The following is a 72,089-nucleotide window of genomic DNA, read 5'->3' as shown; positions in this document are numbered from 1 at the left end:
GGAGCAATAGAGGAAGATGGCCTGGTCTGATGGATCACAATACATCATGTGGACAGCTGGGGGGGGTGTCACTTACCTGGGGAAGAGATGGCACCAGGTATACCATGGGAAGAAGATGGCCTAGTCTGATGGATCACGTTACATCATGTGGAGGGTCGGGTGTGTGCGTCACTTACCTGGGGAAGAGATGGCACCAGGTGTACCATGGGAGGAAGATGGCCTGGTCTGATGGATCACATTACATAATGTGGACAGCTGGGTGTGTGCGTCACTTACCTGGGGAAGAGATGGCACCAGGTGCATTGTGAGAAGGTGGCCTGCTCTGATGGATCACATTACATTATGTGCACAGCCAGGTGTGTGCGTCACTTACCTGGGCAAGAGATGGCACCAGGTGTACCATGGGAAGAAGATGGCCTGGTCTGATGGATCACATTACATTATGTGCATAGCCAGGTGTGTGCGTCACTTACCTGGGCAAGAGATGGCACCAGGTGTACCATGGGAAGAAGATGGCCTGGTCTGATGGATCACGTTACATAATGTGGACAGCCGGGTGTGTGCGTCACTTACCTGGGGAAGAGATGGCACCAGGTGTACCATGGGAAGAAGATGGCCTGGTCTGATGAATCACGTTACTGTCACGGATGATGTTGCAGATAGCTAGAACTTATGAATAAACGTCCGACTGGCTTGATCCCAAACTAAGGAGCATATAGGTGAGCCCTATAAAACCCTAAGAGCTCTCCCTGACTGCTATGCCCATGCAAGGGTCTCAATGGTAGACGATTGCATGCCCATGTAGCTAAGACTGTGTGACACCTTAAAACCCTATAATAATGAGGGGATACGACCACCGGCTCCCTGCACTTAATATGGGCGGAGTCAGGGTCACCTAGAATCAAGCCAGCAAGGAAACACAATACATGAAAAGACTTATCTGAACAAACAGCAGCAGCAGCCTTCAGCAGTGAACACTTCATACAGGAAGTAGTATAAACCGCAAAGTGAGGCAGTATGGGAGGGAATATAAAGGGAGACGATTAGTCTAAATAAGTGACACCTGGGAGAAGGAAAGGAGATGACAAAGTGAAACCAAAACAAAGAACGTCATGCAAGAGGTAGAAAAGGACGTCTGCCAGACCTTCTCACAGAACTGGCGGTGACAGTTACATAATGTGGACGGCCGGGTGTGTGCGTCACTTACCTGGGGAAGAGATGGCACCAGGTGTACCATGGGAAGAAGATGGCCTGGTCTGATGAATCACGTTACATCATGTGGAGGGTCGGGTGTGTGCGTCACTTACCTGGGGAAGAGATGGCACCAGGTGCATCATGGGATGAAGATGGCCTGGTCTAATAGATCACGTTACATAATGTGGACAGCCAGGTGTGTGTGCGTCACTTACCTGTGGAAGAGATGGCACCAGGTGAACCATGGGAAGAAGGCAGCCTGGTCTGATGGATCACATTACATCATGTGGACAGCCAGGTGTGTGTGCGTCACTTACCTGGGGAAGAGATGGCATCAGGTGCATCATAGGAAGATAGCCAGGTCTAAAGGATCACGTTACATCATGTGGAGTGTTGGGTGTGTGCATCACTTACCTGTGGAAGAGATGGCACCAGGTGAACCATGGGAAGAAGGCAGCCTGGTCTGATGGATCACATTACATCATGTGGATGGCTGGGTGTGCGTGTCACTTACCTGGAGAAGACATGGCACTAGGTGCACTATGGGAAGAAGACGGCCTGGTCTGATGGATCATGGTTACATCATGTGTGTGTGTCACTTACCTGGAGAAGAGATGGCACCAGGTGCACTATGGGAAGAAGACGGCCTGGTCTGATGGATCATGGTTACATCATGTGTGTGTCACTTACCTAGAGAAGACATGGCACAAGGTGCACTATGGGAAGAAGACGGCCTGGTCTGATGGATCATGGTTACATCGTGTGTGTGTGTCACTTACCTAGAGAAGAGATGGCACTAGGTGCACTATGGGAAGAAGACGGCCTGGTCTGATGGATCATGGTTACATCATGTGTGTGTGTCACTTACCTGGAGAAGAGATGGCACCAGGTGCACTATGGGAAGAAAACGCACAAACAAAGGATAAACTCAGACTAAACGGGTTTAGTAGCAAAATGTAAATATACTTTATTCAATAATTCTCATTAAAAAAAAAAATATATGATGTAATACATCAGATAAAAAGGTGGACTGCACGTGAGGGGACGTGACACAATAACCAGTAGGCAGAGGGCAATAAGGCGCCACAATTGGCTGGAATATACACTAAATACACTGATATATGGAAATATCACAAATATCCAGATCATATCAAAGTGAAGTGCACATCTCTATAAGTACACAGGGAAGGACTATCCATACCCTAAGAATGGAGCCGTGTATATATGTATACAGATCGGTCACTTAGATGGCCGCGCCCGCTGTCCGTGAACACAAAATCTATAAGGAGGAGCGATCTCAACAAGTAAATACAAAGATCGATCTTCCTACAACATATAGCAAAACGCCAAGTGTACCAAAAGTAACATAGACGGACACCAACCACCTCACACCAAAAGTAACATTGCCATAAAGCAGTAATGTCCACCTCAGGAGAGCCACCTACCCCGACGCACGTTTCGGCTAGAATGTTATTTTTTTTTATTCATTAATTATAATTGCGTTCATTTATGAATTATACATTTGTCACTTTTTTTATCCATTCATGAGTTGTATTATTTTTTTATGTACATATGATATATTTATTGTATTCACCTATATTATGTATATTTTTGCACTTTATTCATTTATGAACTGTATATTTATATGTACACTTTATATCATATTTATTTATGTATTATAATTGGGTTTATTTATGAATTATGTATTTTTCACTCTTTAATGTATTTATGAGTTTTTTATGCACGTATGAGATATATCTTATTATATTTTATAAATGATGTGCACTTATTCACATATGAATTATATATCTCTATGTATTATTATGTAGAATGGCATTAGGCTGTGCCGTTACGTAATCTGCGACATCGAGTCTATTATATTATTGTACTCTAGATATTTCCTTTCTGTCATCATCCATCTCTGAGAAATCTTAGTTCATGGTTTGAGGACCTTCCTGGAGTGTGACTGGCCATCACTTGACCGTCGCGTCATGAGGTGGATCTATGTGCGCTGTCGCCTGACTGGCCATCACGTGACCGTCGCGTCATGAGGTGGATCTATGTGCGCTGTCGCCTGACAATCACGTGACCGCCGCGTCATGAGGTGGATCTATGTGCGCTGTCGCCTGACTGGCCATCACGTGACCGCCACGTCATGAGGTGGATCTATGTGCGCTGTCGCCTGACTGGCCATCACGTGACCGCCACGTCATGAGGTGGATCTATGTGCGCTGTCGCCTGACTGGCCATCACGTGACCGCCGCGTCATGAGGTGGATCTATGTGCGCTGTCGCCTGACTGGCCATCACGTGACCGTCGCGTCATGAGGTGGATCTATGTGCGCTGTCGCCTGACTGGCAATCACGTGACCGCCACGTCATGAGGTGGATCTATGTGCGCTGTCGCCTGACTGGCCATCACGTGACCGTCGCGTCATGAGGTGGATCTATGTGCGCTGTCGCCTGACTGGCAATCACGTGACCGCCGCGTCATGAGGTGGATCTATGTGCGCTGTCGCCTGACTGGCCATCACGTGACCGCCACGTCATGAGGTGGATCTATGTGCGCTGTCGCCTGACTGGCAATCACGTGACCGTCGCGTCATGAGGTGGATCTATGTGCGCTGTCGCCTGACTGGCAATCACGTGACCGCCGCATCATGAGGTGGATCTATGTGCGCTGTCGCCTGACTGGCCATCACGTGACCGCCACGTCATGAGGTGGATCTATGTGCGCTGTCGCCTGACTGGCAATCACGTGACCGCCACGTCATGAGGTGGATCTATGTGCGCTGTCGCCTGACTGGCCATCACGTGACCGCTGCGTCATGAGGTGGATCTATGTGCGCTGTCACCTCACTGGCCATCATGTGAGCACCACGTCATGAGGTGGATGTATGTGCGCTGTCACCTCACTGGCCATCATGTGACCACCACGTCATGAGGTGGATGTATGTGCGCTGTCACCTCACTGGCCATCATGTGACCACCACGTCATGAGGTGGATCTATATGCACTGTTGCCTGACTGGCCATCATAGGACTGCCACGTCATGAGGTGGATCTATGTGCGCTGTCGCCTGACTGGCCATCATAGGACCGCTGCGTCATGAGGTGGATCTATGTGCGCTGTTGCCTGACTGGCCATCACGTGACCGCCGCGTCATGAGGTGGATCTATGTGCGCTGTCGCCTGACTGGCCATCACGTGACCGCCACGTCATGAGGTGGATCTATGTGCGCTGTCGCCTGACTGGCCATCGGGCGGCTTGGCACATCCCACCTACTCCCCAGGGACGCCTTCTTCGGCAGACACATGGAGTGCCTGCTGATTTAATAATACACAGGTGAGCACATCTACAGGGTACGCCACATCCCATAGAGGAAGGCATTCATGCCGAAACGAGCGTCAGGGTAGGTGGCTCTCCTGAGGTGGACATTACTGCTTTATGGCAATGTTACTTTATGGTGTGAGGTGGTTGGTGCCCGTCTGTTACTTTTGGTACACTTGGCGTTTTGCTATATGTTGTAGGAAGATCGATCTTTGTATTTACTTGTGGAGATCGCTCCTCCTTATAGATTTTGTGTTCACGGACAGCGGGCGCGGCCATCTAAGTGACCGATCTGTATACCTCTATTTACGGCTCCATTCTTAGGGTATGGATAGTCCTTCCCTGTGCACTTCACTTTGATATGATCTGGATATTTGTGATATTTCTATATATCAGTGTATTTAGTGTATATTCCAGCCAATTGTGGCGCCTTATTGCCCTCTGCCTACTGGTTTATTGTGTCATGTCCCCTCACGGGCAGTCCACCTTTTTATCTGATGTATTACATCATCTACCGTATTTTTCACCCCATAAGACACACTCCCCCACCCCCCCACTAAAAGTGGGGAGAAAATGCCCCTGCGTCTTATGGGGCGAATGCTGCCATTTTATATCGCAGACTGCGATGTATCAACTGGAGGGGGGCGGGGCCGGTGTCATGCAAATGCGGCGGGCCGGTTCGGTGACTGTACTCCGGCCCCGCCGCTCACTCACTGCTTTATTGCTTAAACATTTTATAATAATAGCTTTAATTGACATTCCGATCCCCAGCCCCATCTGTACCACCGTACTTACTAAATGTCCTGTAGCTGGCAGAGCAGGGCGGGCGGCTGTAACTCACTGACGTCACGTGCCTGCGCCGCCTATTTCATTCATAAAGTGACGTCAGTGAGTAACGGCCGCCCGCTCTGCTCTGCCTGCTACAGGACATTTAGTAAGTAGTACAGATGGGGCTGGGGATCGGAACTTCAATGAAAGCTATTATTATAAACGGTTTAGGCAATAAGGAAGTGAGTGAGCGGCGGGGCCGGAGTACAGTGACCGCACCGGCCCGCCGCATTTGCATGACACCGACAGGTTTACCGTAGGTCCGGTATATTAGGGCATCTGTGGATGCCACTATTAGGGGGTGGGGGATATGTAAATGGCACTGTTATGGGGGATCTGTGGGTGACACATATAAAACAGTGCCATCCACAGATCCCCCTCCATAACAGTGCCATCCACAGATCCCCCTCCATAACAGTGCCACCCACAGATCCCCCCCGTAACAGTGCCACCCACAGATCCCCCTCCATAACAGTGCCACCCACAGATCCCCCTCCATAACAGTGCCACCCACAGATCCCTCCCATAACAGTGCCACCCACAGATCCCTCCCATAACAGTGCCACCCACAGATCCCCCTCCATAACAGTGCCACCCACAGATCCCCCTCCATAACAGTGCCACCCACAGATCCCCCTCCAGAACAGTGCCACCCACAGATCCCCCCATAACAGTGCCAACCACAGATCCCCCCCATAACAGTGCCAACCACAGATTCCCCCCATAACAGTGCCATCCACAGATCACCCCCCATAACAGTGCCATCCACAGATCCCCCATAACATTGTCATCCACAGATCCCCCATAGTAGTGTCATCCACAGATCCCCCATAGTAGTGTCATCCACAGATCCCCCATAGTAGTGTCATCCACAGATCCCCCATAGTAGTGTCATCCACAGATCCCCCATAGTAGTGTCATCCACAGATCCCCCATAGTAGTGTCATCCACAGATCCCCCATAGTAGTGTCATGCACAGACCACCATTAGTTCAAAACCCACCAAAAGCACACCTTTTGGTTCAAAATATGTATTTTCTTATTTTCTTCCTCAAAAACCTAGGTGCGTCTTATGGGCGAAATATACGGTATATATTTTTTATGAGAATTATTGAATAAAGTATATTTACATTTTGCTACTAAACCTGTTTAGTCTCAGTTTATCCTTTGTTTGCGTATGTTTATGTCCACTGAGTGGGTACGTTACTGTAGGGTCACTATATGTGAACGTTGTGACTGATATTGTTTAATCAATATGGGAAGAAGACGGCGGCCTGGTCTGAGGGATCACGTTACATCATGTGGACGGCCGGGTGTGTGGGTCACTTACCTGGAGAAGAGCTGGCACCAGGTGCCCTATGGGAAGACCGCGGCCTGGTCTGAGGGATCACATTACATCATGTGGAGGGCCAGGTGTGTGTGTCACTTACCTGGAGAAGAGATGGCACCAGGTGCACTATGGGAAGAAGACAGCCTGGTCTGAGGGATCACATTACATCATGTGGACGGACGGGTGTGTGTGTGTCACTTACCTGGAGAAGAGATGGCAACAGGTGCACTATAGGAAGAAGCCGGCTTGGTCTGAGGGATCACGTTACATCATGTGGACGGCTGGGTGTGTGCGTCACTTACCTGGAGAAGAGATGGCACCAGGTGCACTATGGGAAGACCGCGGCCTGGTCTGAGGGATCACGTTACATCATATGGAAGGCTGGGTGTGTGCGTCACTTACCTGGAGAAGAGATGGCACCAGGTGCACTATGGGAAGACCGCGGCCTGGTCTGAGGGATCACGTTACATCATATGGAAGGCTGGGTGTGTGCGTCACTTACCTGGAGAAGAGATGGCACCAGGTGCACTATGGGAAGACCGCGGCCTGGTCTGAGGGATCACATTACATCATATGGACGGCTGGGTGTGTGTGCGTCACTTACCTGGAGAAGAGATGGCACCAGGTGCACTATGGGAAGAAGACAGCCTGGTCTGAGGGATCACGTTACTTCATGTGGACGGCCGGGTGTCAGTGTCACTTACCTAGGTAAGAGATGGCACCAGGCACAATGACTCAATACACAAGTAAATCAACTAAAGAACGGTGAAAAAAAAGATTTCAGTTCTGAGCTGGCAAAGTGATAGCCCTGACTCCCTGTCCAGTTGTCTACATAGACACGTAGCTGTGCTGCACCTGATTAAAACAGTTTTTCTTTTTTTTGTTGCCCCGAGGCTCCGTTTCCTAGTTATGATACTTTTTTTTAAATATTCTTTTAATATTTGAATACTTTTTAATATGAAAATTAGGCCTTCTGTGCAGTGAGGGCGTCACCATTGCCCCTGTTGCTCTCCTTTCTGTGACCAGCTCCTCCCTTTGATTGACAGGGCCGAACAGAGGCAAAGCAGCGAGGGAGGGTCTGGCCACAGAAAGGGGTGGAGCTTGGGTCTATGGTGACGCCCTTATTGCACCAAAGGCCTAACTTGCACATTAAGAAAAAGTATTATGACTCGGAAACAGAGCTTCAGATCAACAAACGTAAATCATCATCTTAAATCAGGTGAAACACATCTACGTGTCTATGCTGGACAGGGGGGTCACTGGTGACTGATCCCTTTAACCCTATGGAGATGTGATATGGTCTGAGGAGTCCTGACCCTAACCCAACGTAGAAGAGCTGAAGAGTCCTCACCTTAACCCAATGGAGATACTGAGACATGGCCTGAAGAGTCCTCACCTTAACCCAATGGAGATACTGAGACATGGCCTGAAGAGTCCTAACCTTAACCCAATGGAGATACTGAGACATGGCCTGAAGAGTCCTCACCTTAACCCAATGGAGATACTGAGACATGGCCTGAAGAGTCCTCACCTTAACCCAATGGAGATACTGAGACATGGCCTGAAGAGTCCTCACCTTAACCCAATGGAGATACTGAGACATGGCCTGAAGAGTCCTCACCTTAACCCAATGGAGATACTGAGACATGGTCTGAAGAGTCCTCACCTTAACCCAATGGAGATACTGAGACATGGCCTGAAGAGTCCTCACCTTAACCCAATGGAGTTACTGAGACATGGCCTGGAATCCTCACCTTAACCCAATGGAGATACTGAGACATGGCCTGAAGAGTCCTCACCTTAACCCAATGGAGTTACTGAGACAAGGCCTGGAATCCTCACCTTAAAGGGGTTATCCAAAGTGTAAAACATGCCCCCCCCAATGCCTGGGCCCCTCATAAAGATTATACTTATCCGACTCCCCGGCACCCGTGTCACTCCAGATCCCCACACAGCAGCCGCTGCGACGGGGGAGCAGCCAACAGCAGGGTGACGCTATGGAGGCTCGTCCCTGCCGCTGCTTGCTATTGGCGGCTCCCCCCTGTGTGGGGATCTGGAGTGAAAATGAGAATACGTGATCTGCATTCCAATGCTGTGGTCTGGGGGCTCGTGAGAGAAGACTCATCTGAGAGTAGGAAAATCCACAGCACTCCAGTGAAAGCATATACAATTCTTTTTAACCCTTAGGATACCAGCGCCGTACATGTATGGTGCAGAAATGCGGGACAGAAATCCCAGCGCAGTACAGGTACGGCGCACTGATCTGGCGTGTGCAGGAGCTGCTGTGCCCGATCAGCGGCAGGGGTCCGGCAGTCATTGATAGCCGGACCCCTACTGTATGCTGCGGCATCGGTGAAAACACAGATGCCGGCACATTAACCCTTGCACGGCAGCGGTCAGCGCTGACCACAACATGTGCGGTATCCTCACGGGTGCCGTGTCTATGGGGTCCCCGAGCTGCTGTGACGGGGACCCCATGGCAGGGAAGGCAGCCCGATCCTTGCTGCCTTCCGGAAAGAAATATTGTAATGCATTGTATAGGGGATCAGACACCTAAAAGTTGAAGTTTTAGAGTGGGACAAAAAATAGTAAAAAAAAATAAAGTAAAAAAAAAATAAAAGTAAAAAGTTTCAAGTAAAAAAAAAAGCGTCCTTTTCCCAAAATAAAGTAAAAAAAAAAGTTAAAAATAGGGAAAAAAAAGAAAAGTTGACATATTAAGTATCGCCGCATCGATATCGACCGGCTCTATAAAGATATCACATGACCTAACCCCTCAGGTGAACACAGTCAAAAAAATAAAATTAAAACTTAGCTAAAAAAACACTAAAAGTGCAACACCAAGCGATCACAAAGGCGTATGCCCCCCAAAATAGTACAAATCTAACCGTCTCCTCATCCCTTAGCCCCTACCTAAGACAATCGCCCAAGAAATAAAAAAACTATGGCTCTCAGACTATGGAGACACTAAAACATGATTTTTTTGTTTCAAAAATGCTTTTATTGTGTTAAATGTAAAAATAAAATAAAAAAAGTTGACATATTAGGTATTGACGCAACCGTAACAACCTGCTCTATAAAATTACCACATGACCTAACCCCTCGGATGAACATCGTGAAAAAAATCTAATAAAAACAGTGTCAAAAAAGCAATTTTTTTGTCACCTTACATCACAAAAAGTTTAATAGTAAGCAATCAAAAAGTCATATGCACCCCAAAATAGTGCAAATCAAACAGTCATCTCATACCGCAAAAATTATATCCATCCTAAGACAATCGCCCAAAAAATCTAACCATCACCTCATCCTTTAGCCCCTACCTAAGACAATCGCCCAAGAAATAAAAAAACTATGGCTCTTAGACTATGGAGACACTAAAACATATTTTTTTTTTTTGTTTCAAAAATATCATTGTGTAAAACTTACATATTTTTGTCACCTTACATCACAAAAAGTGCAATAGCAAGCAATCAAAATAGTACCAATCAAACCGTCTCATCCCGAAAAAAAAATTAGCCCCTAATTTTTTTTTTTTAAACTAGGGCTTTCAGAATATGGAGACACAAAAAAATCTTTTTTTTCAAAAATGCTTTATTATGTAAAACTGAAACAGACAACAAAGTAGTTATATTTGGTATTGTCGCATCCGTAACAACCTGCTCTATAAAAATCCCACATGATCTAACTTGTCAGATGAACATTGTAAATAACAAAAAATAAAAACGGTGCCAAAACAGCTATTTCTTGTTACCTTGTCTCACAAAAAGTGTAATATAGAGCAACCAAAAATCATATGTACCCTAATATAGTACCAACAAAACTGCCACCTTATCCCATTGTTTCCAAAATGGGGTCTTTTTTTGGAGTTTCTACTGTAGGGGTGCATCAGGGGTCTTCAAATCTGACACGGCAGCTTAAAATTATTCCAGTGAAATCTGCCCTCCAAACAGCTCCTTTCCTTCTGCGCCCTGCCGTGTGCCCGTACAGCAGTTTGCGACCACATATGGGGTGTTTCTGTAAACTACAGAATCAGGGCCATAAATAATGAGTTTTGTTTGGCTGTTAACCCTTGCTTTGTTAGTGGAAAATAATTCATTAAAATTGAAAATCTGCCAAAAAAGTGAAATTCTGAAATTTCATCTCCATTTTCCATTCATTCTTGAGGAACACCTAAAGGGTTAACAAAGTTTGTAAAATCATTTTTGAATACCTTGAGGGGTGTAGTTTCTAAAATGGGGTCATTTTTGGGTGGTTTCTATTATGTAAGCCTCACAAAGTGACTTCAGACCTGAACTGGTCCTTAAAAAGTGGGTTTTGGAAATTTTCTGAAATATGTTAAGATTTGCTTCCAAACTTCTAACCTCCCCAAAAAATAAAATGGCATTCACAAAATGATCAAAACTTGAAGTAGACATATGGAGAATGTAAAGTAGTAACTATTTTTGGAGTTATTACTATCTATTAGGGCACCTTCACACTTGCGTTTTTCTTTTCCGGCACTGAGTTCAGTCACAGGGCTATATACCGGAAAAGAACTGATCAGGCATATCACTGTGCATTCTGAATGGAGGGCGATCCGCTCAGGAGGCATCAGGATGTCTTCAGTTCAGTCTTTTTGCTTTTCAGGACGGAGATAATACCGCAGCATGCTACGGTTTTATCTCCGGCCCAAAAAAACGTAACACTTGCCTGAATGCCGGCATTTTTTTCTATAGGAATGTATTAGTGCCGCATTGACGGATCCGGTATTCCGCTCTGCGCATGAACAGACCTTTAAAAATGTGAAAAAAATAAATACCGGTTCCGTTTTGCCGGATGACACCTGAAAAACGGATGCGGTATTGCAATGCATTTTTCTGACTGATCAGGATCCTGATAAGTGAAAAATGCCTGATCAGTCAGAAAAAGCATGAACAATACTGTATAGAAATATAATGTCAACTTTTCTTTGATCATTACAAAGAATTGCATATACTTAAACTGGAGTGCCGTGGATATTCCTACTCTCTGGGGATCTGGAGTGACACGGGTGCCGGGATGTCGGGTAAGTATAATCTATATGAGGGGCCCGGGAATTGGGGGGGGATGGGCAGGTTTTACACTTTGGATAACCCCTTTAACCCAACGGAGATACTGAGACATGACCTGAAGAGTCCTCACCTTAACCCAACGGAGATACTGAGACATGACCTGAAGAGTCCTCACCTTAACCCAACGGAGATACTGAGACACGACCTGAAGAGTCCTCACCTTAACCCAACGGAGATACTGAGACACAACCTGAAGAGTCCTCACCTTAACCCAACGGAGATACTGAGACATGATCTGAAGAGTCCTCACATTACCCGGCCGTCACCCCCATAGAACTGCAAATGCGGACAAGAATAGGACATGTTCTATTTTTTTCCGGAACCGCGGACCGGAAGATCGAGGGCGCGCTCCGGAAATGTGTGCTGTCCGCATTCATTCCTGCCCCATAGAGAATGAATGGATCCGCACCCGTTCCGCAATTTGCGGAATGGATGCAGACCCATTCTGCGGACGTGTGAATAGACCCTAACCCAACGGAAATACTGAGACATGACCTTAAGAGTCTTAACCTTTATCCAATGGAGATACTGAGACATGACCTGAAGAGTCCTCACTTTAAACCAACGGAGATACTAAGATACGACCTGAAGAGTCCTCACCTGAACCCAACGGAGATACTGAGATATGACCTGAAGGGTCCTCACCTTAATCCAATGGAAATACTGAGATACGACCTGAAGAGTCCTCACCTTAACCCAACGGAGAAACTGAGACACAACCTGAAGAGTCCTCACCTTAACCCAATGGAAATACTGAGACATGACCTGAAGAGTTCTAACTTTAGGGGTTATTCAATACTAAATCAGACCTCCAGATGTAGCTGACCAGTTACTCACTTGGTCCACACCCCTGGATTCAGTCTTTGTGGATCCTGGACTGGCCCTTCTGTGCCGATATTAACATCTGTTGATGGGGGACATGTGACCGCTGCAGCCAATCACAGGTTACAATGGTGACCTCCTCCCCATGCATCACATGTGATGGCCAGTGTGCCGGCATACATACATAATTCCTCTGGGTAGCCATCTTATATGCTTCTGGCCTATGTAAAAAACTGTGAACTCTCATCTTCATGAAGCCTGGGTCGCCTATAATATAGACGGACACTTTTATTACCACTACTCTTTGAGGCCAGCAATAAAAGGTCATAAAAGCTACACCAGGCCCAGCTCATCCTATAAGATAAGATCAGCTCGCTGTCAAGCCTGGCTGGAGCGTGACGTCATTAATTTCCAGGTCTGGTTTGAGGAGAGCTAATAGCCCTTAATTAGCTCTGGGCATAAAACCAGTCCACTTTCATATTTCATTTATGAATCAACTTATGCCCTTTCTGACACCAGATCCAGGCTCTACAGAGTATTGTGGTTAATTGGGTATCAAACATGACTAGAGGATGTGATTCCTTAGCTGACCTATGGGTGGTAGAAGAACTACAGGTCCCAGCATTACCGTGTGTGGTCTCATTCTGTAGGTAAATGAATAAGGATCGCAAATATGTATTCTGTATAACAATATGCCGATGTATCAAGGAGATACGGGCTTAAGTATAATCCTCATTGTAGGAACTGAACTTTGATGGGGTCATAAAACACTTGGAGGCCAATCCCTAGGATTGACAGTCACTCTGCTGCCATTGGCTGACAGGAGTAAGTCTCCTGCCCATGGCAGAGTTCATAAAAATCCATGCACAAGGACAGAGGAGAGAGACCCATGGAACATCACCAGACACTTAATTGGACATTGACGGCATATCCCTGTATCAGAAGAACTTTGAGGGTCTCCCCTGATACATACTGAAAAGGGGTTTGCAAGGATTCAAAAAGGACATATGAACGACCATCTGAAACCCTCCAGAGAAACTAAGTATTCTTTCATCTTTTTCCCTTTCATTTGAACTGTCGTGATTATTTATATTGTTATTATTATTCTGTAGATTTATAGTCATTTTCATTAGACTTGTCTGCACTGCTTTTTACCGCTTATTAAAGATTATAAAATCTAAGTAGCCAAGTCTTCCATATTCTAAGCTGCTGAACAACGTACCTTGCCTTTGAAGAGACGTTACCAGGTAGTTAGTTAAATTGCATTTAGGAATTGTAGCTGGGGGTGATTGACTGCGGTTGGTCAGTAAGTGATATCCGGTTCATCCACTGATCTGTGTGATAGTGAATGACCCGGATAGTCGGCTCGTGGACCGGGAACCCACGTGGTGGCAGTTACCGAAGTGTAGTGGGGGGGTGTTAGCCGAGTGGTAATACCCCGGTCACGTGAGGTCTCTGTGTGTGCGCAGACTCCGTCACAGACCACTACGTCAGAGCTGTGGGATCCGGAGCGGTCGGATCCATAGTTCGTGACATTTTTCTGGTGGCAGCGGTGGGATTCTGTATGCTTAGAATATTAGTGCATGAAGTTATGTCCATAACTCTGTACTAAAGGATTGAAAAATTCTGGAAGACGAAGCACAGTGCATTAGTTTTGATAGAATAATAATTCACGACAGTACCCTCCCCTCTCTCTTGTTTTCTGTCCTATCTTTTATTTGGCAATAATGTCTGAATCCGTGAATTATGACGTCCTGAGCGTGGCTGATATCACAGCTCTGTGTGAGCACAAAGGCATCCAAGTATATGGGAAAAATAAGACTGTCCTGATCCAGGAGTTATGTGCACGGAGGAGTCAAGAGTCATCCCTGCAGGATTCAGAGAATGGAGGAGACTCTGGGGCCCCTGAGCCAGGTGACCCCTTCCAGAATGAGGATGATGAACTGGGAGGACAGCCTGCTGGGGCTTGCAGTCCTCTAGCTGGACATAACTCTGTCTCTATGCCATCCCAAAATGGGCTGGACCAACTAATGCTCAGTAACCCGGACTTATATTTTCGGCTGCTGGATGCACGTCGGGCAGAGCGCAAGGCTGAGCTCGAGGCTGCAGAGCGCAAGGCTGAGCGCGAGGCTGCAGAACGGGAAGCTGTCCGCAGGCATGAACTGGACATGGCCCGAGTACAGCTTCAGGGGTCAGACCGGCATGCCACATCCACAGGCCCATCCCTGATGGTCAAGCCAAAACTGCCTGTGATGGAGTCCGAGAACTGTGACATTGATCTTTTCCTGCATGCTTTTGAAACCTCATGCCAGCAGTACCAGGTACCAGAGCCACAGTGGGCGGGACATTTAATGTCCGCACTGAAGGGCAAAGCTATGGAGGCCCTGGTCGGACTACCATTAGCGGAGCGTACCAGTTACGCGGTCATCAAAAAGGCTATTCTGGTCAAGTACCAGCTGACTCCAGAGACTTACCGTTTACGGTTCCGGTCCCTGCGGAGAGGGCCCGGAGATACTTTTATGGACCATCTGGGCAAGTTGCAAACCACCTTCCAACAGTGGTCTGATCCCCTCACAGAGGACTCCAAGCAGTCCCTGGCGGATCTGATGGTCCGAGAACAGTTTGTCTCCAATTGCCCCACAGATGTGCAAAAATATGTATGTGAGCACAAGCCGAAGAGTGCGCGAGAGGCGGCCGAGCTAGCCGATGAATATGTCGCCATGCCCAGCACTCGGGCATTCAAAGACACTCTGTCCCGTCTGGGAGGAACCTCTTCATCTGCTTCTTCCTCACGGCCAGCTTTGTCGGTTCCTGTCCAGCGACCCTTTCACAGGCCTGCACAAAGACCTGAAGGAGTCAAGCCAGCACCGACAGACGTGCGCAAGTGCTATGCGTGCGGCAAGCCAGGACACCTCAGCCACTCGTGCCCGGAGAAGAAGACAGCACCCCCCGGCAAGCTTGCCCGCAACCCATCATCTGTGCTGTTAGTGAATGGAGCTGCAAGACACACCGCAGACAACCTACAGTCGGTTACTGTGGGCAACCGATGCACCACAGGCTTCCGCGATACAGGAGCCGAAGTCACGCTAGTTCGGCCTGAACTAGTGGATGACGCAGACCTTATTCCCGGCAAAAGCCTCACCATCACGGGAGTTGGGGGGGTGAGCCCTAATGTTCCCCTAGCTCGTGTTTTCCTTGATTGGGGGGCTGGGAGTGGAGTAAGGGATGTGGGAGTCTCTGCGGAGATCCCCACAAATGTTTTATTAGGCACGGACCTAGGACGATTGGTCTCGTGCTACGTGCCCCCTGGAAGCACACAGGACTCACCCGTCCCTATGGAGGTCCCTGGACATACCGAGGTACTGTGCAAGGATGTTCGCGTAACATCAGATAACCTCGGGGATGGACCTCGGGAGGTGGGAGGTGGGGTGTGTGGGAGCAGTTCTCCTATGACAGGAGATGTAGAGGGGATGGCGGGTGTATGTACGCAGGTAGCAAACATGTGTTTAACTGATTCAAGTTGTGCAAATGTTAAATGTGATGACATTATTGTGCCTGTGTTGCCCGTCACTCGCAGGGCTGCAAAAGCCGCAGCGGAACGCTCCATTGGGGAAGAGCAAGTGGAAGTGTCCCCTTCCACCGGTTCGGACCCCGTGGACTTAACCGCGTCAGAGCCTCAGCCACTGTCCCTGTTCGCCACAGGACAGCTGGCTGGGACTTGTAGTGCCGCCTTTGAGCAGGCCCTGCGAGATGACCCTACCTTGGAGCAGCTAAGAGGGTTAGCTGCCAGCCCTCCCACTGAGGGAGACAAATACCGAGTGTGTTGGGACAATGGGAAACTGTATAAGGAGGACATCTCCCACAGTGACAGTAGGGTGGGGCCACTCAAGAGGCAGCTCATTGTACCTGTGCAGTTCAGGGAACAATTACTGCAAGTGGCTCATGAGATCCCCTTAGCTGGTCACCTGGGAATAACCAAAACAAAGTCCCGGGTGATGCAGAACTTTTTCTGGCCTGGCCTCGGGGCAGATGTCGCCAAGTACTGCAGGTCCTGCGACACCTGTCAGCGAGTTGGCAAAGCAGGAGACCGTCAACGAGCTCCATTGAATCCCTTACCAATAATTGATGAACCCTTCAGGAGGGTGGCCGTGGACATCATTGGTCCCCTGGCCATCCCCAGCAGTTCGGGTAAACGGTTCATATTAACCCTGGTGGATTATGCGACGCGCTACCCGGAAGCAGTGGCGTTATCCTCCATTAGGGCGGACAAGGTTGCAGACGCCCTGCTGGGGATCTTCACGAGAGTGGGGTTCCCAGCTGAGCTTCTCAGCGACCAAGGACCTCAGTTCATGTCTGAACTAATGCAGGGGCTCTGTAGGAAAATACAGGTGAACCATATCGTAGCCAGCCCTTACCACCCACAAACAAACGGCCTCTGTGAGCGCTTCAACGGGACGTTGAAGCAGATGCTGAAGACGTTTGTGGAGGCGCAAGGGAAGGACTGGGAACGATATCTACCTCACCTGCTATTTGCCTACAGAGAGGTTCCCCAGGAGTCAACCGGGTTTTCGCCCTTCGAACTCCTGTATGGTCGACGAGTAAGAGGTCCCCTAGACCTAATCAGAGAGTCTTGGGAAGGCAGGGTTGCCGGAACTGAAGTCTCAGTAGTAGACTATGTCCTCAGGTTCCGAGACAAAATGGAGTCGCTGGTAGGTCTGGTACAGGAGAATATGGTGCAGGCCCAAAGCAAACAGAAGCAGTGGTATAACCGCACTGCCCGAGAGAGAATCTACCAGGAGGGGCAGAAGGTCTATGTCCTGCTGCCAATGCGGCAAAACAAACTGCAAGCTGCATGGGAAGGGCCGTACCCCATTGTCAAATGTTTGAGTAAGGTAAATTATGTGGTGGGCCTTGGAGAGGGAGGTAGGAGACAGAAGACGTTTCACGTCAACATGCTCAAGGAGCATCACGAGAGAACGCCACATGTTATGCCGGTTTGCAGCCTGCCCGAAAGGGAGGAGGCCGACCCCCTACTAGATCTGCTAGCTGACACTCGAGAGTTGGAGGTGGACTTAACCCTCAACCCGCAACTCTCGTCCCAGCAGAGATCTCAGCTCTTAGAAGTGTTGACGGCTCACCGTGACACTTTTACAGGGAAACCCGGGAGAACACACCTTGCAGTCCATCATGTGGACACAGGTACACATGCTCCCACAAAGCAGTCCGCCTACCGTGTCTCACTGGAGGTCCAGGCAGACCTCAGGAGAGAGATCGAGGAGATGAAGCAGCTCGGGGTCATTCAGAAATCCCACAGCGCTTGGGCCTCACCGGTGGTTCTGGTCCCGAAGAAAGATCAGACAACCAGGTTCTGTGTGGATTATCGGAAACTGAATGCCATCACAACCTCGGATGCTTACCCCATGCCCAGGATTGATGAACTGTTAGATAAGTTGGCAGGAGCCAGCTACCTGACAATCATGGACCTGAGCAGGGGGTATTGGCAGATTCCCCTGACCTCGGAGGCTCAGGAGAAGTCGGCCTTCATCACCCCTTTCGGCTTATACGAATTTACTGTAATGCCGTTTGGGATGAAGAATGCGCCAGCCACCTTTCAAAGGCTTGTGAATGACTTGCTGGAAGGACTAGAAGAATGTGCTGTCGCCTATTTAGACGACATTGCCGTGTATAGCCCCACGTGGAAGGAGCATCTGGTGCACCTGTCGCAAGTACTGGACAAACTTGCTGCGGCTGGACTAACTGTTAAGCCTAGCAAGTGCCAGCTGGGCATGAATGAGGTCACTTACTTAGGCCACAGAGTAGGAGGAGGCACACTGAGGCCTGAAATAGAGAAGGTGAAAGCCATTACGAGATGGCCAACACCTCTCACCAAGAAGCAGGTCATGTCTTTCTTGGGAACGGCCGGGTACTATAGGAAGTTCATACCGAACTATAGCGCCCTGGCCAAGCCTCTGACAGACTTGACCAAGAAGAAGCTGCCCAGGACGGTGTCATGGACGCCGGAATGCGAGCAAGGCTTCCAGGCCCTGAAGGATGCACTAGCCAGTGCTCCTGTGCTTCAGGCCCCAGATTTCACTCGGAAGTTTGTGGTCCACACGGATGCTTCCGCCTTTGGTCTGGGTGCAGTCCTGAGTCAGGTGAACCAGGCCGGGGAGGAGCACCCTGTACTATACCTGAGCCGTAAGTTACTGGCCAGGGAGACCAGCTACTCCACAATAGAGAAGGAGTGTTTAGCTATTGTGTGGTCCCTGCAAAAGCTACAACACTACCTGTATGGACGCAGTTTCACAGTGATCACTGATCACAATCCCCTCAGCTGGTTGGCACGTCTCGCAGGAGACAATGCGAAACTGCTGAGATGGAGCCTGATTTTGCAGCAGTACAACTTCACCGTGCAGCACAGAAAAGGTAGTTTACATGGAAATGCCGACGGGTTGTCGCGGCAGGGAGAATCGGCCGGAGACGGCTGGGTTGCTGTGGAATAGGCTTGTGGCCATTTCCCCAGGCAACCTTTTAAAAGAGGGAGGTGTGCCGGCATACATACATAATTCCTCTGGGTAGCCATCTTATATGCTTCTGGCCTATGTAAAAAACTGTGAACTCTCATCTTCATGAAGCCTGGGTCGCCTATAATATAGACGGACACTTTTATTACCACTACTCTTTGAGGCCAGCAATAAAAGGTCATAAAAGCTACACCAGGCCCAGCTCATCCTATAAGATAAGATCAGCTCGCTGTCAAGCCTGGCTGGAGCGTGACGTCATTAATTTCCAGGTCTGGTTTGAGGAGAGCTAATAGCCCTTAATTAGCTCTGGGCATAAAACCAGTCCACTTTCATATTTCATTTATGAATCAACTTATGCCCTTTCTGACACCAGATCCAGGCTCTACAGAGTATTGTGGTTAATTGGGTATCAAACATGACTAGAGGATGTGATTCCTTAGCTGACCTATGGGTGGTAGAAGAACTACAGGTCCCAGCATTACCGTGTGTGGTCTCATTCTGTAGGTAAATGAATAAGGATCGCAAATATGTATTCTGTATAACAATATGCCGATGTATCAAGGAGATACGGGCTTAAGTATAATCCTCATTGTAGGAACTGAACTTTGATGGGGTCATAAAACACTTGGAGGCCAATCCCTAGGATTGACAGTCACTCTGCTGCCATTGGCTGACAGGAGTAAGTCTCCTGCCCATGGCAGAGTTCATAAAAATCCATGCACAAGGACAGAGGAGAGAGACCCATGGAACATCACCAGACACTTAATTGGACATTGACGGCATATCCCTGTATCAGAAGAACTTTGAGGGTCTCCCCTGATACATACTGAAAAGGGGTTTGCAAGGATTCAAAAAGGACATATGAACGACCATCTGAAACCCTCCAGAGAAACTAAGTATTCTTTCATCTTTTTCCCTTTCATTTGAACTGTCGTGATTATTTATATTGTTATTATTATTCTGTAGATTTATAGTCATTTTCATTAGACTTGTCTGCACTGCTTTTTACCGCTTATTAAAGATTATAAAATCTAAGTAGCCAAGTCTTCCATATTCTAAGCTGCTGAACAACGTACCTTGCCTTTGAAGAGACGTCAGTAAGTGATATCTGGTTCATCCACTGATCTGTGTGATAGTGAATGACCCGGATAGTCGGCTCGTGGACCGGGAACCCACGTGGTGGCAGTTACCGAAGTGTAGTGGGGGGGTGTTAGCCGAGTGGTAATACCCCGGTCACGTGAGGTCTCTGTGTGTGCGCAGACTCCGTCACAGACCACTACGTCAGAGCTGTGGGATCCGGAGCGGTCGGATCCATAGTTCGTGACAGCCAGCAACGGGGACCAGGAAAGCATCATCGCCATCTTGGATCGGCCAGTCTGGAGGTCTGATTTAGTCTCAGATAACCCCTGCGACCTGATAAGTCCTAAACCTAACCCTATGGAGATGCTGCCATCTGAAGAGTCCTGACCCTAACCCTACGGAGATACTGTGACCTGAAGAGTCCAGATCATAGCATCTCCATAGGGTTAGCATCAGGACTCTTCAGGTCACAGTATCTCCATAGGCTTAGGGTCAGGACTCTTCAGATCATAGCATCTCCATAGGGTTAGCATCAGAAGAGTCCTGACCCTAAGCCTATGGAGATGCTGTGATGTGAAGAGTCCTGAACCTAACCCTATGGAGATGCTGCTATCTGAAGAGTCCTGACCCAAACTTATGGAGATACTGCAATCTGGAGTCCTGACCCTAACCCTATGGAGATGCTGTGACCTAAAGAGTCCTGACGCTAACCCTATGAAGATGCTGTGATGTCAAGACTCCTGACCCTAACCCTATGGAGATACCGTGATCTGAAGAGTCCTGACCCTAACCCTATGGAGATACCGTGATCTGAAGAGTCCTGACCCTAACCCTATGGAGATGCTGTAACCTGAAGAGTCCTGACCCTAACCCCATGGAGATGCTGTAACCTAAAGAGTCCTGACTCTAACCCTATGGAGATGCTGTGACCTGAAGAGTCCTGATGCTAACCCTATGAAGATGCTGTGATGTGAAGACTCCTGACCCTAACCCTATGGAGATACCGTGATCTGAAGAGTCCTGACCCTAACCCTTTGGAGATGCTGTGACCTGAAGAGTCCTGATGCTAACCCTATGGAGATGCTGTGACCTGAAGAGTCCTGATGCTAACCCTATGAAGATGCTGTGATGTGAAGACTCCTGACCCTAACCCTATGGAGATGCTGTGACCTGAAGAGTCCTGACCCTAACCCCATGGAGATGCTGTAACCTAAAGAGTCCTGACTCTAACCCTATGGAGATGCTGTGACCTGAAGAGTTCTGATGCTAACCCTATGAAGATGCTGTGATGTGAAGACTCCTGACCCTAACCCTATGGAGATACCGTGATCTGAAGAGTCCTGACCCTAACCCTTTGGAGATGCTGTGACCTGAAGAGTCCTGATGCTAACCCTATGGAGATGCTGTGACCTGAAGAGTCCTGATGCTAACCCTATGAAGATGCTGTGATGTGAAGACTCCTGACCCTATGGAGATGCTGTGACCTGAAGAGTCCTGACCCTAACCCCATGGAGATGCTGTAACCTAAAGAGTCCTGACTCTAACCCTATGGAGATGCTGTGACCTGAAGAGTCCTGATGCTAACCCTATGAAGATGCTGTGATGTGAAGACTCCTGACCCTAACCCTATGGAGATACCGTGATCTGAAGAGTCCTGACCCTAACCCTTTGGAGATGCTGTGACCTGAAGAGTCCTGATGCTAACCCTATGGAGATGCTGTGACCTGAAGAGTCCTGATGCTAACCCTATGGAGATGCTATGATCTGAAGAGTCCTGACTAGAGTTGAGCGAACACCTGGATGTTCGGGTTCGAGAAGTTCGGCCGAACATCCCGGAAATGTTCGGGTTCGGGATCCGAACCCGATCCGAACTTCGTCCCGAACCCGAACCCCATTGAAGTCAATGGGGACCCGAACTTTTCGGCACTAAAAAGGCTGTAAAACAGCCCAGGAAAGAGCTAGAGGGCTGCAAAAGGCAGCAACATGTAGGTAAATCCCCTGCAAACAAATGTGGATAGGGAAATGAATTAAAATAAAAATTAAATAAATAAAAATTAACCAAAATCAATTGGAGAGAGGTTCCATAGCAGAGAATCTGGCTTCCCGTCACCCACCACTGGAACAGTCCATTCTCAGATATTTAGGCCCCGGCACCCAGGCAGAGGAGAGAGGTCCCGTAACAGACAATCTGTCTTCATGTCAGCAGAGAATCAGTCTGCATGTCATAGCAGAGAATGAGGCTTCACGTCAGCCACCACTGCAACAGTCCATTGGCATATATTTAGGCCCAGCACCCAGGCAGAGGAGGGAGGTCCCGTAACAGAGAATCTGTCTTCATGTCAGCAGAGAATTAGTCTGCATGTCATAGCAGAGAATGAGGCTTCACGTCAGCCACCACTGCAACAGTCCATTGGCATATATTTAGGCCCAGCACCCAGGCAGAGGAGGGAGGTCCCGTAACAGACAATCTGGCTTCATGTCAGCAGAGAATCAGTCTTCATATCATAGCAGAGAATCAGGCTTCACGTCAGCCACCACTGCAACAGTCCATTGGCATATATTTAGGCCCAGCACACACACAGGCAGAGGAGAGAGGTCCCGTAACAGAGAATCTGTCTTCATGTCAGCAGAGAATTAGTCTGCATGTCATAGCAGAGAATGAGGCTTCACGTCAGCCACCACTGCAACAGTCCATTGGCATATATTTAGGCCCAGCACCCAGGCAGAGGAGGGAGGTCCCGTAACAGAGAATCTGTCTTCATGTCAGCAGAGAATTAGTCTGCATGTCATAGCAGAGAATGAGGCTTCACGTCAGCCACCACTGCAACAGTCCATTGGCATATATTTAGGCCCAGCACCCAGGCAGAGGAGGGAGGTCCCGTAACAGAGAATCTGGCTTCATGTCAGCAGAGAATCAGTCTTCATATCATAGCAGAGAATCAGGCTTCACGTCACCCACCACTGTAAGAGTCAATTTTCATAAATTTAGGCCCAGAACCCAGGCAGAGGAGAAAGGTCCCGTAACAGACAATCTGGCTTCATGTCAGCAGAGAATCAGTCTTCATATCATAGCAGAGAATCAGGCTTCACGTCACCCACCACTGCAACAGTCCATTGGCATATATTTAGGCCTAGCACACAGGCAGAGCAGAGAGGTCCCGTAACAGACAATCTGGCTTCATGACAGCAGAGAATCAGTCTGCATGTCATAGCAGAGAATGAGGCTTCACGTCAGCCACCACTGCAACAGTCCATTGGCATATATTTAGGCCCAGCACCCAGGCAGAGGAGGGAGGTCCCGTAACAGAGAATCTGTCTTCATGTCAGCAGAGAATTAGTCTGCATGTCATAGCAGAGAATGAGGCTTCACGTCAGCCACCACTGCAACAGTCCATTGGCATATATTTAGGCCCAGCACCCAGGCAGAGGAGGGAGGTCCCGTAACAGAGAATCTGTCTTCATGTCAGCAGAGAATTAGTCTGCATGTCATAGCAGAGAATGAGGCTTCACGTCAGCCACCACTGCAACAGTCCATTGGCATATATTTAGGCCCAGCACCCAGGCAGAGGAGGGAGGTCCCGTAACAGAGAATCTGGCTTCATGTCAGCAGAGAATCAGTCTTCATATCATAGCAGAGAATCAGGCTTCACGTCACCCACCACTGTAAGAGTCAATTTTCATAAATTTAGGCCCAGAACCCAGGCAGAGGAGAAAGGTCCCGTAACAGACAATCTGGCTTCATGTCAGCAGAGAATCAGTCTTCATATCATAGCAGAGAATCAGGCTTCACGTCACCCACCACTGTAAGAGTCAATTTTCAAAAATTTAGGCCCAGAACCCAGGCAGAGGAGAAAGGTCCCGTAACAGACAATCTGGCTTCATGTCAGCAGAGAATCAGTCTTCATATCATAGCAGAGAATCAGGCTTCACGTCACCCACCACTGTAAGAGTCAATTTTCATAAATTTAGGCCCAGAACCCAGGCAGAGGAGAAAGGTCCCGTAACAGACAATCTGGCTTCATGTCAGCAGAGAATCAGTCTTCATATCATAGCAGAGAATCAGGCTTCACGTCACCCACCACTGTAAGAGTCAATTTTCAAAAATTTAGGCCCAGAACCCAGGCAGAGGAGAAAGGTCCCGTAACAGACAATCTGGCTTCATGTCAGCAGAGAATCAGTCTTCATATCATAGCAGAGAATCAGGCTTCACGTCACCCACCACTGTAAGAGTCAATTTTCATAAATTTAGGCCCAGAACCCAGGCAGAGGAGAAAGGTCCCGTAACAGACAATCTGGCTTCATGTCAGCAGAGAATCAGTCTTCATATCATAGCAGAGAATCAGGCTTCACGTCACCCACCACTGTAAGAGTCAATTTTCAAAAATTTAGGCCCAGAACCCAGGCAGAGGAGAAAGGTCCCGTAACAGACAATCTGGCTTCATGTCAGCAGAGAATCAGTCTTCATATCATAGCAGAGAATCAGGCTTCACGTCACCCACCACTGTAAGAGTCAATTTTCATAAATTTAGGCCCAGAACCCAGGCAGAGGAGAAAGGTCCCGTAACAGACAATCTGGCTTCATGTCAGCAGAGAATCAGTCTTCATATCATAGCAGAGAATGAGGCTTCACGTCAGCCACCACTGCAACAGTCCATTGGCATATATTTAGGCCCAGCACCCAGGCAGAGGAGGGAGGTCCCGTAACAGAGAATCTGTCTTCATGTCAGCAGAGAATTAGTCTGCATGTCATAGCAGAGAATGAGGCTTCACGTCAGCCACCACTGCAACAGTCCATTGGCATATATTTAGGCCCAGCACCCAGGCAGAGGAGGGAGGTCCCGTAACAGACAATCTGGCTTCATGTCAGCAGAGAATCAGTCTTCATATCATAGCAGAGAATCAGGCTTCACGTCAGCCACCACTGCAACAGTCCATTGGCATATATTTAGGCCTAGCACACAGGCAGAGCAGAGAGGTCCCGTAACAGACAATCTGGCTTCATGACAGCAGAGAATCAGTCTTCATATCATAGCAGAGAATCAGGCTTCACGTCACCCACCACTGTAAGAGTCAATTTTCATAAATTTAGGCCCAGAACCCAGGCAGAGGAGAAAGGTCCCGTAACAGACAATCTGGCTTCATGTCAGCAGAGAATTAGTCTGCATGTCATAGCAGAGAATCAGGCTTCATGTCAGCCACCACTGCAACAGTCCATTGGCATATATTTAGGCCTAGCACACAGGCAGAGGAGAGGTTCATTCAACTTTGGGTAGCATCGCAATATAATGGTAAAATGAAAATAAAAATAGGATTGAATGAGGAAGTGCCCTGGAGTCCAATAATATATGGTTATGGGGAGGTAGTTAATGTCTAATCTGGACAAGGGACGGACAGGTCCTGTGGGATCCATGCCTGGTTCATTTTTATGAACGTCAGCTTGTCCACATTGGCTGTAGACAGGCGGCTGCGTTTGTCTGTAATGACGCCCCCTGCCGTGCTGAATACACGTTCAGACAAAACGCTGGCCGCCGGGCAGGCCAGCACCTCCAAGGCATAAAAGGCTAGCTCTGGCCACGTGGACAATTTAGAGACCCAGAAGTTGAATGGGGCCGAACCATCAGTCAGTACGTGGAGGGGTGTGCACACGTACTGTTCCACCATGTTAGTGAAATGTTGCCTCCTGCTAACACGTTGCGTATCAGGTGGTGGTGCAGTTAGCTGTGGCGTGTTGACAAAAGTTTTCCACATCTCTGCCATGCTAACCCTGCCCTCAGAGGAGCTGGCCGTGACACAGCTGCCTTGGCGACCTCTTGCTCCTCCTCTGCCTTGGCCTTGGGCTTCCACTTGTTCCCCTGTGACATTTGGGAATGCTCTCAGTAGCGCGTCTACCAACGTGCGCTTGTACTCGCGCATCTTCCTATCACGCTCCAGTGCAGGAAGTAAGGTGGGCACATTGTCTTTGTAGCGTGGATCCAGCAGGGTGGCAACCCAGTAGTCCGCACAGGTTAAAATGTGGGCAACTCTGCTGTCGTTGCGCAGGCACTGCAGCATGTAGTCGCTCATGTGTGCCAGGCTGCCCAGGGATAAGGACAAGCTGTCCTCTGTGGGAGGCGTATCGTCATCGTCCTGCCTTTCCCCCCAGCCACGCACCAGTGATGGACCCGAGCTGCGTTGGGTGCCACCCCGCTGTGACCATGCTTCATCCTCATCCTCCTCCACCTCCTCCTCATCCTCGTCCTCCTCGTCCTCCAGTAGTGGGCCCTGGCTGGCCACATTTGTACCTGGCCTCTGCTGTTGCAAAAAACCTCCCTCTGAGTCACTTCGAAGAGACTGGCCTGAAAGTGCTAAAAATGACCCCTCTTCCTCATCCTCCTCCTCCTCCTCCTGGGCCACCTCCTGTTCCATCATCGCCCTAAGTGTTTTCTCAAGGAGACATAGAAGTGGTATTGTAACGCTGATAACGGTGTCATCGCCACTGGCCATGTTGGTGGAGTACTCGAAACAGCGCAACAGGGCACACAGGTCTCGCATGGAGGCCCAGTCATTGGTGGTGAAGTGGTGCTGTTCTGTAGTGCGACTGACCCGTGCGTGCTGCAGCTGAAACTCCACTATGGCCTGCTGCTGCTCGCACAGTCTGTCCAGCATGTGCAAGGTGGAGTTCCACCTGGTGGGCACGTCGCATATGAGGCGGTGAGCGGGAAGGCCGAAGTTACGCTGTAGCGCAGACAGGCGAGCAGCGGCAGGATGTGAACGCCGGAAGCGCGAACAGACGGCCCGCACTTTATGCAGCAGCTCTGACATGTCGGGGTAGTTGTGAATGAACTTCTGCACCACCAAATTCAGCACATGCGCCAAGCAAGGGATGTGCGTCAAACCGGCTAGTCCCAGAGCTGCAACGAGATTTCGCCCATTATCACACACCACCAGGCCGGGCTTGAGGCTCACCGGCAGCAACCACTCGTCGGTCTGTTGTTCAATACCCCGCCACAACTCCTGTGCGGTGTGGGGCCTGTCCCCCAAACATATGAGTTTCAGAATGGCCTGCTGACGTTTACCCCGGGCTGTGCTGAAGTTGGTGGTGAAGGTGTGTGGCTGACTGGATGAGCAGGTGGAAGAAGAGGAGGAGGAAGCCGAGAAGGAGGAGGTGGCAACAGGAGGCAAAGAATGTTGCCCTGCGATCCTTGGCGGCGGCAGGACGTGCGCCAAACAGCTCTCCGCCTGGGGCCCAGCTGCCACTACATTTACCCAGTGTGCAGTTAGGGAGATATAGCGTCCCTGGCCGTGCTTACTGGTCCACGTATCTGTGGTTAGGTGGACCTTGCTACAGATGGCGTTGCGCAGTGCACACTTGATTTTATGGGATACTTGGTTGTGCAGGGAAGGCACGGCTCTCTTGGAGAAGTAGTGGCGGCTGGGAACAACATACTGTGGGACAGCAAGCGACATGAGCTGTTTGAAGCTGTCTGTGTCCACCAGCCTAAATGACAGCATTTCATAGGCCAGTAGTTTAGAAATGCTGGCATTCAGGGCCAGGGATCGAGGGTGGCTAGGTGGGAATTTACGCTTTCTATCAAATGTTTGTGAGATGGAGAGCTGAACGCTGGCGTGTGACATGGTTGAGACGCTTGGTGACGGAGGTGGTGGTGGTGGTGTTGGTGGTACATCCCCTGTTTGCTGGGCGGCAGGTGCCAACGTTCCTCCGGAGGCGGAGGAAGAGGCCGAGGCGGCAGCAGCAGAATAGGCCGAGGCGGCAGCAGCAGAAGAGGTAGCAGGGGGAGCCTGAGTGACTTCCTTGGTTTTAAGGTGTTTCCTCCACTGCAGTTCATGCTTTGCATGCAGGTGCCTGGTCATGCAGGTTGTGCTCAGGTTCAGAACGTTAATGCCTCGCTTCAGGCTCTGATGGCACAGCGTGCAAACCACTCGGGTCTTGTCGTCAGCACATTGTTTGAAGAAGTGCCATGCCAGGGAACTCCTTGAAGCTGCCTTTGGGGTGCTCGGTCCCAGATGGCGGCGGTCAGTAGCAGGCGGAGTCTCTTGGCGGCGGGTGTTCTGCTTTTGCCCACTGCTCCCTCTTTTGCTACGCTGTTGGCTCGGTCTCACCACTGCCTCTTCCTCCGAACTGTGAAAGTCAGTGGCACGACCTTCATTCCATGTGGGGTCTAGGACCTCATCGTCCCCTGCATCGTCTTCCACCCAGTCTTGATCCCTGACCTCCTGTTCAGTCTGCACACTGCAGAAAGACGCAGCAGTTGGCACCTGTGTTTTGTCATCATCAGAGACGTGCTGAGGTGGTATTCCCATGTCCTCATCATCAGGAAACATAAGTGGTTGTGCGTCAGTGCATTCTATGTCTTTCACCGCTGGGGAAGGGCTAGGTGGATGCCCTTGGGAAACCCTGCCAGCGGAGTCTTCAAACAGCATAAGAGACTGCTGCATAACTTGAGGCTGAGACAGTTTCCCTGGTATGCATGGGGGTGATGTGACAGACTGATGGGGTTGGTTTTCAGGCGCCATCTGTGCGCTTTCTGCAGAAGACTGGGTGGGAGATAATGTGAACGTGCTGGATCCACTGTCGGCCACCCAATTGACTAATGCCTGTACCTGCTCAGGCCTTACCATCCTTAGAACGGCATTGGGCCCCACCATATATCGCTGTAAATTCTGGCGGCTACTGGGACCTGAGGTAGTTGGTACACTAGGACGTGTGGATGTGGCAGAACGGCCACGTCCTCTCCCAGCACCAGAGGGTCCACTAACACCACCACGACCATGTCCACGTCCGCGTCCCTTACTAGATGTTTTTCTCATTGTTATGGTTCACCACAACAACAAATATATTATTTGGCACAATGTATTGTATTCAAATTCAGCGGGATATAAATTTGAGGCCTAGTATTTAGGCGCTGGGTGACCGGTATGGATTTAGTGACAGAATTAGACTTGGAAATGCACAGAAGCGTGTGTGTGAAGTTATTCTGAATGACCCAATGTGCACCTTCAATATTATATACCCTTTTTGGGATAGATTTCAAATAGCTCTGATATAGCAGGAACCACTAAATTATGAAATTGCTAAATTGGGAATTGTACTTCAACCCAGAACAAGAAATGTGCTTTGACGGACACTAAATATCTTGCCCAGCAACAACAGTACAGCGGTGGGTAACGAGAGATTTAGCGGGATATAAATTTGAGGCCTAGTATTTAGGCGCTGGGTGACAGGTATGGGTTTAGTGACAGAATTAGACTTGGAAATACACAGTAGCGGGTGTGTGTGAAGTTATTCTGAATGACCCTATGTGCACCTTCAATATTATATACCCTTTTAGGGATAGATTTCAAATAGCTCTGATATAGCAGAAACCACTAAATTATGAAATTGCTAAATTGGGAATTGTACTTCAACCCAGAACAAAAAATGTGCTTTGACGGGCACTAAATAACTTTCCCAGCTACAACAGGACAACGGTAACGAGAGATTTAGAGGGATTTAAATTTGAGGCCTAGTATTTAGGCGCTGGGTCACCGGTATGGATTTAGTGACAGAATTAGACTTGGAAATGCACAGAAGCGTGTGTGTGAAGTTATTCTGAATGACCCTATGTGCACCTTCAATATTATATACCCTTTTTGGGATAGATTTCAAATAGCTCTGATATAGCAGGAACCACTAAATTATGAAATTGCTAAATTGGGAATTGTATTTCAACCCAGAACAAGAAATGTGCTTGAACGGACACTAAATAACTCGCCCAGCTACAGCACTAGGGACAGATTTAGCTGGATATAAATTTGAGGCCTAGTATTTAGGCGCTGGGTGACCGGTATGGATTTAGTGACAGAATTAGACTGGGATATGGCCAAAAAATGAACAGACTATTGCTGGTTAAATGCACTTGGTGTGACAGCTTCACCCTGATGTAGGCTTTAGCCAAAAAACAACCACACCATTGAGGGTTAAATGCACTTGGTGACAGGCGCAGCTTGCCCCTGATTTTGTATATGGCCAAAAAATGAACAGACTATTGCTGGTTAAATGCACTTGGTGTGACAGCTTCACCCTGATGTAGGCTTTAGCCAAAAAACAACCACACCATTGAGGGTTAAATGCACTTGGTGACAGGCGCAGCTTGCCCCTGATTTTGTATATGGCCAAAAAATGAACAGACTATTGCTGGTTAAATGCACTTGGTGTGACAGCTTCACCCTGATGTAGGCTTTAGCCAAAAAACAACCACACCATTGAGGGTTAAATGCACTTGGTCGCAGCTTGTGCTGGCGCACCACAAGACACAAAATGGCCGCCGATCACCCCAGAAAAATGAGACTGACAAACGGTCTGTGCAGCCTAAAAACAGTGAGCAATTGAGGATCAGCAGCTCAATGATCCACAGCTGCAGATCGATCAGTTAATCAAGTCCTTTGGAGGAGTTAATCTGCCTAATCTCGCCCTACTGTCGCAGCCGCAACCTCTCCCTACGCTAATCAGAGCAGAGTGACGGGCGGCGCTATGTGACTCCAGCTTAAATAGAGGCTGGGTCACATGGTGCTCTGGCCAATCACAGCCATGCCAATAGTAGGCATGGCTGTGATGGCCTCTTGGGGCAAGTAGTATGACGCTTGTTGATTGGCTGCTTTGCAGCCTTTCAAAAAGCGCCAAGAAAGCGTCACAAAAGCGCGAAGAAAGCGACGAACACCGAACCCGAACCCGGACTTTTACGAAAATGTCCGGGTTCGGGTCCGTGTCACGGACACCCCAAAATTCGGTACGAACCCGAACTATACAGTTCGAGTTCGCTCATCCCTAGTCCTGACCCTAAGCCTATGGAGATGTTGTGATGTGAAGAGTCCTGAACCTAACCCTATGGAGATGCTGCTATCTGAAGAGTCCTGACCCAAACTTATGGAGATACTGCAATCTGGAGTCCTGACCCTAACCCTATGGAGATGCTGTGACCTAAAGAGTCCTGACGCTAACCCTATGAAGATGCTGTGATGTCAAGACTCCTGACCCTAACCCTATGGAGATGCTGTAACCTGAAGAGTCCTGACCCTAACCCTATGGAGATGCTGTGACCTGAAGAGTCCTGACCCTAACCCCATGGAGATGCTGTAACCTAAAGAGTCCTGACTCTAACCCTATGGAGATGCTGTGACCTGAAGAGTCCTGATGCTAACCCTATGAAGATGCTGTGACCTGAAGAGTCCTGATGCTAACCCTATGAAGATGCTGTGATGTGAAGACTCCTGACCCTAACCCTATGGAGATACCGTGATCTGAAGAGTCCTGACCCTAACCCTTTGGAGATGCTGTGACCTGAAGAGTCCTGATGCTAACCCTATGAAGATGCTGTGACCTGAAGAGTCCTGATGCTAACCCTATGAAGATGCTGTGATGTGAAGACTCCTGACCCTAACCCTATGGAGATGCTGTAACCTAAAGAGTCCTGACTCTAACCCTATGGAGATGCTGTGACCTGAAGAGTCCTGATGCTAACCCTATGAAGATGCTGTGATGTGAAGACTCCTGACCCTAACCCTATGGAGATACCGTGATCTGAAGAGTCCTGACCCTAACCCTTTTGGAGATGCTGTGACCTGAAGAGTCCTGATGCTAACCCTATGGAGATGCTGTGACCTGAAGAGTCCTGATGCTAACCCTATGAAGATGCTGTGATGTGAAGACTCCTGACCCTAACCCTATGGAGATGCTGTGACCTGAAGAGTCCTGACCCTAACCCCATGGAGATGCTGTAACCTAAAGAGTCCTGACTCTAACCCTTTGGAGATGCTGTGACCTGAAGAGTCCTGATGCTAACCCTATGGAGATGCTGTGATCTAAAGAGTCCTGACCCTAACCCCATGGAGATGCTGTAACCTAAAGAGTCCTGACTCTAACCCTATGGAGATGCTGTGACCTGAAGAGTCCTGATGCTAACCCTATGAAGATGCTGTGATGTGAAGACTCCTGACCCTAACCCTATGGAGATACCGTGATCTGAAGAGTCCTGAACCTAACCCTATGGAGATACTGCTATCTGAAGAGTTCTGACCCAAACTTATGGAGATGCTCCAATCTGGAGTCCTGACCCTAACCCTATGGAGATGCTGTGACCTAAAGAGTCCTGACGCTAACCCTATGAAGATGCTGTGATGTGAAGACTCCTGACCCTAACCCTATGGAGATACCGTGATCTGAAGAGTCCTGACCCTAACCCTATGGAGATGCTGTAACCTAAAGAGTCCTGACCCTAACCCTATGGAGATGCTGTGACCTGAAGAGTCCTGATGCTAACCCTATGGAGATGCTGTGATCTAAAGAGTCCTGACCCTAACCCTATGTGCATTACCTAAGAGGGCACAAGGCATTCAAGAAATAATCCCTCCCCGATGTTGTGTAAATCTTACCTGCAGCTACAGGGAGCATCTGGCGGAGGTGACTGCCACTAAGTGGGATCGAAAGGTTATTAAATGCAGGGGTTCACTTACTTTTTCTCCCTGCAGCGTGGATGTTGAGATGAGCGGTGCACTTGTCTGTGTTATGCAACATCGTGATCCTCTATAATGGTGTCAGTCATCAGTGCAGGAATCCAGGGGGTTCACTTACTTTCTCCAGCCATTGTATGTCCAGCTGGAGTTATATATGCCCCTTTAAAAGGTTTGACAGCTTGCCTCATGTCGGTCAGTGTGCGTCTCAGGTGTCAGATGAGCAAGAGCTGTAACGTTGTATCATTTGTGAAGTTCTTTGGGACCTTGTATCATTAGATCAGTAACATGTGACTTTGTTTCTCTGCCCTGATTGGCTGGCGCTTATTCCTATAGGATTGTGCACAAATGAGAACCCCTGTGGGGAGGGAGAGTGGGGACCCCCTGATCCAGAACACACCTAGAACATATGACAGGGCAGGTTTTTCCCTGCAGTGGAGGTGGCTCATGTGACAGCGAAGCCCCTAACCACGAAGACCCCCCCAGATGAGCCGACCTCAGGGGTGGTGGACGGGCGAGACTGCGCAGCAGTACTGAGCTCGGCGCCCCGGGTCGTCGTGTAGAACGCGATGTCGCCAGCGCCGCTGCTGCGTTATAAATAGATAATGATCACACAGCGAGATCTGCAGAATACAAAATATCTCCACAACTTTCTAACCTTCAAGTAGAGAAAAGCAAGCAATTAGATGTGGATCCTGGGCCCCAGGGGCCCCCAGCCGCTCCCTGCTCATGAAATATTAAACTGCATAAACAAAGAGGCGGATGATGAAGCTCCAGGGCTTAATGAAGCAGCTATGGGGAGACGTGTGTCATACATGTTACATAGGGGGCGGCAGTGTGTATAGGAGGGGCGCCTCCATCCCTATGATGACATCACTGATCATGTGATCTCCTAATGGGGGGCCGACAGGGAACCACGAGTGGTCGGATCTCACAGCTTCTCTACTGGTAATCACTGAGAGGATTTCCTCAGGCCTCGTGCACACAGCAGTGTCCCGTGTCTCGCGCACACAGCAGTGTCCCGTGTCTCGTGCACACAGCAGTGTCCCGTGTCTCGCGCACACAGCAGTGTCCCGTGTCTCGCGCACACAGCAGTGTCCCGTGTCTCCTGCACACAGCAGTGTCCCGTGTCTCCTGCACACAGCAGTGTCCAGTGTCTCGCGCACACAGCAGTGTCTCGCGCACACAGCAGTGTCCCGTGTCTCCTGCACACAGTAGTGTCCCGTGTCTCGCGCACACAGCAGTGTCCCGTGTCTCGTGCACACAGCAGTGTCTCGTGCACACAGCAGTGTCTCGCGCACACAGCAGTGTCCCGTGTCTCCTGCACACAGTAGTGTCCCGTGTCTCGCGCACACAGCAGTGTCCAGTGTCTCCTGCACACAGCAGTGTCCAGTGTCTCGCGCACACAGCAGTGTCCCGTGTCTCGCGCGCGCAGCAGTGTCCCGTGTCTCGCGCGCGCAGCAGTGTCCCGTGTCTCGTGCACACAGCAGTGTCCCGTGTCTCGTGCACACAGCAGTGTCTCGCGCACACAGCAGTGTCCCGTGTCTCCTGCACACAGTAGTGTCCCGTGTCTCGCGCACACAGCAGTGTCCAGTGTCTCCTGCACACAGCAGTGTCCAGTGTCTCGCGCACACAGCAGTGTCCCGTGTCTCGCGCGCGCAGCAGTGTCCCGTGTCTCGCGCGCGCAGCAGTGTCCCGTGTCTCGCGCGCGCAGCAGTGTCCCGTGTCTCGCGCGCGCAGCAGTGTCCCGTGTCTCGCGCGCGCAGCAGTGTCCAGTGTCTCGCGCACACAGCAGTGTCCCGTGTCTCGCGCACACAGCAGTGTCCCGTGTCTCGCGCACACAGCAGTGTCCCGTGTCTCGCGCACACAGCAGTGTCCCGTGTCTCGCGCACACAGCAGTGTCCCGTGTCTCGCGCACACAGCAGTGTCCCGTGTCTCGCGCACACAGCAGTGTCCCGTGTCTCGCGCACACAGCAGTGTCCCGTGTCTCGCGCACACAGCAGTGTCCCGTGTCTCGCGCACACAGCAGTGTCCCGTGTCTCGCGCACACAGCAGTGTCCCGTGTCTCGCGCACACAGCAGTGTCCCGTGTCTCGCGCACACAGCAGTGTCCCGTGTCTCGCGCACACAGCAGTGTCCCGTGTCTCGCGCACACAGCAGTGTCCCGTGTCTCGCGCACACAGCAGTGTCCCGTGTCTCGCGCACACAGCAGTGTCCCGTGTCTCGCGCACACAGCAGTGTCCCGTGTCTCGCGCACACAGCAGTGTCCCGTGTCTCGCGCACACAGCAGTGTCCCGTGTCTCGCGCACACAGCAGTGTCCCGTGTCTCGTGCACACAGCAGTGTCTCATGCACACAGCAGTGTCCCGTGTCTCGCGCACACAGCAGTGTCCCGTGTCTCGCGCACACAGCAGTGTCCCGTGTCTCGCGCACACAGCAGTGTCCCGTGTCTCGCGCACACAGCAGTGTCCCGTGTCTCGCGCACACAGCAGTGTCCCGTGTCTCGTGCACACAGCAGTGTCCCATGTCTCGTGCACACAGCAGTGTCCCGTGTCTCATGCACACAGCAGTGTCTCATGCACACAGCAGTGTCCCGCGTCTTGTGCACACAGCAGTGTCCCATGTCTCGTGCACACAGCAGTGTCCTATGTCTCATGCACACAGCAGTGTCTCATGCACACAGCAGTGTCCCGTGTCTCATGCACACAGCAGTGTCCCGTGTCTCATGCACACAGCAGTGTCCCGTGTCTCGCGCACACAGCAGTGTCCCGTGTCTCATGCACACAGCAGTGTCCCGTGTCTCCTGCACACAGCAGTGTCCCGTGTCTCGCGCACACAGCAGTGTCCCGTGTCTCATGCACACAGCAGTGTCCCGTGTCTCATGCACACAGCAGTGTCCCGTGTCTCCTGCACACAGCAGTGTCCCGTGTCTCGCGCACACAGCAGTGTCCCGTGTCTCCTGCACACAGCAGTGTCCCGTGTCTCCTGCACACAGCAGTGTCCCGTGTCTCCTGCACACAGCAGTGTCCCGTGTCTCCTGCACACAGCAGTGTCCCGTGTCTCCTGCACACAGCAGTGTCCCGTGTCTCCTGCACACAGCAGTGTCCCGTGTCTCCTGCACACAGCAGTGTCCCGTGTCTCGCGCACACAGCAGTGTCCCGCGTCTTGTGCACACAGCAGTGTCCCATGTCTCGTGCACACAGCAGTGTCCTATGTCTCATGCACACAGCAGTGTCTCATGCACACAGCAGTGTCCCGTGTCTCATGCACACAGCAGTGTCCCGTGTCTCATGCACACAGCAGTGTCCCGTGTCTCGCGCACACAGCAGTGTCCCGTGTCTCATGCACACAGCAGTGTCCCGTGTCTCATGCACACAGCAGTGTCCCGCGTCTTGTGCACACAGTAGCATCTGATTATCGGTCCGCACTAGATGGACTCATCCATGTGTACTCTGTTTTTATTCTCACTCCCATCAATTCAAGGCTATTCTCACCCACAAACAGGGCTAGGGCCGCTGAGTGTGTAGGACCACCAGGTGTGTCCAGTAAGGGGGCGCTGTGTGATACCTGTGCAGGATGAGGTCACCGATGCTGAATTTAGGGCGTCCGTCTCAGATCCCTGCAGTAATTTCAGGCTGACATCACACGGCCCGGGGGTCTGCGTCTCACACTCCGGAGGGCGGCGATGATGTCACCTGCAGACATCACTGACACCTCCGGCTCTGCAGAACTCCAGGACTTAACCCGATGGGTCCAGCGCAGTCCGCCATGTTCTCTGAGGAGAGTTCACACAGCGGAGCAGAAGACGGATCAACTGTACAGCAACATACCTGCGATGCCACCTATACAGCAACATACCTGCGATGCCACCTATACAGCAACATACCTGCGATGCCACCTATACAGCAACATACCTGCGATGCCACCTATACAGCAACATACCTGCGGTGCCACCTATACAGCAACATACCTGCGGTGCCACCTATACAGCAACATACCTGCAATGCCACCTATACAGCAACATACCTGCAATGCCACCTATACAGCAACATACCTGCGATGCCACCTATACAGCAACATACCTGCGATGCTACCTATACAGCAACATACCTGCGGTGCCACCTATACAGCAACATACCTGCGGTGCCACCTATACAGCAACATACCTGCGATGCCACCTATACAGCAACATACCTGCGATGCCACCTATACAGCAACATACCTGCGATGCCACCTATACAGCAACATACCTGCGGTGCCACCTATACAGCAACATACCTGCGATGCCACCTATACAGCAACATACCTGCGATGCCACCTATACAGCAACATACCTGCGATGCCACCTATACAGCAACATACCTGCGATGCCACCTATACAGCAACATACCTGCGATGCCACCTATACAGCAACATACCTGCGATGCCACCTATACAGCAACATACCTGCGATGCCACCTATACAGCAACATACCTGCGATGCCACCTATACAGCAACATACCTGCGATGCCACCTATACAGCAACATACCTGCGATGCCACCTATACAGCAACATACCTGCGATGCCACCTATACAGCAACATACCTGCGGTGCCACCTATACAGCAACATACCTGCGGTGCCACCTATACAGCAACATACCTGCGATGCCACCTATACACACCGCACCGCCCACACTCCGCCGCCTTCCATTCACTGACATGGCTGCCTGTCCCTGGCCAGACACCTGATGTCAGCAAAGGCGAAGACAAACTCTTTACACTCTAATTCCTAAAGGTGAGATCAGAGGAGGACAACGCCGACTCTTACTGGAAGGTGAATGAGGCCCCCGGACCTTCCCCTCCAATCATCTGTCATAACCAGAGAGAGAAGCTGGGAGCAAAACCAAATGGAGGGTGATGCTGCCACCTCCTGGTGACGTGCAGTACTACACCCTGCACAGGGCATACCATATACAGTTGTGTTCAAAATTATTCAACCCCCAATGCTCTAAAGGGGTTTAGGGAATTTAGTGCACATTTGTAATTGTGTTCAGAATGAAATCTTACAAGGACTTTTTAAAAAACCAAATGCCACTAAAATGACATCAATTGTTTTTGTAATACAGTATTAAATGTTTTTTTTGTGATTTCTTCATTGACACAATTATTCAACCCCATAAAGACTACCACTCTTAAGAACAGAGGTTCATTCGAGTGTTTTCGATCAGGTATGGAAAACACCTGTGGATGTCAAGGAGCAGCAATCAAGCATAATAAGCACCAATTAGGCAGATGTAAAAGGACTGTGATACTCGGCTCCTTCTAGACATTTAGGCCTCTTTCACACGGGCGTCAGTTTTTTTGCCCGGATAAGAGGCGTGTGCGTTGCGGGAAAATGCGCAATTTTTCCGCGCGAGTGCAAAACATTGTCATGCGTTGCACTCGCGTGAGAAAAAACGCGCATGTTTGGTACCCAAACCCGAACTTCTTCACAGAAGTTCGGGCTTGGGATTGATGTTCTGAAGATTGTATTATTTTCCCCGCTTTACCCGCAGACTGTCGGCTTTACCTGCAGACTGTCAGCTTTACCTGCAGACTGTCAGCTTTACCTGCAGACTGTCAGCTTTACCTGCAGACCGTCGGCTTTACCCGCAGACTGTCAGCTTTACCTGCAGACTGTCAGCTTTACCCGCAGACTGTCAGCTTTACCCGCAGACTGTCAGCTTTACCCGCAGACTGTCAGCTTTACCCGCAGACTGTCTGCTTTACCCGCAGACTGTCAGCTTTACCCGCAGACTGTCAGCTTTACCTGCAGACTGTCGGCTTTACCTGCACACTGTCAGCTGTACCTGCAGACTGTCAGCTTTACCTGCAGACTGTCACCTTTACCTGCAGACCGTCAGCTGTACCTGCAGACCGTCAGCTTTACCTGCAGACTGTCGGCTTTACCTGCAGACTGTCGGCTTTACCTGCAGACTGTCACCTTTACCCGCAGACTGTCAGCTTTACCTGCAGACTGTCAGCTGTAATCTGAGGTATTTACATCCAGATCAGGTGAACGGTGCAGGAATTACAGCAGTTGCATCTGTGCCTCCCACTTGTTACGGGACCAGAAGTAATGGGACAGAATAATAATCATACATCAAACTATCACTTTTTAATACTTGGTTACAAATCCTTTGCCGTCAGTTACAGCCTGAAGTCTGGAACGCATAGACATCCCCAGACGCTGGTCTCATCCCTGGTGATGCTCTGCCCGGCCTCTACTGCCACTGTCTTCAGCTCCTGCTTGTTCTTGGGGCATTTTCCCTTCAGTTTTGTCTTCAGCAAGTGAAATGCTCAATCGGCTTCAGGTCCGGGGATTGACTCGGCCATTGCAGAACATTCCACTTCTTTCCCTTAAACTCTTTGGTTGCCTTTGCAGGATGCTTTGGGTCATGGTCCATCTGCCCTGTGAAGCGCCGTCCAATGAGTTCTGAAGCATTGGGCTGAATATGAGCAGATAATATTGTGCCCGAAACCCTTCAGAATTCATCCTGCGGCTTCTGTCAGCAGTCACATCATCAATAAATACAGGAGAAGCAGTTCCATTGGCCGCCATACATGCCCACGCCATGACACTACCACCACCATGCTTCACTGATGAGGTGGCATGCTTAGGACCATGAGCAGCTCCTTTCCTTCTCCATACTCTTCTCTTCCCATCACTCTGGTACAAGTTGGTCTTGGTCTCATCTGTCCATAGGATGTTGTTCCAGAACTGTGGAGGCTTTTTTAGATGTCGTTTGGCAAACTCTAATCTGCCTTCCTGTTTGAGGCTCTTCTATGGTTTCCATCTTGTGGTGAACCCTCTGTATTCACTCTGGTGAAGTCTTCTCCTGATGGTTGACTTTGACACACATACACCTACCTCCTGGACACACATACACCTACCTCCTGGAGAGCGTTCTTGATCTGACCAACTGTTGTAAAGGGCGTTTTTTCCACCAGGGGAAGAATTCTTCGCTCATCCACCACAGTTGTTTTCCGTGGTCTTCCGGGTCTTGTGGTGTTGCTGAGCTCACCGGTGCGTTCCTTCTTTTTAAGAATGTTCCAGCAGTTGTTTTGGCCGCGCCTGATGTTTTTGCTATCTCTCTGATGGGTTTGTTGTGTTTCTCAGCCTAATGACGGCTTCACTGATGGTGACCGCTCTTTGGATCTCATCTTGAGAGTTGACAGCAACAGATTCCAGATGCAGATATCAGACTGGAAATGACCTCTGGACCTTGTATCTGCTCATTGTAATTGTGATAATGAGGGAATAACACACACCGGCCATGGGACAGCGGAGAAGACAATTGTCCCATTACTTTTGGTCCCTTAAAGGGAGTCTGTCGGCACATTTACCCCTTTTTAACAGTTGCCATACCGCTGTAGCCGCAACACAGATTATTAAAACGGTACCTTTATATGCTTTTGTGGACTTTTAAAACTGCCAAAAACGAACTTTGATGCATATGTAAATGAGGGCTCGCAAGTGCCCAGGGCGGCGTCCACCGCGTTGGTGCCCAGGCAGCTCTGCCTCTTCGGCTCTTATCCCCGCCCAGCCTCTTCCTCTGCCCGCCCATCTGTTGTCTCTCCCCCTCAGCGAGATCCCGCGCCTACACAATGACTTCCGTGGTCGGGGCATGCGCATAAGCTACTGCGATGCTGTGCCAGCAATGGGCATGGCAGTGAGCATGCCCCGGCCAAGGAAGTCATCGCGTCGGCGCGGGATCTCGCTGAGGGGGAGAGACAACAGATGGGCGGGCAGAGGAAGAGGCTGGGCGGGGATAAGAGCCGAAGAGGCAGAGCTGCCTGGGCACCAACGCGGTGGACGCCGCCCTGGGCACTTGCGAGCCCTCATTTACATATGCATCAAAGTTCGTTTTTGGCAGTTTTAAAAGTCCACAAAAGCATATAAAGGTACCGTTTTAATAATCTGTGTTGCGGCTACAGCGGTATGGCAACTGTTAAAAGGGGTAAATGTGCCGACAGACTCCCTTTAACAAGTGGGAGGCACAGATGTAACTGCTGTAATTCCTGCACCGTTCACCTGATGTGGATGTAAATCCCCTCAGATTACAGCTGACAGTCTGCAGGTAGAGCTGACAGTCTGCAGGTAAAGCCGACAGTCTGCAGGTAAAGCCGACAGTCTGCAGGTAAAGCCGACAGTCTGCGGGTAAAGCTGACAGTCTGCGGGTAAAGCTGACAGTCTGCGGGTAAAGCCGACAGTCTGCGGGTAAAGCCGACAGTCTGCAGGTAAAGCTGACAGTCTGCGGGTAAAGCTGACAGTCTGCGGGTAAAGCCGACAGTCTGCGGGTAAAGCCGACAGTCTGCGGGTAAAGCCGACAGTCTGCGGGTAAAGCCGACAGTCTGCGGGTAAAGCTGACAGTCTGCAGGTAAAGCCGACAGTCTGCGGGTACAGCTGACAGTCTGCGGGTAAAGCTGACAGTCTGCAGGTAAAGCCGACAGTCTGCGGGTAAAGCCGACAGTCTGCGGGTACAGCTGACAGTCTGCGGGTAAAGCTGACAGTCTGCGGGTAAAGCACATCTTGTGCGTTTCATGTCACATCCATTGTGTGGAGCCAAAAATGTTACATTGTGTCCATGTCCCAATATTTATGGCCCTGACTGTATATATATCCAGAGGATGGCCGGGCAGCACTTCTCACTTCAAGTGATGCAAATGATTCAGGTGCCAGCGTTTTCCCCTGGGTTCTGGGGTCCAAACACAATCCAAATAAATGTACCTGCAGCACTCCTCCTTAGATAAAAAGTGAAAAAATACAAAATTTATTCTACACATGTTGATACAGCCTGTATTAACATGTGTTGAACACATTTTCAATTTTTTTCACATTTATTTGGATTATATATATACTATACTGGGGGCGGTGCGGACGCCATGGCCGGTACTGGGGGCGGTGCGGACGCCATGGCCGGTACTGGGGGCGGTGCGGACGCCATGGCCGGTACTGGGGGCGGTGCGGACGCCATGGCCGGCACTGGGGGCGGTGCGGACGCCATAGCCGGCACTGGGGGCGGTGCGGACGCCATGACCGGCACTGGGGGCGGTGCGGACGCCATGGCCGGCACTGGGGGCGGTGCGGACGCCATGGCCGGTACTGGGGCGGTGCGGACGCCATGGCCGGCACTGGGGGCGGTGCGGACGCCATGACCGGCACTGGGGGCGGTGCGGACGCCATAGTTGGCACTGGGGGCGGTGCGGACGCCATAGTTGGCACTGGGGGCGGTGCGGACGCCATAGTTGGCACTGGGGGCGGTGCGGACGCCATAGTTGCCACTGGGGGCGGTGGACGCCATAGTTGCCACTGGGGGCGGTGGACGCCATAGCCGGTACTGAGGGCGCTGCGGACGCCATGGCCGGTACTGGGGGCGGTGCGGACGCCATAGTTGGCACTGGGGGCGGTGGACGCCATAGCCGGTACTGAGGGCGGTGCGGACGCCATGGCCGGTACTGGGGGCGGTGAGGACGCCATGGCCGGTACTGGGAGCGGTGAGGACGCCATGGCCGGTACTGGGGGCGGTGCGGACGCCATAGCCGGTACTGAGGGCGCTGCGGACACCATGGCCGGTACTGGGGGCGGTGCGGACGCCATAGTTGGCACTGGGGGGCGGTGGACGCCATAGCCGGTACTGAAGGCGCTGCGGACGCCATGGCCGGTACTGAGGGCGGTGCCGATGCCATGGCCGGTACTGGGGGCGGTGGGGACGCCATGGCCGGTACTGGGGGCGGTGCGGACGCCATGGCCGCTACTGGGGGCGGTGCGGACGCCATGGTCGGTACTGGGGGCGCCATGGCTGATACTGGGGGGCGGTGCGGACGTCATGGTCGGTACTGGGGGCGGTGCGGACGCCATGGTCGGTACTGGGGGCGGTGGGGGGCGCCATGGCTGGTACTGGGGGCGGTGTGGACGCCATGGCTGGTACTGGGGGAGGTGTGGACGCCATGGCTGGTACTGGGTGCGGTGTGGATGCCATGGCCGGTACTGGGGGCGGTGTGGACGTCATGGCCGGTACTGGGGGCGGTGCGGATGCCATGGCTTGTACTGGGGGTGTGTGGCGCCATAGCTGGTACTGGGGCCCCCATTGGGTCTACGTTCAGGTCTCTCTCCCTCGCTCAGGTTTTTTAAAGGCGCAGTACATGATTCGAAAAACATGGCCGCTTCCTCCAAAAACTATTGCCACTCTCGTCCACAGGTTGCCTGTGGTATTGCAGCTCACTGACTTGGGAAGAGCCGCAGTACCAGACACAACCTCCGGACAGGTGTGGCGCTGTAGGCTCATTACTAGGGCTTCACTCGGGTAGCGGCAGGGGATTTCCGGTGGAGTCGGAGTCCTGTCACTAGCTCTCCCAGACTCCTGAATGGACTCTACTCACCTGTCTCAACAGACATCATGCGGATAATCACCATGGTAACCGGGCCACGTGTGGCAGCAGGTAAACAAATCTGTGCTGTCTGTCCACAGGGTTACTGCTATTTCCCCGGTGTCCCCGGTACAAGTGCCATTTTCTTGAAGCTAAACTTTACATATGATCGTCATTCCGTAGCAAATATGGCTCCCGTTGTAATGGGTTACTGGAGCCATGTTTGGAGACATATCTGGGAATTACACTTGGCCTCTTGTGTCTGGTGCGGTCTGTGCGCTGATTAGCTGGTTTAAACGTCAATCATACTGTTCTTGTCATCTATTGGTGTGGTGGGCGGGACGATGGATGAGGAGGCGCTGTGTGATTGGCTATTTGGCGCCGCACGCGGTACACAAAGCCCGTCCCTTTGTAAGGGTCACTCCAGCGGTTTGAAATCACTGACGTTTAGCTGTTCTCAAAGGTGATTGGCTGATGACTTAGTGACGTCATTGTCATGCAGTCAGCCGCGTTCCCATTTGCTGGAGCTCAGAAACTTTTGTGGATCCGAGCTGACAGAGGTGAGACGGTGTACCGGGGCCCCCGGTGAGCATTAGGGGCCACAGGCTGGAGCTGCAGCAGGGATGTCTGTGCTTCTGAACACAAATCCCTGCATCCTTTACAGCTGTGACGTCATATAGACTTGTGTGACATCATGCGGTTTCCCCCTTTCAGGTTGTCCGATATTGGTGGGCTGCGGTGATTCCTAGGGGGAAGGGCTGAGCGGTGGCCCCGCCTCCTGCGCCGCTCCCTGTGACCTATGTGTTTTCTCTCCGCAGTCTGGTCCTGATTCCTTGGTGACGTCATGGAGAAGGTTCGCTGCCCTGAGCACGGTGAGTAACCGCAGAGTAGTCCCTGACATGGCGGCCATTGCTGATTGGTCGTCCACGAGTCATGTGACCATCGTTGTGTCCGTTCTTCAGGTGTTGTTTGTCTGCTGAAAACTGGGACCCGTGAAGGGCCCAACAAGGGGAGGAGCTTCTACGTCTGCCCAGCCAACCGCGGCCAGGCCTGCCCGTTTACCCGGCCCACAGAGTAAGGGGGTGCAGAGTCGGGGGAGGGGGTGAATGCTACCTCCGGGGAGGGGCAGATGATGGCGGCTGCCGGTAACACTGTCTCCCCCGTTCCAGGCTCCCGCCATCGCGCTGTCTGCTGCATGACGACGCTCAGCTGGACCTGCAGGCTCTGGTGAAGCAGGACCCTGGGAGCTACAGGTGAGGCCGCCGTCCTGTAGGAGAAGTGCCTGATGAGGGTGATGATGGTGATGATGATTCCACTGATCTCTGCAGGTTGTTTTATCGCTGTATGAAGAGTGAGGGGAAGAAGTTCTGCGGCAGCGTCCCCTGGAAGGAGGTAACGACCCATTACGGGGGATGTCTGGTCTCAGGGGAAAGCTGGAGAACCCTCAGGATCTGCCTGAAATAAAGAGGTGGTAAGTACTTACCTGACCCATCCAGCTGCCCTGAGTCTCCCGGCTAGGCTCTATTGTCCAGCTGAGGCCAACCACTGGCCTCAGTGCTGCTTCCAACAAGACCAGTGATTGGCTGCAGCTGGACAACAGAGGCTAGCCAGGAGAACGGCAGCGCCGGTGCAGTGTCTGTCAGGTAAGTACTTGCCAGGTCTTTATTGCAGGTGGATCCTGAGGGTTGTCCAGCTTCCTTCTGAACCTGTGTCTAGGAAAGCTGTCACTGCTCCCAGGGTTAGCTGTGTATCTGCCATGTACTGGCGCAGCAATTTGTCAGGGATATAAAGCAAATAATTTATTTATAAAAAGAAAAAAAACGAATGGCTCAAAAGAAAAATTATTCAAATGATATTGATCCGTGAGGTGGACATATAGACACCTCAAAAAGAGTTTGATCGAGAACCTAATTATTTTGTCCAATCAGTAAGAACAGGGTACAAGCGTCTATGCAAAATATAAATGATTTATTATACAATAATTTAAAATGCAAATTAATCGATGTAAATTTAAATGATATGCAGTAGATGGTGCCATCAGAACACAAATTTATCAGCGCTCTATTCTATTTTACCAACACAAGAATTTTATGCGATACTGCTTTTAATTATGAGAGATAAAAAAATCAATTGATTATGCACAGAAATTCAATCAATAAAATTAGATGCGAACCCTTTCCCTACCAATGTCGGATAATGGTAGTATCGCAATAAAACTTATAAATTATCAGCTTGATATTGAATTATGGAACAAATATTTCCATGAGAGTTTCTCCAATATTATCTCCTTTATTCAGTCATATGCATCGTAACTGAAATCGGGGACAATATTGATGTAGCAACGAACGTTACACATCCACAAATAGGCGGGTATCTGACTAAGTAACAAGCCAATTAATTTATATCAATACCACATATAACAGTATACATTACCTAAAGATGTAGGTGGAAGGCAGAGTCTAAGGGAGGTCAGTTCTCCAAAATGTCCTGATATTCAAGATCCTTCTCCCGGCTCTCTTTGGTCTTTGTTTCTTTCTTTCCTTCCCTCTCCTTTTTTGGTATGTGGTTTCTTAACCAAAACATATCAGATGAGCACACCTTCCTAGTTTTGAACTTTCCAATCATTGTCGATAGGCGTGTACATTGATAAGGAATGTGATGTCATAACACTACCCAGAATGCATTTTTGCTACTGGTGTAGTGTTACCTGCTCATACCTAGGTGGCACTGTTGTATAAGCATCATACCATTAAGGGTTAACTCATACATGCCTGACATCTTCAATACTACACACCTCTTACATCTGGAGGCCTTGTCTCCGAGCTGAGGGACAAACTTTGATACATGAATGTATACTTTGAGGAACATCTAGACAATTCTCACACTGTGGAATTCATGTTCAGATAAGAAATACAATGAAGCCTCTACTTCTGCAGGTGTCGTGTATCTTCTAAATGTATAATTAATTGTTACAATAACAGTAGTTCTCTTGAACGACGCAGTAAACTTCCCAAGGACTTACTTCGGCCTACATTAAAATCCATACAAAATAGTGAATTGCTCTTAAAGGCAATGAATATCCATTATAACTAGACTAAGTAAATAACACTTCTGAAAAGGCATAACAACTTCTGTGGCAGATCTCAGGAGGCCATGATGGCAGCTTTGTCGGTTGTTGCTGGATTTCTTCTGAGACAAATGTGTAGATGATAAAATGGAGGAGGGGCGCAACATTCACCCCGTGTCCTCTTCTTTCAGGAGCCAAAGTGCAAAGTGACTGCGAGGTGCGACCTTCCTGCAGAGAAGACGGAAAAACCTCAGAGGAATCCCTTCAAAGTGATCAACGATAATCCCAGACTTGGTGCCTGGAAACAGGTCAGCGAGGAGCGGAAGCGCAGCTCTGAGGAGAGTGGCGAGGTGAAGGCTGCCGAGAACCAGAGAAATAACGGAGAAGAAAAGGCTGATGAGATCCAGACGAAGAGCAGAGAGGAAAAGGTTGACGAGATCGGGAGGAAGAGCGGCGAAGAGGCAAAGAGCCAAGAGAAGAACCCCAATGATAGAGCAAGGAGAAGTTTGGAGGAGAAGACATCCAATCAGGGCTTGAAGAACAGCGGTGAGGAGACGAGGCCCCAGAACAATGCGACAGATCTCAGTAGTGACCGAGGGAGGAAGGTCTGTGAAGCAGATAACAGAGAGAAGCCAGGGAGAACGTCTGAGAGCAGAGCGGCCACTATGGGGAAGAAACCAGAGGACAGATCATGGAGTTGTGAGGTCAGGAGGACCCAGTCTGCCAGCGATGGTGGACAGAAGGTTGTGGAGGACAGTGAACCATCATTTCAGGGATGGAGAGAGAAGGAGCTGCCAGCTGGGGTGACGATAAAGAAGAAGCTTCCAGAGGAGATGGTTCAGAAGGAAGGAGAGTCCTCGAAGGTCACCAGCGTTTCGCCATCAGATCCCAGGCAGGAACCTGCAGACGATGATGACGACGTTGTGTTTGTGAGTTCTCAGCCTGGAAAGGATAAGGTGACAGCACTGAGGCCATCAGGAGAAGGCAAACAGAGAACCATCACCTCCTTCCCAGGCTTCACCCCGCAGGCAGAGGGTCCGAGCTCAGCCGCCCAGCACGCCATGCTCTCGGCTCAGCTGCAGCAGAAGAAGGTGAGGATCTCCCTATGGTCACATGTGGTAAGGTGTGGGATCTCTGCCAGGTAAGGGGTGTCCACCACACAGGCAGGGGCCCCTTGAGTTCACTGGCCTCCTCAGTTTCACCCTAGTCATTGTCCTTTGTCTTTAGTCCTCATTGACTCCGCCCCCAGAGACATCATTGACTTTTATCCCTCATGTATTTCAGGCCACTCTGGCGTCTGTAAACCTGAAGGCGCTGCCAGATGGGGGAGGACGACTCCTGAAACAGGTGCAGGACCTAGAAGATGCACTCGGGTCTCTGTCTCTCTGTAGCCAGGCTGTGATCCAACCAGGTAAAGATGGCGGTGCGGACGGGTGGCATCAGCTGAGGACAGGGTTGGGAGAGGGAGACCAGCAGCTTCAGCTGAGAATGGTGTCAGGAGGGCAGGGCCGTTGGAGGGTGACTTCGGAGGAGGACTGGGCCAGGGAAGGGCAGCATCAGGAGAGGACGGGGCCGAGAGAGGGTGGTCTTACGTGTGGACTGGGCAAGGAAAGTGCTGAAGACAGGGTTGTCAAAAGGAGGTATGGGGGGGGGGGGGGGGGGGGAGATCGCTGTTAGCAGAAAACTGGAATAGGGGATGATTCTGTTAGGGGCAGGTGGGTGATGGGGCTGTTGGGTGTTGTCAGGGAAGGGTGGGAGCGGGGGAGGACGGGGCCGGTGGGTGGTCATGTTAGGGGAGGGGTGAGCCCAGCAGCGGGCGCAGTAGGTGGGGCTGGAGCAGTAGTGAGTGACAGTTTTTCTTCTACTCCTCCAGGTAGAGCTGAAGAGATGAGACCAAAGCCTGACCCTGGCAACGTGTTGAGCAGCGCCGGCCCAGCGGAGGGAAATCGAGGGGTAAAGCCTTTGAGCTTCCATGAGCTTCCTCCCAGTGCCCTGGGCCTCCAAGGGTTAACCATGAGCCAGAACTACAGCAGCCTGTATGGGGGTGAGTGGCGGGTCACATCTAGTGGTGGAGGGGTCCGTGGGGGCGTTGTGGTCCGGATATGACATGTATGAGTCACATGATCGCAGGAGTCCACTCCTCACCAAATCTTCCTGACATCCGCAGCCTGTGACTCTCCCGCTCACTACGACTCCCACCATGTCCCTGGAGCTGCCGACCACTGCCATCATTGCAGCTGTCAGGACATGCTGGGTGTTGTAGTTCCCTTACATTGGAGAGACTCGGATTGCATGAATAGTCTGGTATGATTGGCGGTGCTCCACCATTTTGTTGCTGATGCTCTGCCCTCAGGACTCTTTCTTATTGGCTGTCTCCTCAGTGGCCCCGCAGTGGCAGAGTCTGTACGGCGGGAGAATGACGGAAGAAAAGCTCTTTGCTGTTAGAAATGCGACAAGTGAGGCCATCGACCACCTCCACAAGAGCCTGGAATCCTGCCCCGGTCCGGAGAACACCACGGAGGACCCCCGAGGCCTGAAGGTAAACGCATTGACCCCCAGGTGTGGCCCCCACACCTCTCCTTGTATCGGCAGTGTAACTTCAGCTTCGTATTCCAGGTCCCGCTGCTCCTGCACCAGAAACAAGCCCTGGCCTGGCTACAGTGGAGGGAGGCTCAGCAGCCGCAGGGAGGGATTCTGGGTAAGTGGCCCCGCTCATTGTTCTGTCCTCTACAGTGGCCCCAGAGCTGAACTCAAAATGGTGCACAGCCCCGGAAACGGGGAAGGAAAACCTTCTACAGGAAACGATCCGCTAGAAATAAGTCTGGTCACTGTATTATTTATAGGGACATTGATGGCCTGTCACTATGGGTGCAGGTCCCACCTCAGGGACCAGCTCCTATCCAGATGGCATGACCCCTGCACCGCCACCTCTCCATTCACCTCTATGGCACTGCCAGGAATAGCAGAGCCAGCGGTGTGTGGAGGGCGGCCGCTCTCTGGTCACGTTCTAGGTGTGGGCCCCACATCTGGGACCTGCTCCTATCTGACATTGATGGAACGGGTTCTACAGCTGTATCGCCACCAGTTCTGAGATTTGGGAAGGAATAGACGTAACGCGACAGGTGTAAAAAAAAAAATAAAAAAAGTTTTAGTAAAGTAACAGTCATCGAGGCTGTGAACACATGAGTGAGCTCCCCACCGACCAGTCCCCAACATGGCACCCGGCCGATGCCAGAGGTGGTGGCAGCAAGACACATCTGACCCTGACCACGTCCTCGGTGGAGCTGCTCTCTTGGATGTTTTCTCCTGGCCCCTCCTAAAGGTCTTCAGTATGCAGGACAGACGGACAGTTACTTCAGGAACGCAGCCTGGTACCAGGTACCGCTAACTGCATTATTGTTTTATTTTTGTTCGGTGGCAGACGGGTCGCTGGAAGCTGTTTCTTACCACACCTGGTCATTAACTTGGGCTGCATCCGGCCACTGCTGCGGTCGTCGGTCAGTTCCCGGCCACTGCTGCGGTCGTCGGTCAGTTCCCGGCCACTGCTGCGGTCGTCGGTCAGTTCCCGGCCACTGCTGCGGTCGTCGGTCAGTTCCCGGCCACTGGGACCGCTGGCGGTCGTCGTCTTAGCACATTTCATGCACAGTGGTCTTCAGTGGCCGACGTCCCCAGATTCCCCTGTGACGTGTCTTTTTTTTTTTTATACATTTGTTGATCAATTCTTCAGATTATACAGCCACCACTAGAGGGAGCTCACTGCATACAGATTATACAGCCACCACTAGAGGGAGCTCACTACATACAGATTATACAGCCACCACTAGAGGGAGCTCACTGCATACAGATTATACAGCCACCACTAGAGGGAGCTCACTGCATACAGATTATACAGCCACCACTAGAGGGAGCTCACTGCATACAGATTATACAGCCACCACTAGAGGGAGCTCACTGCATACAGATTATACAGCCACCACTAGAGGGAGCTCACTGCATACAGATTATACAGTCACCACTAGAGGGAGCTCACTGCATACAGATTATACAGCCACCACTAGAGGGAGCTCACTGCATACAGATTATACAGCCACCACTAGAGGGAGCTCACTGCATACAGATTATACAGCCACCACTAGAGGGAGCTCACTACATACAGATTATACAGCCACCACTAGAGGGAGCTCACTACATACAGATTATACAGCCACCACTAGAGGGAGCTCACTACAAACAGATTATACAGCCACCACTAGAGGGAGCTCACTACATACAGAGTATACAGCCACCACTAGAGGGAGCTCACTACATACAGAGTATACAGCCACCACTAGAGGAGCTCACTACATACAGATTATACAGCCACCACTAGAGGGAGCTCACTGCATACAGATTATACAGCCACCACTAGAGGGAGCTCACTACAAACAGATTATACAGCCACCACTAGAGGGAGCTCACTACATACAGATTATACAGTCACCACTAGAGGGAGCTCACTACATACAGATTATACAGCCATCACTAGAGGGAGCTCACTACATACAGATTATACAGCCACCACTAGAGGGAGCTCACTACATACAGATTATACAGCCACCGCTAGAGGGCTCACTACATACAGATTATACAGCCACCACTAGGGGGAGCTCACTACATACAGATTATACAGCCACCACTAGAGGGAGCTCAGTACATACAGATTATACAGCCACCACTAGAGGGAGCTCAGTACATACAGATTATACAGCCACCACTAGAGGGAGCTCACTACATACAGATTATACAGCCACCACTAGAGGGAGCTCACTACATACAGATTATACAGTCACCACTAGAGGGAGCTCACTACGTACAGATTATATAGGTATGTCTCTTTTCTCTGCAGCCGATGACATGGGTTTGGGGAAGACGCTGACCATGATCGCCCTCATTCTTGTCCAGAAACAGCGACAGAAGTCAGAGGAGAAAGAGAAGAAATTGGAGTCCTGGATCTCTAAAACAGGTGGATGATGGGAATACCCTGGTCTGTCTGGTGTTTTTTTTTTTTTGGGGGTTTACTGTCCGGTCTAGCAGGGGTGATGGAAACATAGAAGGCTATCTTTCCCATCTGTTCCCAGACTCCACGCTGACTGTTTCCCGTGGGACTCTCATTATCTGTCCGGCCTCACTGGTTCATCATTGGAAGAAGGAAGTGGAGAAGAGAGTGAGTGACGGGCGCCTGCGGGTTTACCTGTATCATGGCGCCAACCGGGAGAAGGACTGTAAGATGTGAGTAAGATGGCGGCATTACCCGGTACATGACCCTAGATGGCGGCATTGCCCGGTACATGACCCTAGATGGCGGCATTGCCCCACACATGACCCTAGATGGTGGCATTGCCCCGTGCAGTGGTCCTTTTTTTAAAAGGGTTTTCTGACATTTTGATACTGATGACGACCTATTCTCAGCATTGGTCATCAGTATCTGATCGGTCGGGGTCCGACACCCAGGAGGTCATCAGTATTAAAAGTTAAGAAATCAGCTTTATATGGGGCTATCCAACCTCTTTAATGACACCTCCACCCCTAATGCCTGGGCCCTTCGCATACATTATACTTACCTGCTCCCCAGCACCTACGTCGCTCCAGATCCCTGCATTGCCGATCAAATGGGGGAGCAGCCAATAGCAGGCCGTGAGGATGGGCGGAGGGGAGCGGTGGGGAGGCCCGCACTGATCAGACATTCATGACCTGTCCAAGGTCATCGGTATTAAAATGTAAGAAGACCGCTTTATCCAAACCCTACAATGACCCCTCCATTTCCCCCCGCCCGGGTGAGGAGGGGAGGGGAAAAGCTGCGGTAAGGATGGGCATTGGGGAAGCGGGGCGCGGTGGTACTGGAGTTAGTGTGTATGGTGAGGGTGACACAAAACTGGCATCGCCACACTCCGACCCCGGGGCCCATGACGGCCTTGTGACCGGCATCACTCGGGGGCCCCTGACAGTCATGTGATCAGCGGCACTCGGGGCCCGGTGGTTTTATTCACATTTATTGGGAGGTAGAATAAAGGGGAACCTAAATGCAGAATTCTGCTGTTCTGCGAAACTGATTGTGGAAGTGACTCTGTGTCAGGGCGACTGTGCCCGTCGGTGTTGTCAGGGGGGCGCCGAGCTCCAGATACACTGCTGAGAATAAACTCTGGAGCTTTACTACATCTCTGCCTCCTGTCCCTGAATGGAAACATGAATCTGAACATGAAAAGCTGAAAAACCTTTCTGTCTCTGCTCAGCTGATGGTTTGTTACAGTGTATCAGTGTAGACTGTCCTCTGTCCTATTGTTACAATGTATCCGTTGGGGTGGTGCCAGTCTGTTTAGATGGCGGAGGATTGTGTGGGCGTGACGCAACTGTAACAATTCCCCTGCTGTAAGAACTTGTTTTCAGACTATTGATGGAAACCACCTTGTTTCCAATCACTAAGAGCAAGCAGAGGTCTTGAAAAGGAGGTGAGGTGAATGTGTCATCTGTGTGTGTCGCCCCCTCTAGGCTGGCGCAGTACGACATTGTGGTCACCACCTATAGCCTCGTGTCCAAAGAGATTCCTGCAAAGAAGGAGGAAGGGGAGGCACCGGCCAAAGACCAGGACCTGGAGGTGGGTGACCGTCTGCACCCTATGGAAACCCTGCGTCACATCACGTCTTATACTCCAGTCACAGCCAGAGCTGCAGTCTGTATTCTAGCGTTGCATCACACATTATACTTCAGTCACATCCAGAGCTGCAGTCTGGATTCAGTAGTCATGTCTTATACTCCAGTCACATCCAGAGCTGCAGTCAGTATTCTAGTGTTACATCACGTCTTATACTCCAGACACATCCAGAGCTGCAGTCACAGTTCTGCTAGCTTAGGCTCTCGGGCTATAACCTCTCCTCTGTCCTTTGCTGTGTTGTATGAGATGTGGTCACCCTGCTGCCCGGTGTGAGCACTACATCTCCCAGCATGCCGTGCAGTCCAGTCACTCTGGGGGCGTTCTCATTGCAGGACCGGGCGGCCTCCTCTCCTCTGCTGCGTCTGGCCTGGGCCCGCATCATTCTGGATGAGGCTCACAATATTAAAAACCCCAAGGTGCAGACGTCCATCGCCGTGTGCAAGCTGAGAGCCGGGGCCCGCTGGGCAGTGACCGGGACCCCCATACAGAACAACCTACTGGACCTCTACTCTCTGCTGAGGTGAGTAGACCGATGGCCCACCATCTGTACACAGCGCCATACAGTGGTCACATGACCTCGACATCTACATTAGTGGTTCTCTAACCTCCTGGGCAGCACTGAAGGTGCTCGCAGTCATCAGTGGAGGTATCTCCTGCAGGTTCCTGGTCCTCAGTGGAGGTGTTTTTTTGTCTCCTGCTACTCCCAATAGTCCTCTGGAGGGATCTCCTGTCTCCTTGCAGGTTCCTGCTCTTCAAATTTCTCAGTGGAAATCTCTTCTGCAGGTTCCTACTCCTCATAGTTCTCAATGGTAGTAATTCCTGTCTCCTCCAAGTTTCTGCTCCTCATAGTCTTCTGTGGAGGTATCTCCGGTTTCCTTCAGGTTCTTGCTCTTCATAGTCCTCAGTGGAGGTTTCTCCTGCAGTTTCTTGCTCCTCATAATCCTCCGTTAAGGTATCTTCTGTCTCCTGCTGCTCTTCATAGTCCTCCGAAGAGGTATCTCCTGTTTTCTGCAGGTTCTTGCTCTTCATAGTCCTCCGTGGAGGTATCTCCTACAGTTTTTTGCTCCTCAGTGGAGGGAGGTGCATGCTCCTCATAGTTCTCAAGATATCTTCTGTCTCCTGCTGCTCCTCATAGTCCTCAGTGGAGGTATCTCTTGCAGTTTATTGCTCCTCATAGTCTTCAGTGGGAGTTTCTCCTGTCACCTGCAGGTTTCTGCTCCTCATAGTTTTCAGATGAGATATCTTCTGTCTCCTATTGCTCCTCAGTGGAGGTATCTCATGAAGTTTCCTGCTCCTCATAGTCCTCGGTGGAGGTATCTCCTGCAGGTCCCTGCTCCTCATAGTCCTCGGTGGAGGTATCTCCTGCAGGTCCCTGCTCCTCATAGTCCTCGGTGGAGGTATCTCCTGCAGGTTCCTGCTCCTCATAGTCCTCGGTGGAGGTATCTCCTGCAGGTCCCTGCTCCTCATAGTCCTCGGTGGAGGTATCTCCTGAAGGTCCCTGCTCCTCATAGTCCTCGGTGGAGGTATCTCCTGCAGGTCCCTGCTCCTCATAGTCCTCGGTGGAGGTAACTCCTGCAGGTTCCTGCTCCTCATAGTCTTCAGTGGCGATTTCTCCTGTCTCCTGCAGGTTCCTGCGCTGCTCCCCGTTTGATGAGTTCAAGCTGTGGAAAAGTCAGGTGGACAACGGCAGCAGGAAAGGAGGCGAGCGGCTGACAATCCTGACCAAGAGCTTGCTGCTGCGGAGGACCAAAGACCAGCTGGACCACATGGGGCGACCACTGGTAACGCCCCCTCAGGGATGAGACTATGGGGCGGAGTAGTAAAGAGCAGCAGGTCTGTTAGTAGATCCGGTGCCTGTTGTGCCGTCCGTACGACAGACAATTCAGGTTCACTATAATTTTCTTCAATCTTTGGCGCAGATTATAGTAAATCTCTGGAGGCTCCGCCCCTTCCGCTAAATCCAGACCACGCCCCCACAATTGGCGAGACAATCGTAAAACAACATAATTTTACAATAATGGTGCAGATGGACGCGGTCAGGAGCCTGGCGCAGAAGGTGTAATGAGTTCACTGCGCGGGTCCTCGAGGATTCTGGGGGTGGATTGTACATGGACACCACATTATCTGCAGGTGTCGGGGTTCAGTGTAAATGACCCCCATTTTCTGGCTTCAGGTTGATCTCCCCCAGAGGACGAGCGAGCTGCATCAGCTGACCTTATCCCCTCAGGAGCAGGCCGTGTACGATGTGATATTTGCCCGATCCAGGTGAGGCCCACATACTGGGGTCCCCTCCGATGATGTAGTGGTAGGTGGGTGAGGTCAGTGAAATGGGGAGGAGCCTGTGCAGTGGGTTGGTGGTAGATGTAGTGAGGAGGAGTCAGTGCAGCAGGTAGGTGGTCGGTGGGGCGGGGCCAGTGTGGCGGGTAGAGAAGGGGGCTGGTGTGTTGGTTAGATGGCCGGTGGAGAAGCGGCAGTATAGTGGGTGAGGTTGGGGAGGGGGGGGGGGTACGGTGTGGTGGGTAGAAGGGGTGGTTGCAGTGTGGTGGGCAGAAATGGGGGGGGGGGGGGGTGCAGTCTGTAGATAGGGGTAGATGTACGGGGTGGTTGCAGTGGGGTCAGGGGTCCGGACTCTCTCACTCTCATGTTTTGTTTTTCTTTTCTGCTCAGATCGACGCTCCAGCATTACCTGAGGAGACACGGAGGCGCCTCACACACAGACTCCGGGAGCGCAGACAATCCCTTTGACAAAGGTACAGGCCTCCTGGTGGCTCACGCCTCACTCTTTTTGGCCTCCTGGTGGCTCACGCCTCACTCTTTTTGGCCTCCTGGTGGCTCACGCCTCACTCTTTTTGGCCTCCTGGTGGCTCACGCCTCACTCTTTTTGGCCTCCTGGTGGCTCACGCCTCACTCTTTTTGGCCTCCTGGTGGCTCACGCCTCACTCTTTTTGGCCTCCTGGTGGCTCACGCCTCACTCTTTTTGGCCTCCTGGTGGCTCACGCCTCACTCTTTTTGGCCTCCTGGTGGCTCACGCCTCACTCTTTTTGGCCTCCTGGTGGCTCACGCCTCACTCTTTTGGCCTCCTGGTGGCTCACGCCTCACTCTTTTTTGGCCTCCTGGTGGCTCACGCCTCACTCTTTTTGGCCTCCTGGTGGTTCACGCCTCACTCTTTTTGGCCTCCTGGTGGCTCACGCCTCACTCTTTGGCCTCCTCTTTATCCCCCGTGACGATAACTCTCCTTTCTGACAGTTGCTCGGGAGTTCGGCCCCAGTCAGGGTGACGTTTCGGCCCCGCCGCTTCCTCAGGGATCCAGCACCGTCCACATCCTGTCACTTCTGCTCCGCCTGCGCCAGTGCTGCGGCCACTTATCTCTGCTGAAGACGGTAAGTGCCCCAGGGTGGATGGGCCAGGTGATGGTCCATAGGACAAGTAATCGGGTCACCGTGTGATAATATAGAGGTGATGTTGATGTGACCGTCTGTCCCCTCACCCCAGACTCTGGACCAGCTTGAGCTGAAGAATGAGGGGCTGAGCCTGACCCTGGAAGAGCAACTCAATGCCCTGACCTTGTGTGAACTTCAGAGCCCAGACCCCAAGTCCACCGTCTCCCTGAACGGAACCAACTTCCAGGCTGAACTGTTTGAGAGCGAAAGTGGAAGCACCAAGGTGAGAAAACTGGGAGGTCAAGAGTAGTCAGTGATACCAGGACCTCAGGATAAAAACTGGGGGGTCGTGTGTAGTCAGTGATGCCAGGACCTCAGGATGAAAACTGGGGGGTCGTGTGTAGTCAGTGATGCCAGGACCTCAGGATGAAAACTGGGGGGTCGTGTGTAGTCAGTGATGCCAGGACCTCAGGATGAAAACTGGGGGGTCGTGTGTAGTCAGTGATGCCAGGACCTCAGGATAAAAACTGGGGGGTCGAGAGTAGTCAGTGATGCCAGGACCACAGGATGAAAACTGGGGGGTCGTGTGTAGTAAGAGTGATTCCAGGACCTCAGGATGACAACTGGGGGCTGGGGGGGGGGGGGTCGTGTGTAGTCAGTGATGTCATTGATTTCTTTTTTTTCTCTAGATCGACGCCCTTATCTCCAGACTGAAGACCATAAACTCTAGCGCTGTTCCCCAGAAGAGGTGAGGTCTCTGGGGCCCATGTTTCCCTGGGAGGAGGCTGTTAAAGGGGTTGTGCAATATTATTGGGTACTTTATATATGGCTCACAGTGGGTGTCGTACCCCCCCCCCCCTCCCCCCCCATCGGCGCCGCTGCTCTCGGCTTGTGTGTCACAGCCCGATACAGGAATTGCAGCACTGGCTGCTCAGCCAATCACTGTGAGGCGGCTTTCATATACAAGGCCCATATCTCTATCTGCCACCTCTCCAGAGATATGAGCAGCCGCCCCTTCGGGGTGGGGGGTGGGGGGTGGGGGGGAGGGGGCACTGGCAGAGCTGACAGCTGCAGGAGGAGAGAAAAAATATAGAGAAATGTGTCGTTATCATCGGCGTACTGACCATGAACGCCGTCAATAAATTCCACCAAATGTTAAAATTGCTTTTTTTTTTTTTTTTTTTTTTTTTTCCCCCATCTTTTTTTTCTTTCCCCCCAAAAATAGAATGTTATTTAATGCACTGTATATACCACAGAATGGCTTAAAAAAAAAAAATAAAAAATAAAAAAAAAATCTAATCCCGCAATATAAAAATAAAAAAGTAGAAGAAAAAAAAAATTAAAGGGGTTGTCCAGGTTCAGAGCTGAACCTGGACAGCCCTCCATTTTCACCCCGGCAGCCCCCCTGACATGAGCATCGGAGCAGTTCATGCTCCGATGCTCTCCTTTGCCCTGCGCTAAATCGCGCAGGGCAAAGGCATTTTTCTGAGTTCCGGTGACATACCGGGCTCTCTATGGGGCTGACAGGAACCCCGGTGACGTCACCGGCACTGATGGGCGGGATTTGGCTCTGCCCTAGCCAGTAAAACGGCTAGGGCAGAGCTAAAGCCCGCCCCTCAGAGCCGGTGACGTCACCGAACACACTGCTGGGCGGAAGTTACCGCCCGGCAGTGTGTTATTGTAAACACAAGAGCCTGTGCCCTGCGCGATCTAGCGCAGGGCACGGGAGCGCATCGGAGCATGAGATGCTCCGATGCCAGGCTCAGGAGGGCTGCCGGGGTGAAAATAAGGGTATGTCCGGGTTCAGCTCTGAACCCGGACAACCCCTTTAAGTTCTGACTGCTGGAACACAAAGGGGGAGATGTTACCGCTCCTTAAGGCTAAACTGTACGATGTCCCTAAGGGGTTAACAGTGCAGTTGTGTCCCCGGAGTCGTGCGCCAACAAGATTTACTGCAAACACATTAAAAATCTACGATGATAAAGTGCCATTTTTGGAGGGTTTTTCCCATTTTGATGTGAGGTTAAAGAGCCCTCGGCAGAAGTTATGAGCTCCTCTGCGCCGGCGGCCATGTTGGTTGTCACCCAGCCTTACTGGCGTCCTCTCGTCTGCAGCGTCATCGTGTCGCAGTGGACCAGCATGCTGAGGATTGTGGGCGTCCATCTAAAGCGCATCGGGATGTCTCATGCCACCATCGACGGCTCCGTCAACCCTAAGCTCCGGATGGACCTTGTGGAAGAGTTCAATACCAACCCCCGAGGACCACAGGTAGGAAAGCTGCGGAATTCCCAGCATGCTCTGCAGTGGTCATGTGACCTCAGGATCTGCGCTCTGTGGACGCGGAAGTGACGTCTTTGCGTCTCCCATGCAGGTCATGCTGGTGTCGCTCTGCGCTGGAGGTGTGGGGCTGAACCTGATTGGTGGAAATCACCTCTTCCTGATGGACATGCACTGGTAACAACCTCTTGACCCTGGGGGGTGGGTGTACTGTGGGGGGGTTACATTAGGGGGCGCTGCACAGCGCAGGCTGAGCTTGTCATGTCCAGCACTGAAAACAGTGACTGCAGCTCTGGGTGTGACTGGAGACATGATGGAGCACAGCATTAGAAGAAAGAACGCAAAGGTAAAGTGGGATTAGTCACTGGTAAGTTCTGACCCTGCAGTGTCAGTGTCTACTGCAGTTCTGGCATTCTGTTCATCCTGAGCTGTATGTCCCTCCTAGATGGTCTGAAGCTGAGGATAAACGGCGAGCGGGTCTATGGAGGGGGTGCTATGTAGACCCAACCTCCACTGTCTCCTGACGCAGAGGAGCAGTGGGGGGGGGGGGGGGGGGGGGGCGGTGATTTTGGGGTCCTGAGGTTTCGCTGAACTCAGCTTCCTGTTATATTGTTCCAGGAATCCGGCTTTGGAGGATCAGGCCTGCGACCGGATCTACCGGGTGGGACAGCACAAGGACGTGGTCATTCACAGGTGAGGAGACATCCGGGGACTTACAGCCTCATCCAGACAGCGGAGATCAGCAGCGCCCTCCAGAGGGTGTCCTTCCCCACATCGTCTCTGCGGACGCTCGCCCCTGTCCCGCTGCCCCCGTCTGGTGCGGACGCTCGCCCCTGTCCCGCTGCCCCCGTCTGGTGCGGACGCTCGCCCCTGTCCCGCTGCCCCCGTCTGGTGCGGACGCTCGCCCCCGTCTGGTGCGGACGCTCGCCCCTGTCCCGCTGCCCCCGTCTGGTGCGGACGCTCGCCCCCGTCTGGTGCGGACGCTCGCCCCTGTCCCGCCTGCCGTTCTTTTGCACTGATTGATTAGGGCATTTCTCTTCTTGGCAGGTTCGTCTGTCAGGGGACAGTAGAGGAGAAGATCTCTCAGCTCCAGGAGAAGAAGAAGGATTTGGCCAAGAAGGTTCTGACTGGAAATGGCAGCACGTTCACCAAGCTGACACTGACGGACCTGCGTCTGCTGTTTGGGGTCTAGTTAATGTTTCAGGCACCTCCACAGGTCTCGGGGGCTCTTCTGGCTGACGCGTATATACTGTGCTCAGAGACACTTTATATTTATATGTCCATTGTGTGGCGTTTTCTATATGTGTCGTGTAATAAAGCAATTTTAGATAGGTCTTAAGCCCTGACAGTACTGTAGTGGTGAGCGGCGCTGCGCACACATTGTGATCCAGTGTATACAGGAGATCCAGAGGTCCCTGAGCAGGGAGGAGGAGGTGAGCTGTGACCATCACCTATAGACGTCTGAGAGTGTAGAGAGCATACCCTGTGACAGAGGTCCCTGAGCAGGGAGGAGGAGGAGGTGAGCTGTGACTGTAACCTATAGACATCTATGAGAGTGTAGTGAGCATACCCTGTGACAGGTCCCTGTGCAGGGAGGAGGTGAGCTGTGACCGTCACCTATAGATGTCTGAGAGTGTAGTGAGCATACCCTGTGACAGAGATCCCTGTGCAGGGAGGAGGAGGTGGTGAGCTGTGACCGTCACCTATAGACGTCTGAGAGTGTAGAGAGCATACCCTGTGACAGAGGTCCCTGTGCAGGGAGGAGGAGGAGGTGAGCTGTGACCGTCACCTATAGACGTCTGAGAGTGTAGAGAGCATACCCTGTGACAGAGGTCCCTGTGCAAGGAGGAGGAGGAGGTGAGCTGTGACCGTCACCTATAGATGTCTGAGAGTGTAGTGAGCATACCCTGTGACAGAGGTCCCTGTGCAGGGAGGAGGAGGAGGTGAGCTGTGACAGTCACCTATAGACATCTATGAGAGTGTAGTGAGCATACCCTGTGACAGAGGTCCCTGTGCAGGGAGGAGGAGGTGAGCTGTGACCGTCACCTATAGATGTCTGAGAGTGTAGTGAGCATACCCTGTGACAGAGGTCCCTGTGCAGGGAGGAGGAGGTGGTGAGCTGTGACAGTCACCTATAGACATCTATGAGAGTGTAGTGAGCATACCCTGTGACAGAGGTCCCTGTGCAGGGAGGAGGAGGTGAGCTGTGACTGTAACCTATAGACATCTATGAGAGTGTAGTGAGCATACCCTGTGACAGAGGTCCCTGTGCAGGGAGGAGGAGGAGGTGAGCTGTGACCGTCACCTATAGATGTCTGAGAGAGTGTAGAGAGCATACCCTGTGACAGAGGTCCCTGTGCAGGGAGGAGGAGGTGGTGAGCTGTGACCGTCACCTATAGACATCTATGAGAGTGTAGAGAGCATACCCTGTGACAGAGGTCCCTGTGCAGGGAGGAGGAGGTGAGCTGTGACCGTCACCTATAGACATCTATGAGAGTGTAGTGAGCATACCCTGTGACAGAGGTCCCTGTGCAGGGAGGAGGAGGTGGTGAGCTGTGACCGTCACCTATAGACATCTATGAGAGTGTAGAGAGCATACCCTGTGACAGAGGTCCCTGTGCAGGGAGGAGGAGGAGGAGGAGGAGGAGGTGAGCTGTGACCATCACCTATAGACGTCTGAGAGTGTAGAGAGCATACCCTGTGACAGAGGTCCCTGTGCAGGGAGGAGGAGGAGGTGAGCTGTGACCGTCACCTATAGACATCTATGAGAGTGTAGTGAGCATACCCTGTGACAGAGGTCCCTGTGCAGGGAGGAGGAGGAGGTGAGCTGTGACCGTCACCTATAGATGTCTGAGAGTGTAGAGAGCATACCCTGTGACAGAGGTCCCTGTGCAGGGAGATCTATAGTCTTGTATACTGGACTGTAGTGAGCATTGTGATCATCCCCTATTGGCTTCGGTGGGAGCGTGTAGTGAGTGTAAGCTCCGGAGCCCCCCCTAGTGGAGGCTGCAGGCAGCCAGGATCTGTGTACATGGGGTTTAGAATTTTGCAAAAAAAAAAGCACCAACCGGCATAAAGAAGTGAGTGCGGAGCGCTGGGTGGAGCGGTGTCCAATTCATCTTCGTTGACCATTTCCTTCCATCTTGCTGCTTCTGAAGGCTCTCTATGCTCTCCCCATCTTTTCTGTCAGCAGGGAGGAGGAGGTTGTACTCAACAACTGGGGGGGGACACACACGGATCCAGCCTGTGTTACTGGGAGGGACACACGGATCCAGCCTGTGTTACTGGGGGGGACACACGGATCCAGCCTGTGTTACTGGGAGGGACGCACGGATCCAGCCTGTGTTACTGGGAGGGACGCACGGATCCAGCCTGTGTTACTGGGAGGGACGCACGGATCCAGCCTGTGTTACTGGGAAGGACGCACGGATCCAGCCTGTGTTACTGGGAAGGACGCACGGATCCAGCCTGTGTTACTGGGAGGGACGCACGGATCCAGCCTGTGTTACTGGGAGGGACGCACGGATCCAGCCTGTGTTACTGGGAGGGACGCACGGATCCAGCCTGTGTTACTGGGAGGGACGCACGGATCCAGCCTGTGTTACTGGGAGGGACGCACGGATCCAGCCTGTGTTACTGGGAAGGACGCACGGATCCAGCCTGTGTTACTGGGAGGGACGCACGGATCCAGCCTGTGTTACTGGGAGGGACGCACGGATCCAGCCTGTGTTACTGGGAGGGACGCACGGATCCAGCCTGTGTTACTGGGAGGGACACACGGATCCAGCCTGTGTTACTGGGGAGGACACACGGATCCAGCCTGTGTTACTGGGAAGGACACACGGATCCAGCCTGTGTTACTGGGGGGGACACACGGATCCAGCCTGTGTTACTGGGGGGGACACACGGATCCAGCCTGTGTTACTGGGGGGGACACACGGATCCAGCCTGTGTTACTGGGGAGGACACACGGATCCAGCCTGTGTTACTGGGGAGGACACACGGATCCAGCCTGTGTTACTGGGGAGGACACACGGATCCAGCCTGTGTTACTGGGGAGGACACACGGATCCAGCCTGTGTTACTGGGGAGGACACACGGATCCAGCCTGTGTTACTGGGAGGGGGGGGGGAGACACACACACAGATCCAGGAAAGACCTAGCAGAATTGGTAATGGAAGGGGCGGACTACAATACCAAGGATTATCAAAAGTAGTGATTTAGTCTAGAAAAAAAGACTGAGGGGCAATCTAATAACCGTGTGTAATATATCAGGGGGCCGTGCAGAGATCTCTTGTCCCAGTCCTGGGTATAAATAGATGACGGTAGTGGACGTCCTCTGCCTCTAGAGGAAAGAAAGTTTCTACACATAAAGGGGATTCTTTACTGTAAGAGCAGTGAGACTGTGGACTCTTTACTGTAAGAGCAGCGAGACTATGGACTCTATACTGTAAGAGCAGCGAGACTGGACTCTACTGTAAGAGCAGTGAGACTATGGACTCTATACTGTAAGAGCAGTGAGACTATGGACTCTATACTGTAAGAGCAGTGAGACTATGGACTCTTACTGTAAGAGCAGTGAGACTATGGACTCTACTGTAAGAGCAGTGAGACTATGGACTCTTACTGTAAGAGCAGTGAGACTATGGACTCTTACTGTAAGAGCAGTGAGACTATGGACTCTACTGTAAGAGCAGTGAGACTATGGACTCTACTGTAAGAGCAGTGAGACTATGGACTCTTACTGTAAGAGCAGTGAGACTATGGACTCTACTGTAAGAGCAGTGAGACTATGGACTCTATACTGTAAGAGCAGTGAGACTATGGACTCTATACTGTAAGAGCAGTGAGACTATGGACTTTACTGTAAGAGCAGTGAGACTATGGACTCTTACTGTAAGAGCAGTGAGACTATGGACTCTTACTGTAAGAGCAGTGAGACTATGGACTCTATACTGTAAGAGCAGTGAGACTATGGACTCTATACTGTAAGAGCAGTGAGACTATGGACTCTATACTGTAAGAGCAGGTGAGACTATGGACTCTATACTGTAAGAGCAGTGAGACTATGGACTCTTTACTGTAAGAGCAGTGAGACTATGGACTCTTACTGTAAGAGCAGTGAGACTATGGACTCTCTACTGTAAGAGCAGTGAGACTATGGATCTCTACCTGTAAGAGCAGTGAGACTATGGACTCTATACTGTAAAGAGCAGTGAGACTATGGACTCTTACTGTAAGAGCAGTGAGACTATGGACTCTTACTGTAAGAGCAGTGATACTATGGACTCTATACTGTAAGCAGGCTAGGTGAGACTATGGACTCTTACTGTAAGAGCAGTGAGACTATGGACTCTTACTGTAAGAGCAGTGAGACTATGGACTCTACTGTAAGAGCAGTGAGACTATGGACTCTTACTGTAAGAGCAGTGAGACTATGGACTCTTACTGTAAGAGCAGTGAGACTATGGACTCTTACTGTAAGAGCAGTGAGACTATGGACTCTATACTGTAAGAGCAGTGAGACTATGGACTCTTTACTGTAAGAGCAGTGAGACTATGGACTCTTACTGTAAGAGCAGTGAGACTATGGACTCTTACTGTAAGAGCAGTGAGACTATGGACTCTGTAAGAGCAGTGAGACTATGGACTCTATACTGTAAGAGCAGTGAGACTATGGACTCTATACTGTAAGAGCAGTGAGACTATGGACTCTTTACTGTAAGAGCAGTGAGACTATGGACTCTTACTGTAAGAGCAGTGAGACTATGGACTCTATACTGTAAGAGCAGTGAGACTATGGACTCTTTACTGTAAGAGCAGTGAGACTATGGACTCTACTGTAAGAGCAGTGAGACTATGGACTCTATACTGTAAGAGCAGTGAGACTATGGACTCTTTACTGTAAGAGCAGTGAGACTATGGACTCTACTGTAAGAGCAGTGAGACTATGGACTCTACTGTAAGAGCAGTGAGACTATGGACTCTATACTGTAAGAGCAGTGAGACTATGGACTTTACTGTAAGAGCAGTGAGACTATGGACTCTACTGTACAGTAAGACAGTGAGACTATGGACTCTTAGTAAGAGCAAGTACTCTCTTACAGTGAGACTATGGACTCTTACTGTAAGAGCAGTGAGACTATGGACTCTACTGTAAGAGCAGTGAGACTATGGACTCTTACTGTAAGAGCAGTGAGACTATGGACTTTACTGTAAGAGCAGTGAGACTATGGACTCTTTACTGTAAGAGCAGTGAGACTATGGACTTTACTGTAAGAGCAGTGAGACTATGGACTCTATACTGTAAGAGCAGTGAGACTATGGACTCTTTACTGTAAGAGCAGTGAGACTATGGACTCTATACTGTAAGAGCAGTGAGACTATGGACTCTTTACTGTAAGAGCAGTGAGACTATGGACTCTTTACTGTAAGAGCAGTGAGACTATGGACTCTATACTGTAAGAGCAGTGAGACTATGGACTCTTACTGTAAGAGCAGTGAGACTATGGACTCTACTGTAAGAGCAGTGAGACTATGGACTCTTACTGTAAGAGCAGTGAGACTATGGACTCTACTGTAAGAGCAGTGAGACTATGGACTCTATACTGTAAGAGCAGTGAGACTATGGACTCTTACTGTAAGAGCAGTGAGACTATGGACTCTTTACTGTAAGAGCAGTGAGACTATGGACTCTAACTGTAAGAGCAGTGAGACTATGGACTCTATACTGTAAGAGCAGTGAGACTATGGACTCTTACTGTAAGAGCAGTGAGACTATGGACTCTTACTGTAAGAGCAGTGAGACTATGGACTCTATACTGTAAGAGCAGTGAGACTATGGACTCTATACTGTAAGAGCAGTGAGACTATGGACTCTGTACTGTAAGAGCAGTGAGACTATGGACTCTTACTGTAAGAGCAGTGAGACTATGGACTCTATACTGTAAGAGCAGTGAGACTATGACTCTACTGTAAGAGCGGTGAGACTATGGACTCTACTGTAAGCGGCAGTGATGACTATGGACTCTATACTGTAAGAGCAGTGAGACTGTGGACTCTTTACTGTACGACAGTGACGACTATGGACTCTTTACTGTAAGAGCAGTGAGGACTATGGACTCTATTACTGTAAGGCAGTGAGACTATGGACTCTATACTGTAAGAGCAGTGAGAACTATGGACTCTATACTGTAAGAGCAGTGAGACTATGGACTCTTTACTGTAAGAGCGGTGAGACTGTGGGACTCTTTACTGTAAGAGCAGTGAGGACTATGGACTCTTTACTGTAAGAGCAGTGAGGATATGGACTCTTTTACTGTAAGAGCAGTGAGACTATGGACTCTTTACTGTAAGAGCAGTGAGGACTATGGACTCTTTACTGTAAGAGCGGTGAGGACTATGGACTCTTTACTGTAAGAGCGGTGTGAGACTATGGACTCTTTACTGTAAGAGCAGTGAGACTATGGACTCTTTACTGTAACAGCAGTGAGACTATGGACTCTATACTGTAAGAGCAGTGAGACTATGGCCTCTATACTGTAAGAGCGGTGAGACTGTGGACTCTATACTGTAAGAGCAGTGAGACTGTGGACTCTTTACTGTAAGAGCAGTGAGACTTGATTTCTTCTTTATGAGTTGTTTTTTTTTTCCTTCCTCTGGATCAACTTTGCAGGTAACAGGATGAGCTGGATCAATGACTGTCCTTTTTGGCCTATGTTAGGCTATGTTTAATATGTACTTGGGGGAATAGTGAGCTACACTACGCTTTTCATCCTGCAGAGTCCAGCAGGAAAAACTATGGGGCACATTTATTAAGACTGGTGTTTTAGACGCCGGTCTGAATAAAGCCTCTGCGCTGACGGTGGATCCGCCGCAGTTATGTTCAGGCGCCGGCCTCTCCATAACTTCAGCGCATCCAGCGCCAGTTCTAAATGTAAGAAGCTTTTGAGTTGTCTTAAAGTTAGACCATTTTCTATGCCTAAAATGATGAATGAAGCCGGCCCCTCCCCCGCCCCCACCATTACGCCTGAAATACGCCTATATGTTAAAAAGATACTTTTTTATTTATTTTTTATCAATGGATCCTTATGGTGACGGATGCTGTTGTATCTGTCGGAGGCATCCGTTTAATGTGTACGTCACATGTGGGACAAGCCAACCGGATGATAAAAGATGGAGATTTGCTGCAAACTCTTGAAATTCGTCTTTATTTTAAACCGTGCAGTTGATGCCTGGGTGTTATTGTCTCTATGAAAGAAAAATTCTGTGAAAACATTTTTATCTAGAACATTTCTGGAGGTTTGACGCGGAGAACGTTGGAAGACGATGATAATCAATGTCTGGACTGCACAAGGAATGAATCCTGAAAAATCCAGCAACTTAGAAAGTTCCTTCATGTGCAGCAGAACCTCCGTCGGGGCGGATTGGCCATGGACCTTACAGGGAAATTTCCCGGGGGGTCGCCTGGTCCCTCCTCACGGCCGGCCAGTCGAAGTTTTTGGGGCAGTATTTTGTGATGGACTGTGGTATTTGTCTCTATTGGGCCACAAAATGGTATTGCTGGCTTCCATCAATTTGGACCGACTACAGAACGGGGCCACTTTACGTTCCCAGTCTGCCCCTAACCTTCGTACATGAGGATCAGCAGATGAAAGGCCAAGCAGTATTCTCCTCATAGGCCATGGAGATGAACCACTGAGTTCACGTCGACCCCAAGGAGCTCAGACAACAGCAGAAATTTGTTCTGACAAATCCAAATGCAAGATCTTTGGTTCTATCTTCTGTATCTTTGCGGGATGAGGAGATGATGCCCAGGATGTGGTGTTCTCTCTGAAGAATCGTGCGTGACGGTGGGGGTGATAGTTGGTGACACTGTAGGTGATTTATTATAACCTGCAGGACTGCCAAACACTTCGCCAACCATCCCACGTGTTTTCAGCTCGGTCAGTCCGTTTTACAAGAGGACAATAACTCAAAATTGATGGAGAGTAACAGAGGCGGAATCTGATGCCAAACCTAAACCCCACAGAAAAGCAGCCAGAAAGTTCTCCTTGAATACAGGTGACTGTTCTCAGGTGGCTCCTCGCCACGTTGTGGCACAGAGACAGCTACTGAATGACGGTGATTCTGATCCTGGAGCCTTTGTGTGGTCTCGCTCGGAGCAGTTGGCGGGGAGATGACATCTGAAGAGTTACAATATGGAGGTGTCTACACTGTAGCAGCCCCTTATCTCCCGTTATCTATGAAAGCTGCAGTTTTCACATGGACAATGTGACAACTAAGGTATAAAACACATCTGTAGGACACGACGCACCGTGGGACATAAATACTATTTCCAGCCTGGATCAGCAACAGTCTTCTCAGGCTGACATTGTGTAAGGGCTCAAGACCCAATTAATATTGCACAAACTATAGGGCACTTTTCATTTTGATGTGAATTGTGGTCTTATTGCCACCACTTTGACCATAAAGCGTAGTCCAGGGTGCAACCGAATCTGACTAGTACCCCAGAAATGTCTCCTACCATCATGAAATGACGGTCCGGAGCAGATTGCAGGTGCCGAGTCCTTCAACATCTCCAATCATCATAAAGCTACAGTGCGCAGCAGATTGCGGGGGGCCGAGTCCTTCACACCGGTGCACTCGGATGTCTCAGAGGTGGATCCACAACATGACCAGTGGGACTGGCCGGGATGACCTTTGTGCCCATGACCACAACCCTGAAAACCACCTGTAGGGGATGAGAAAGATAAGTGTATAACATACAGTTTATAATGGATAGCCGTATGTTTAGAGAAAGTGAGGGCGCTTACCTGGCATTGAACCACCACATCCACATCGGGCATCCTTCTGGCCACCACTAGAGCAGAATGTGCAGCAGTGATAGATCCCACTATGCTGGTGCGATGTCCCCCTCACGTTCACGGTAAAAGGGGAGCCCTGTGGAAAATAAATTGTCAATACTATAGACCCTAACATCTCCAGGAGAATAAGTGGCAGCACTGCTCCTGGGTGGTGGCCTCTCCACCACTTACCCTGATGTGGCGTCCTTTCATACACACACTTATGGAAACCTGACCCGCCTCAGTTGGGGTGTAGGATATGTGGTATGTGCCATCTTGGTTATCCTGGATGGAGACTAGCACAGATCTGTGTGACATATAAACTGGTAAATATGAACCAACAATATAAATAGTATAATAAAAAAAAATTATATACTGCCTTCAACCAAGAGTGGCCACTATCGGTACTGCAGCCACAAAGCCACCCTACAGTATGTATCTGGAAGAAAGGAAACGCAACCCATCACCCCAGCATCTACGTATTTTTCGCCCTATAAGACGCACTTTTCCCCCCCAAAAGTGGGGCGAATGCTGCCATTTAACACTGATACATCGCCGGCCATGATGCTGCACAATGCGGGCTGGGGGCCGACAACTGATATTTGAATGGCAGTGGGGCCCGTTGCAGTCACTGTATTCTATTACACCGGGCTACCAGGCAGGAGACCCAACCTACCACCAGGCATGTATTCTGAAGAATTAGGACCCAACCTACCACCAGGTATCTATTATAAAGAAAGGAGACTCAACCTACCACCAGGCATTCTAGTTCTGGAGAAAAGAGACCAATCTACCACCATGCATCTATACTGGAGAAAGGAGATCCAACCTACCACCAAACATCTATTCTGAAGAAATGAGACCCAACCTACCACCATGCATCTATTCTGGAGAAAGGAGACTCAACTACCACCAGGCATCTAATTCTGGAGAAAGGAGACCCAACCTACCACCATGCATCTATACTGGAGAAAGATGATCCAACCAACCACCAAACATCTATTCTGAAGAGAGCAGAGCCAACCTTTCACCAAGTATCTATTCTAGAGAAAGGCGACCAACCTACCATCAGGCATCCTATTCTGAAGAAATGAGGGCCCACCCTATCACCAGGCATGTATTCTGGAGAAATTAGGGCCCACCCTACCACCAGGCATGTATTCTGGAAGAAAGGAGACCCACCCTACCACCATGACATGTATTCTGGAGAAAGGAGACCCACCCTAACACCCTGGAATGTATTCAGGAGAGAGCAGAGCCAACCTATCACCAGGCATCTATACTGGAGAAAGGAGACCCAACCTACCACCCTGACATTCATTCTGGAGAGAACAGACCTCAACCTACTGCCCTGATATCTATTCTGTAGAAAGAACATTTGTCCAGTTTGCAAAGAAAGAAATGGGGGGGTAAGTCAGCACATTCCAGTGCGCAGGTACCAAAAATTATTTGTGCCTGTCCGCCAATGACAAGGTGCTCTCTTTAAGACAGGGAACCTACACTAAATATTACCTCCTCTGGTGCCATACTGGCCTCCACTAAATTCAGGAATGCAGGTTCCACATGATAGTAGCCACAGCATCTATTCTGGAGAAGGAAACCGAACAAACCAAACCTGCATCTACATCTGGAGAGGAAACCCAACCTATAACTCCAGCATCTATCGTGGAGAGAGGAGACCCAACCTGCAACCATGTCATCTATTCTGTAGAGAGGAGACCCGACCTACCACCATAACATCTATTGTGGAGACAGGAGACCCAACCTACCACCCCAGCATCTAATCTACAGCCCCAGCATCCATGCTGAAGCAATGCACAACCTACCATGACATCTGTTCTGAAGGGAGGAGTCACAACCTACCACACTGGCATCTACTCTGGAAATAGAGATCCAAACTACCACCCTAGCATCTGTTCTATAGAAGGAGGCCCAAAAATACCACCCCAACATGAGGAGACTTAACCCACCACCCTCAGCATCTATTCTTGAGACAGGAGAAACAGCCTACAACCCCAGAATCTATTCTGGAGAAAGGAGACCCAACCACCATCCCAGTATCAATTCTACCACCTGGCATCTATTCTTAAAAAAGAAGACCTAACCTACCACTCCGACTCTATTCTGTAGAGAGCAGACCCAATTACCATCTCAATATGAGTGGACTCAACATATCCCCCAACATCTATTTTGGAGAAAGGAGACCCAACCTACCACCCTGCATTCATTCTGGAGAAAGGATACATAACTCCCACCTACTACCACATACCACCCTAGCATCTATTCTGGAGAGAGGAGACCCAAACTAAAACCCCGCATCTCTTCTGGGGAGACCAGACCTAACCTACCACTCAGACATATACGCAGGAGAAAGGAAACTCAACCTACCCCCAGCAACTATTCTGTAGAGAGGAAACACAATCTACCCCCAGCATGAGGAGACTCAGTCTACCCCTGGCATCTATTCTGGAGAAAGAAGACCCCATCTATAGCCCCTGCATCTATTCTGAAGAAACGTGACTAATCTACCACCCTGGCATCTGTTCTGGAGAGAGAATACCCAATCTACAACCCTGGCATCTGCTCTGGAAAGAAGAGACCCAGCATCTATTCTGTAGAGAGGAGACTTAACCTACCAACCAAGCATGAGTAGACCCAACCCACCACCACCATCTATTCTACAGAAAGGTGACCCAGCTTACAAACCAGCATCTATTCTGGAGAAAGATACCATACACAGCACTCCCACATCTATTCTTCAGAGGAAGACCCAACCTACCACCCTGACATCAATTCTGGAGAAGACCCAACTACCACCACAGCATGAGGGGACCTAATCTACCAACCAGCAGCAAATTTGGAGAAAGGAGACCCAACCTACAGCTTCAAAATCTATTTAGGAGACCCAACCTACCATCCCTGCATCTATTCTGGAGAAAGGAGACCCAAAACAAACCTCAGCATTTATTCTGGAGAGTAGAGAACCAACCCACCTTCCTATCATGTATGAGAGAGAGGGGACCCATCCTTCGACCAAGGCACCAATTCTGAAGAGAGTAAACACAATTAAATGCCAGCTAGGTAGTAAGAAGACCCAGCTTTCCCAAAGCCATCTATTATGGGAAAGGGAGACCCTATCAACCACACAGGCATCTATTCAGGAAAAGAAGACCCAATCCACACGTGGCATTTACGGTATACTTTAAAGTGAATTGGAGACCCAAGTGGAGTCTCAATCCACCACCAGATCATCTATTCTGGAGAAAAGAGACCAAGCGTACAACCTAGGAGACACAGCCCATGACTACATGATTTATTCTAGAGGAGCAGCCCAGCCCACCACCCAGGCATCTTTTTTGAAGAAAGGAGAACCAAAACACCTTCCACCAAACAGTTATCTGTGTCATTATGTAAGACATAACAGAACTCATGAACCAAGTTTGAGAAGATGTTATGCTCTGAATGTATAAACACTGAGGAGACTGACCTGCCCGATTCCTTATGCAGAATGATGACCCTAGGTGGTGCCCCTTTATGTTCCAGCTGATCTCCAGAGTTAGGTTACAGATGAGGGTAAAGCTGGAGAGATTTCCCTGCTGCACAGTCTGGAGACTGAGTACATTTTTGGAGGACACAGGAGATCAGGAAACCTCATCTATGTCATTATATCCCATATCATAAAGGTAATAAGAAGCTTATAAACAGATTACCTTGTCCTCTGACCGGCACCTCTCGGGATCCACACCACCTCTTTGCACCAAGC

At 50.6% G+C, this 72,089-nt stretch overlaps 1 protein-coding gene and 1 long non-coding RNA gene across 3 annotated transcripts; one reads left to right on the top strand and one right to left on the bottom strand.

Moving 5' to 3' along the window:
• Positions 1–43,556: 43,556 nt before the first annotated feature.
• TTF2 (transcription termination factor 2) lies at positions 43,557–59,820 on the top strand. Of its 2 annotated transcripts, none has more exons than XM_044275237.1 (24): positions 43,557–43,629; positions 43,888–43,941; positions 44,032–44,143; positions 44,239–44,322; positions 44,398–44,461; positions 46,328–47,227; positions 47,421–47,547; positions 48,010–48,180; positions 48,518–48,675; positions 48,753–48,834; positions 51,022–51,138; positions 51,254–51,404; positions 52,662–52,767; positions 53,157–53,344; positions 54,452–54,605; positions 54,998–55,089; positions 55,492–55,574; positions 56,071–56,204; positions 56,317–56,487; positions 56,894–56,952; positions 58,319–58,472; positions 58,576–58,658; positions 59,100–59,174; positions 59,529–59,820. In XM_044275237.1, the coding sequence occupies exons 2-24, from the start codon at positions 43,914–43,916 to the stop codon at positions 59,671–59,673; spliced, it is 3,438 nt and encodes a 1,145-aa protein (XP_044131172.1). In that variant the 5' UTR covers positions 43,557–43,629; positions 43,888–43,913; the 3' UTR covers positions 59,674–59,820. The 2 variants fall into 2 exon arrangements, with proteins under 2 accessions (XP_044131172.1, XP_044131173.1); XM_044275238.1 differs by lacking the exon at positions 43,557–43,629 and adding an exon at positions 43,656–43,783.
• A 6,864-nt stretch (positions 59,821–66,684) lies between these two features.
• On the bottom strand, positions 66,685–71,905 carry LOC122924286. Its single transcript, XR_006387387.1, has 4 exons — positions 71,814–71,905; positions 68,519–68,633; positions 68,297–68,423; positions 66,685–68,214 (listed from the first exon to the last, which is right to left on the bottom strand). It is a non-coding gene; the product is annotated as an uncharacterized LOC122924286 (long non-coding RNA).
• Positions 71,906–72,089: the final 184 nt, after the last annotated feature.

This window comes from Bufo gargarizans, unplaced genomic scaffold (genome assembly GCF_014858855.1).
Source record: "Bufo gargarizans isolate SCDJY-AF-19 unplaced genomic scaffold, ASM1485885v1 original_scaffold_991_pilon, whole genome shotgun sequence".
Classification (NCBI taxonomy): Eukaryota; Metazoa; Chordata; class Amphibia; order Anura; family Bufonidae; genus Bufo; species Bufo gargarizans.
Note: the sequence above shows the minus strand (reverse complement) of the source record. Positions and strands in the feature narration are given on the sequence as shown.

Bases quoted from the DNA above. Each gene is read 5' to 3' on its own strand.
- TTF2 (XM_044275237.1), top strand. From the start codon at position 43,914: ATGGAGAAGGTTCGCTGCCCTGAGCACG. The intron at 54,606-54,997 runs GTAACGCCCCCT...TTCTGGCTTCAG, and splicing joins ACCACATGGGGCGACCACTG to GTTGATCTCCCCCAGAGGAC. The intron at 58,473-58,575 runs GTAGGAAAGCTG...TCTCCCATGCAG, and splicing joins CCAACCCCCGAGGACCACAG to GTCATGCTGGTGTCGCTCTG.